Source organism: Schistocerca nitens, chromosome 9 (assembly GCF_023898315.1).
Source record: "Schistocerca nitens isolate TAMUIC-IGC-003100 chromosome 9, iqSchNite1.1, whole genome shotgun sequence".
In the NCBI taxonomy this organism is placed as follows: Eukaryota; Metazoa; Arthropoda; class Insecta; order Orthoptera; family Acrididae; genus Schistocerca; species Schistocerca nitens.
The window spans coordinates 209,181,199-209,253,287 of NC_064622.1; the positions used below are offsets into that span (position 1 = coordinate 209,181,199).

General features: G+C 42.2%; 1 protein-coding gene across 1 annotated transcript; it reads left to right on the plus strand.

Moving 5' to 3' along the window:
* Positions 1-8,678: 8,678 nt before the first annotated feature.
* Positions 8,679-53,388, plus strand: LOC126203807 (odorant receptor Or2-like). Its single transcript, XM_049938173.1, has 5 exons — positions 8,679-9,577; positions 15,902-16,001; positions 33,933-34,034; positions 47,002-47,157; positions 53,208-53,388. The coding sequence occupies exons 1-5, from the start codon at positions 8,757-8,759 to the stop codon at positions 53,262-53,264; spliced, it is 1,236 nt and encodes a 411-aa protein (XP_049794130.1). The 5' UTR covers positions 8,679-8,756; the 3' UTR covers positions 53,265-53,388.
* The last annotated feature ends 18,701 nt before the right edge of the window (positions 53,389-72,089 follow it).

Below are 72,089 nucleotides of genomic sequence, written 5' to 3' on the forward strand. Positions count from 1 at the left end.
AAACACATAAATTACGAATTCATACCTTTTTACCACACGGTGTGGTTTTTATGATTAATAGTTACATGTATACAAACAGCAAAGAACACTCTTTATCTTTAACAGATGAAAAGTAAAAGCGCACTGAAGATGCTGGAATTGCAGAGAAACATGTTTGGGTTAAAAATAAAATTGTGTTTTGCTAACGGCGGACCCCATCAAAAAACATACCTATTGTTAAAGCAAACACGGAAGAAAAGAGCTTCAACCCCAAGATGATTATTCTCTTACCAGTCTAACAGCGACAACATTCCAAGACTGTCAGCATATGCACACAAACAGGAAGAAAGTGACAGCCAAGAAGTAAATGCAGACTAGCTGAATGGAAAGCCACCCTATTAACATGTTTAGAAACACAGACGAATACGTGGTCAATATGACTTGCCTGCCACCTTCACCTGCAGGGCGAAGCAGCATCAGAGCAAGTAGTCGCAGAAAATTATTCAGCGCAACTTAAAACACACCAAAAATACACCCATAGCAAATGATAATGAAAGTCACGAATCCGACACTGTAAAAGAACACACAAATTGAATGATCCAAAGACGTAAAGTAATCGTACTGAATGCAAAACAAGCTTATCAAGTAACGTCGCAGGCATACACAACTACTACCCTTGACAGACTCACGCCTGATTTAAGAAGAGCTGCACTGCAGTAATGCATACATGAGTCTGACACCATTATTACCCTGTTACAAGAAGTGACACAAATAACCTCAGATTTGCCTTGGTTCCCAACAATCGTGAACTTCGCCTTCTCAATGTTCGCTCTGAGACACGGAAGAAAGTTTTGCTACACTGCGATCACCACCACTAACCGCGAAGACTGCGGCCCGCGCTGTTACACAAACTTCGCAATACCAGAGGCATAATACTGCAGTGAATACTGATACACTTCATGAACCAATCAGTGACGTGATTACCGACGCAATCATCTCACCTCATAACGCAGAAACACACCAACATGTTCCTGCTATCGATGAACCTGCTACAAGGGACCTGTAGCTCTCACAAAAACGTCAACGAGATTGCACGGAGAAGAAAGGTCGCGACAACCATCGAAGAAGGAACTATCATCCACTGACACGTAAGTTACAGTGATAACCTACAAGCAACTGAAGGCAAAGGGTATTTCATCTTATTTGTTGAAAGAAGAGATAAAAGCACAGGCAGACTTCACCCTGTGACACTAGGCAAACGCAATAGACGGGAATGTGGGTCATTATTCAAGTAAATAACCAATACTATGGTGGCAAGGATTTAGATTGTGTTCGGATTAACTGCAAATGCTTTGGCTAACATTCTTTCTTAGACAAAGCAAATTTGGAGGCATATGTTCCGATGTTTTCACTACTAAACATGGTATCATGAATAATTTTGAAACCTCTCTTACGAAGAAAGAATTGCTAACGGAAATAACGTGTTGCTGCGAAGTATTTGCCATCAGGAGGTTTAGTAAAACTGTGAACCTGAACAGCCTCTTATAGTGCTATATCGCTTGCTTTTGGGTTATAGCAGCAAACAGTGCAGAAACACAAGATGTATGTGCTGTGCAGGCCCACACAGAAGCGATGCCTCTAGGAGGGCCAATCAACCAACCCATATTATTGTGCCGATTCTCGTGTTGCCCTACCCGAACCGGTCCAATGTATGTCACATACAAGGCAAAAAAACCGTCATGCTTCTGAATAATTTTACCGTTTGAAAAGCATCAGCTGTGTTTGAGCACAGACCTCATGCGAATGCAATAACTTCCACCTCAAACATTCCGAGACAGGGTATGGAATTTCCGCCCCATCCCACTCAACCGTGGCTCATCGCAGTTATCAGCCCAGCGATGTACCATCAAGAACCTTGTCTTCCTCTAGCTCAAATGGGTCCCAACCCCTAACCACCACAACATCGTAGACTCCGCATCAGAGTGATGTTCAGAAATACTCGACAACACCATTTTACGTATAATTATGGCTGTGATGAATGATATACCGTACCAGCATGGCACTGATGGGCGCACGCCATTACTACAAACTGAATCCAGTTGTCAATTATAAATATATTAACCACACTCCTCACTCCCTAAAATCTGCTATAACATCATCCAATGGAAATGAAGTTCGCTCATGACAAACAAGGACAGCCTTCCACATTTTCTGCTCGAAACTAACGTAGAAATTCGTGCCATCGCAGAAACATGGTTAAAGCCGAACGTTTTTACTCCCAGGCTCCTTTGTCATTGAAGACGTTAGAGATGATGACTATGGCGGTGCAGCATTGTTGGTAAAGCAACAGAAGCCACTTTTCTGTTGTCAGTACAGACACTCAGCATAAAACACTGAAAATGATGGGTATCCGCTTGTGCATCAAGGACTCCCATCTGAATTTGTTCTCAGCATACAAAGTAAATAATGACAGAAGTTGCAAACAACAGATTAAAATAATAATGGACGCCAGCAAGACAATGCGAGACCATACACGTCCAGAATGCTATAGAGTGGCTCCAGAAACACTGTTCTGAGTTTAAACACTTCTGCTATCCACCAAACTCTCCACACACGAACATTATTGAGCATATCTGCGATGCCGTGCAACGTGCGGTTCAGACGAGATTTCCACCCCCTTCGTACAATTACGGATTTATGGACAGCACTGCAGGATTCATAATGTCAGTTACCTCCAGCACAACTTCGGACATTAGTCTGCTTGCTCGCGGGGGCCTTACACGATATTAGGAACCTGTACCAGTTTCTTTGGCACTTCCGTGTACATAGTCGTCAATATGGACTGAATTGGTAATATTCCAAATGTGTACCAACGGCGATTTATGGTTTCTTATTGTGTTACAAGTACGATTATTATAGCACACCACCTCTGTGCGTCCTTACATTTTCGTCTTCTTCACTCGTTCCAGTATGCTGGTATACTGTGGATGAAATATTTGTTTTATAGCAGAATCTTTCCTTCATTAAGTCTATGTAACTTCGTACCAGAGGGCGACTTAGGCTAATGAATACTCTCTGTTTTCAAAACAAACTGTAGCATAACATTTCCAATGTTCAGACGGCTGTATGAGCCCTTTCTTTCGTCGATTTCCATAATGATTTTGTTGGCCGTCAGTAAATAATGAGAACAACGAAGTGGGTCTGAAAGAGAAGGTAATGCTAGTCATTCTAAATGTGATCACTAGCGTGTCCGCTGGGGTACAAGTGAAAGGCAGTTAATAAAATGTTTTAACATTCAGCGGGGTATCCAACATGAGAGTCCGCTCTCTGGGTTTCTCTTCAGGCTGTCGCTGAAGCTGCCATTATGATTTTTTAAGTACTCGCTATCCGGTATTTCAATGTCTGATCAAATGCCGTGCTCATGACGTCTCTATTATAATAAGAAATGAAGACAAGGACTTGAGACACATAGCTTAGCATCGGAGGAAGAACTTGGTAAATTTAAAATCGTAAATCTCAGGGGATTTGGCAACTTGAATGTAGCATGGTCGCGAGTTGAGGATAGACACAAAACATTAGGAGGCATCTTAGATGGGGGTCTTCTGAAGATGGCAGCAATAATTGGATATGTGTCACAAACAAAGCGAAAGGGGTAACTATGGAAAATAACTAGGGCACCGTCAACCTAACTGAAAGAAATTAGAATCGTCAACACTTCTGCTTTCACCAAAGTATACTACGTTGCGCTATTCTCTCCAATCCAAAAATGCAATGAAACAGGATAAGACAAGTAACTACCAGGTAATAACACTTTTGTCGTGACCACAGTTTTTATTGGCTTTGTTACACCTTACGCTTTTCGGCCTTATGCCATTATCAAAATATGGAATATATATCACACAACGTCCTAGGAACCAACAAATAGTAAAACTGAATCTATCCAACATATATAGAGAAAGAGTATATCCTAAGTCTTACTCCCGTGACATGTAGGCCGGAAGTGCCATCTTCGCACTATGTGACGAAATCCTGTGTTTCTATATGTTGGATGGCTTTATTTATTTTTGTTCATTTGTTGATCCACAACACATTGTGTATCATCTATTTGATCCTCTGAAAACTGCATAACGCCGAGACACATAAGGCGTAACGAAGTCAACAGTAGCTATGGTCAAGGCAGAAGCGTTATTATAGTTTAAGTGAACAATGGGGACACATCTCTGTGACATACATATGGAGGGTAACCATATCCAAGCTGTCATATGATACGCTAACGTAGTCGAAATAGTGTGGTAGGATTGATCTAGCTCACATCAACAGAAAAGCAAAGGCGTTGTTCCTCAAGAGAATACTAACACTGCTAAATGGTAGTCTAAGCACTGTAACAACAAAGCATCTCCAGTCTGTGGCCCCAGCAGGTATACATTCCCCAACAGACAGAAGAAAAATTACTACAAACTAAAACAAAAAGAATTCTACCTCCAAGCCAGTTACGCAGACGCTCGTCGCTTTAATAGGATCCACCTGACACGAGATTTCGAACGGGAACGGAAGTAGGAGGAAGAACCGAAGAATACAGAATACAAGCAATGGACCCCGATTGCGAGACTGTGTGGACAAATATAACCTTCAAAATACGTGCACCTGACGTTACATATACACAGTACGGAGTTCTTAACATTACAATTGCAAAAAACTGAATCTACAAGGAATATAGCTTAATGAAACGGATAAATGCCTCTAATGTGGATTGTTGATTCCCATCTTCATCATTTCAACTTCTTGTGGTCACTTACGTGGCCGTAGATGGATCAGGAATAGACCTGACCTGCGGACAAGAAGCTCCGAAACCAACTACGTGACATCCTAACTGCATCCTATCAGAAGAAATGACACTGTAATGTGGTTACTAGGACATTACTCTCAGTTACAGAATTAACATCGAAGGGAGTGACAACTTTACGGAAGTAACTACTGGGACAAGGCTTACTGGTGAAGCAGAAGTGTCGATAACACAAGAAGGATATTTGGCAACATGCTGCAAATAACATTTGACAAACTTGGAATAGGAGAGTCCATTGGCGGATTGATGCATGACAGGAAAGAGACCAATATACTTTACAAGAAGAAATTTAAATTAGAAAACAATTTTACTGCTAGGGAACGTTATTTTATTGCTATGTTTTTGTTATTTAGCTTATTTTAGACGCATATTTTTATTGTGATTTTTCATGTATGTAAATACCAGATGTTAATAAAGTAAGAAACGGGGGTGGTCACCAGATTTAACGCCATCTTTGACCGCAGGGATCACCATCAACAGTGTCACTTGCCCTCGTTTGATGCGACAGTGCAGAGAAGTTTAGAATGTAATCCAGGAGATTAGCACGAAGACTCGACATCAGCGAGTTTGCACCGCTATCCCTCCTCCAATTTACCGTAAAGGCAAACGGGTAGCAACCAACAGCATGGAGCGTATTCAAGCAGTCACCGATCCAAATACTGGCCACCACCGACGTTGCATAATTCTGGTAAACTGACGAGCACCGGTGTATTCAACGAAGAAAAGCTGTGGGCTGAATTGTGCTGTCACCCTCTTTCAGGTCTCCATCACATTCTAGGTGTTGTGGGGTAAAGAGTCCAAGCCCATCTGCATAGCGCGAATTACTTCTACAAGTTGCACGTCGAAGACACATGTAGTGAATACCGTAGTTGTTTGAGGTCAGTTATAAGGATTATGGTCTCCGTGTTGCCTTAGTTTGACTTTGGTTAAATTCCACTTCAATCATTTCGTTGCGCTATAAGAAAGCTACTACCACTGCGAAACTAACGACAATGTCATTCAGATTGCAGTTTATTTATGTATGGGTCCGATATCATATACAGGGGCAATGTTTCAGAGAATTAAAAATGTAGTCGCAGTCTTTCATAAGCTCGCAGGATAAGGTTTAATGTAATGGAAGACTTTAAATCTCTCTGTTTTAAGATGGCATGTGAAATATAATGATCTGTAGACGAATAAACTGTTTAACGATCTTGACTGTCAAGATCCTTACACACAGAATGGCAGACTGAATACTCTTGTCTCTCACCGTGCATCTAAATTCACACTATTCGGCCCACTTGCGATATAGTACACATGTACGGAGTGGAGACCGCCATAGCAGGCCATACTGACGCCACATTTCTGTCAGCTGTGTAGCTGTGTAGTTATTGGGAGATAGTGCTGCAAAAAATGGTTCAAATGGCTCCGAGCACTATGGAACTTAATATATGAGGTCATCAGTCCCCTAGAACTTAGAACTACTTACACCTAACTAACCTAAGGACATCACACACATCTATGCATGAGGCAGGATTCGAACTTGCGAACGTAGCAGCACTGCGGTTCCGGACTGAAGCGCCTAGAACCGCTCGGCCACAACGGCCAGCACAGTGTTGCAGCATAGCAGATGACGTCAGAAGTAGGCTTCAGAGGCTAGTAGTTGTAAACTACAGTCTGCTTGTGGCGTTTAAAATTATGTTTTATTTAATTTTGAAGTTACTTTTAATTTGTGCTTAAATTGAGGTAAGCATTTCAAAATTTAATGTCCAATGTTCTTCGACAGTATGTTTTCCAGTGCACCTTTCATGACGTTTAGAGAATTGACGAAGTCATTAAAAACTGATCCCCCACACGGTATCTGAGTGGAGTTATATAGACAGATTACCAAGGGGCAATGTCGATTGGATGTAGATATTTCCACATGCTCTAAACATCAGGAAAATCTTCTTTACACTATAAGTAATGTCTCATACCTAATTTCAGAGGGTGAACACAAGAAAACAAGGACTAAATGGACTGAAGAAATCAGAAACAGCGTATCAAATGGAGATTACTAAGAATTACGTTTCTGATCGAATAAAATCAAATTCAACAAAGTGACGTCCCTTGTGGAGAAGATCTGTTTTTTGCTGATGAACAAGAGTAAGAGTTAGTCAACCATGTCAGTACAATGGCAAAATTATTGTATAACATTTTCCTGGTTGACTTGCGATAAATTGCCTGTGACTTTTTCGGAAACCAACTTCAAACAAAATTTCAATAAAACTACCGAAATGGATGGAGAAGAATGAGTTTTTAATTTTAAAAGGAGAAATCCAAAGACGAGCGTAAGAAAACTGTCAGCAATGAGTATCAACAGAGTTGTATTATTAAGTAATGCTGAAGTTCATTCTTTTTTATCCCTGAACACCGCTTTCGAAAAATATGCTGTGTTTGTATTTTGACACGTGTTAAGATAGTTAAATGTGTAACATTTTTGGAAGAGGAGTTTTTTCCTATCCATATGTAACGGTTCGAGCATTGACGAAATCATTAAAAACTGATCCCCAAACTATGTCTGTGTGGAGTAATATCGACAGACTACCAAAGGCAATGTCGACAGCATGTCGATATTTTCACGTGCTCCTAACTTCAGGAAAATGTTCTTTACACTCTAAGTAGTGTCTCATACCTAATTTCAGAGGGTGATCACAAGAACACAAGGACTAAATGGACTAATAATCCATAAACAGAGTATTAGAGGAGTTGGTATTGTCCTGTAAGAGCATCTACATTAAGAGGTACTCGGGGCTGTAGAGATAGATTAAGAAAATGATTCTGTAGCTCGGACGGTATTCAACATTCCTCAGTTTTTCTGCTACAGTTGTACGTCTAACATTCCTAGGTCACGCATGGTCCCAAGAATTTTTCCATGGAAATGAAAGACTCAAAAGCAAAACGAAAATTTCCTTAAGGTATCGGTATCCCCACGGTCTCCCCTTCACACCGCTTCGGGGGCCTAAATGTTGTTAAACAGTGTATTTATTTTTCATACAGAGTCTAGAATAAAGTACGCATCTTGCCTTGGATGCATTGCTTATGACAATACCGTCCATTTCGGCAAAATATGAACGAGAGCGTAGTAATATGTCGAATACTTCGTCATCAGCGTTGCAATAGTGGTGGCATACTCGTTAAAATAGAGACCAGCCTAGCAGAACACATCATTTGCTACTAAATCCTGATACTGCAGAGGGAGTTGCGTAAAGAAATTGTAAGAAAAGTAAGCACGTGGGCTTGGAAGCTACTTACCGAGATGTTTGATGTCAGTTGAGTAAAACACAAGAAATTTTGACTGTCATTCATCGTTATTATCTCGTCAACATCCAACATTTACCTCAAGTAAATGGTTTTGTACTGAATTCAGAAGATTGCCTGTATAGGACTGGATTTTTGATAGAGTAATATTCCAATTTAAATGCAGTAGCACATGAATTTCATAAGAAAGGTCGCTGTTCTTATGAACTACATTATGAGAACCATATTCCCCTGTAGACGGAAGGGAGAGTGTCATTACTTTTAATTAGCATCATCGATTGGGTTCGGTTACTCCGAGCTGCTCCAACGGACGACTTTCATATTTTATTCGCCTTGCCGTGTTCCGTTTGTTTATGTTATATAACCCAGACATCAGTAAATGTAAAAGACTATAAATGAATCAGCTGCAGAATTTTGCAGCATTGCTCGATTATTTAAGACCCATTATCAGGTTTGTAATTGTACCACTTGCGTCTTTGTATATAATACAAGTCTCCTTCAATCTAATGGCTGTAAGAGGGTGAACGTCCAAGAGTAGCCTTCACTTGCTGATCTGTCGTGGTGCGGTAGTCAGAGTATATGGTCCACTGCGTATTTGTCCGCAAGTCGTCGTAGGAAGCGAAAACGTAGTCACCGGGACTAGCATCGAAACTAGATGGCGAAGGGAGTAGCAGAGGATATCGGTCGGCCTCTGACTTGGGCAGAGAGCGGGCAGTCGATCCTCAAGCTGAACATACGCCATCTGTGGTTATGTGGCGTGTGGCCGTTACCCGGTTGCTGGCTGTACGATGCGTACGCCATTATGGGCCTAATAGTAGGTGCCGTCAACGCGGTAGAGAGTGCGGTGTCGCTCTACTTCTACTGGGGAGACATGGAGGAGACCACGCTGCTGCTTACCAGTAGCGTCAGCAATGGCTGCGGCACCGTCAAGATGGCTGTCTTCATGCGGAACCAGCGGCAGTACTTCGCGATGGCCAGACGCGTAGAGATGATGATGTCTATGCAGAACGAGTACACCTCCGAGGACCCTGCCCTGGATGAAATTCAGCAGGTAGCCCACAAACGCGGCTTCCGCCTCACCCTCTTCTGGACGCTGTTGATGTTCTCGCAGTACTTCGTGTGGTACCCGATGCCGTTCTACGCGCACCCGGGAGAGCGGCGCCTGCCGTTCGCACAGCACGCCTGGGACAACAACACCAACCAGTACGCGTTGTCCTACTTTCTGCAATGCGCAGCGTCGGCGCGCGGCACCCAGCTCAGTTGGAGCCTCGACCTGCTGTTCGTGTCCGTCATGCTTCTCGTGGCCGCACAGCTGGAGATACTCTCGCGGCGAATTACCAGCCTGAAAGAGGAGAGCCACGAAGGAAAGGCAGCAGCAGTCGGGGAGAAGAGCGTGAAAGGCATGGCGGCAAACATTTACGATAGCATGTACGACAATTTGCGTCTTTGCATTGAAACTCATCAGAAACTTCTCAGGTATGCTATATAAACTGGGTAACTTGTTTCACACATATTTGGGTAAGCACTGCTAAACATTTGTGAAGAATGAACGCTCATTAGTGCATTGCGTACACTGTTTTACCAATATTTGCTTCGAGTGTTAAAAACGACTACATATGAAAAAGTGTTAAGACAAATACATTGCTGTAATGTTCAGTCATAGCACATTGTCGCGACTCTTACGCGCCGGGGCCGGCCGCAGTGGCCGTGCGGTTACAGGCGCTGCAGTCTGGAACCGCAAGACCGCTACGGTCGCAGGTTCGAATCCTGCCTCGGGCATGGATGTTTGTGATGTCCTTAGGTTAGTTAGGTTTAACTAGTTCTAAGTTCTAGGGGACTAATGACCTCAGCAGTTGAGTCCCATAGTGCTCAGAGTCATTTGAACCATTTTTTTTTACACGCCGGCCTGGGCGCTACAGTCTCGAACCGCCCGACCGCTACGTCTTAGGTTCGAATCCTGCCTCGGGCATGGATGTGTGTGATGTCCTTAGGTTAGTTAGGTTTAAGTAGTTCCGAGTTCTAGGGGACTGATGGCCTCCGAAGTTAGGTCCGATAGTGCTCAGAGCCATTTGAAACATTTTGACTCTTACGCAGAACTAGTGGTTGTCCATAACTAAAGTTCCAGTTTCATAACATTGTAGAAAGAGAACTATTACTCAGAATGAAGTCAAATTTGAACAGAATCTTGTTAAAGCAGGGAGAAACGTCATGCAAAAAATAAAATAACATAGAAATAAAAAATAGAAAGTTACCGATAGATGAAATTACATTGAAATGAATACCCTTAGCTGCATACAGGCGTTGATATACGTCAACACGGACAGATGATTATGTGTACTCCGACCGGAAATCGAAACCTGGATCAAATGGTTCAAATGGCTCTGAGCACTATGGGACTTAACATTTGTGGTCATCAGTCCGCTAGAACTTAGAACTACTTAAACCTAACTAACCTAAGGACATCACACACATCCATGCCCGAGGAAGGATTCGAACCTGCGACCGTAGCGGCCACGCGGTTCCAGACTGAAGCGCCTAGAACCGCACGCCCACACCGGCCGGCGAAACCTGGATCTCCTGCTTACATGGCAGACGCTGTATCCATCTTTTCTTTTTTTTCATTTTGGTCGTTGCTGATCGTTGTGTTTGCTCGTAGCGGTCGTCACATGACATCCGTTAAAGTTCGTTTGTTGATCCTTCCACTCTGTTTTCTTATTGCAGAGGCCAACCAGCTCTCTGACCGAACACGCTGAGCTACCGTGCCGGCACCCATCTGGCACACTTCCCGTGAGACCCAGACTCTCAGCTTATTGTCCCGCACTATATTCATAGTGCCCTTGCCTATTATACTCATAACTCGCGGCTTTACTGCCGATACCCGTAAAAGTTCTGTTTGTGCATCCGCGCAGAAGAAGAAGATGGTCAAATGGCCGGTGAGCCTGAACTAAAAAATACGGAGATGGTATCTGTTCTTTCGGACATGTCCGAATGCCGATAGATGATGCTGTAAGCGTCTTATCAGAAATGTGTTCGGCTACGTATGACAGCTGAATCTCAATACGACGATGATTTAAGTTGCGCATCGGATCATCCGTACTGTTCAGCGTGCTTGACTGCAGAACTTCTGCAGCCAACAGTGCTGGCACTGTGTTAGGTAAGCCCTTTCACCATGAAAGAGTTGTAGGTAATAGGATGGGAAAAATCGAATAAGAAGCAAAATGGCATCGGTTTCTAACTGTCCTGTAACTGGCGCAAAGCGGGTTCGATATGCCGTCCACCATTTTCTGCCAAAAGTTGAACTCGAGAAAGTGATAAGTTCCTGTGGGACAAAACTGCTGAGGACATCGGTCCCTAGGCTTACACGCTGCTTAATCTGACTTATATCCCCATCCAGTGACGCCCCTGGGCTGACAGGATGACACGGCGTCCGGTCGGTACCGTTGGGCCTTTTCAAGGCTGTTCGGACGGAGAGAGTTAAGCTAAACTAACTTAAGGACAACACACACTCCCATGCCCGATAGAGGGCTCGAACCTCCGACGGGGGGAGCCGTGAGAAACGTGGCAAGGTGCCTCAGACAGCGCGGGAAACAACGTGTTCCACACACTTCAGTTCAGCTACGTTCGTAGTTCGAACAATGAAGAAACAAGAGTAGGTGATACGGGCGGACAGGTTGTAGGGGAATACCGGCTGATGATTCCAGCATTTCCGAAATGCCTCTGCAGCCGCTGTTTCACTGGCTGTGCAGTGTGCGGAGGAGCGCCATCTTGTATAAAAGTGATCCTACCCACTCATCCACGCTGTTGAAGGGTTGGAATGGCGTTGATGCGCAAAAGACTCTCATAGCGTTGACCTGTGACGATACGGGTGACAGGACCCGCAGGACTCATCTCCTCCAAAAAATACGGCCCTACGATAAAGAATGCCATCAAACGCACCACACAGCCACTTTTGCAGAATGAAGCGGTACCGGCTGATGTGCGTGCGGATGTTCCGTTGCTCAAATTCTGTAACTGCGTTTATTAATACGTCCTTGGGGGTGGAAATCGTCTTCCGCTGTCCACAGAATCTTCCACGCCAATACATTGTTTACTTCCAAGCGAGCAAAAAATTCGACAACGAAAGTTTGACCTGCTGGCAGGTCGGCAGGACGGCACGCCTGAACGTGGGTGATTTTGTATGGAGGAGAATCCAGGTTGATTCATAGGATTTTGTGCACTGTGTTTGTAGGCATGTTCAGTGTTCGGGTGATTCCCCATGCACTGCTTGTTTACACACAACTGCTCCACCCCTGCTGCAATGCTGTGGCCACATCTTCAGCAGACGTCGGATTAACTGTTTTCCTCCCTCTGCTATACTGCACTTAAAAAGAACCTGTCTTTTCGAATTTTGCAATTATTTTCTCCATACCCTTAGCAGACATCGGAAAAATGCCTTTTTTCATACGCTTGAGCGTGCGGAACTTCTTCGGGGCTAGTAGCATCGTTCTTATCCTTTACCACTAGCGCGTTATCCATCATGGAGACAGTGATGTTGGGCATGAGGGACGCAAAGTGAGGAACAGCCACATGTCACGCATCTGCGGTATTCATATTCTGATTTTCAGACCGCCAACTATTGGTCAAATTTATATGATTTTTTTTCGTTCCGTGACGTTTTTCCCTGCTTCGATAATATGCTGTTCAAACTTGCTGTCATTCTGAGCAGTGGTTCCCTTTCTACAGCGTTTTGAAACTGGAATTTTAATTATCAACACATTGTATATTAAGGGAAATGGATTATATAAACTGAGATAAAGTTAAGAATATACTAGCTTCTTTTTCCAAAACTACTTCTCCGCAGCTTCTGTAAACTGTTTACAGATAATGTCCATGAGTGTACTATTTGATTCAGTTACCTTGGCTGATACATTCAAAAGTCTTTTGATGTTTGAAAGAGCACTAAAAACGTTAGTGTAAGTCGATGACATTACAATCCTGTCAGAGACAGGATTTGATTTAGAACGGAAGAAATGGATTTAACTTGATAAGAGGTTATAGGAACAATACAACAAAAAAGAGAGCTATGGAGTGTTTTGCTACATGGGCAGAAGTAGCTAACACCCTCACCGTCAAAGCGGAAGTAAAATGTGGGTTGTTAATAATAAAATATAAAGATATTACCAAAAAGAGAAATACGCTAATACCGTATATGAAACTTGTATTACCACGTCGTTTCTGAAAAATGTAACATATATGAAGAACGGTGCAGACAATAAGCATTTGAAATGTGATGCTACAGGAGAATGCTGAATATTAGCTGGGTAGATCAGGTAAACACTCAAAAGTTACAGAATCGAACTGAGGAGAAAAGAAAATTATGGTACAACTTATAATCGGACTAATGCCTTAGGAACTGCAGTACTAACGTAAGTAGTACCGTTAGATTCTGATTTAATAGAACTGTACCCCATTTTCAGTAAACTGATGACCTTGCCTAATGCAAATCACTTCGAATAAAACGAACGTGTTCACCAAAACTGCCGATCGTATTGTCTCCACAGGCCTGAATGTATCTCGCGCACGACTCCAAGACACCAAGTGTCTTTCAAGCGATGCCCAAGCATGGCATCGCTAACAGCTAGAGTGAGTGGACGCCAGACAAGGTAACACACGCTACTGCAATATAATCTCAAAGAGGCACAGACCAAAGATCCTAGACAGAAAATGGGTAGATCTTTTACAATTGTTAGGAATGAATAGTGTGCAAGTTACTGAAATTAAGACTATCGAGGAATTCTAAGCTCCGTTTAACAAGCTACTTTCATCACCCTATGCATCTCGAAAGAAATATGTTGTAGTCTGGTCTGCAGTGGACTAGTAGAGCACATTAGAAGCTGACCTCAGTCACCTAGAACTGGATCGGCAGTTGGTGGAAGTCAGCTGGTTGGTGGCCCACCAGTTGAAAGCCGTCAGTTCGACTCTCAGTGGTAGGCCTAAATGCAGCATGCAGTCTGGTAAGTTAGTGAAGGCAGCACACAACAGCAGCAGGTAGATGACCCATTTCAGGATAATGACTGCCATAGAATTCCTTATGTAGCTGGCTGCATTTAGTGATTTATCATAATTGAGTAAATGCTCAGCACTTATGGAGGTTTGACACATAAATATCTTGACAGGCTAGCATCGCTTTTCACACAGAACATGGCCAAGCTTGATGACAAACTATGCCACGTGGTAACCACAGTCAGTGTTATCCATCCATGATTGTTGCTTCTGCTGTGTCGGTGGAGCTCAGCCATGCTAGTGGCTCTCAAACACAGATGAGTGGCAGCGTTGCAAATGGCATGGTCTCGGCGGAAGCCCTTGCTACGTCAGCTGTGGGCGTTCATTCCAAAAAATGCATGGATATCCTTTCTCTTTCCTGCTCCCCTGACACTTCTTATGTCAAGTATTTTTGAATTCTCCTGTTGACTCGGCAATCTCAAGTCAACTGAAGCCATGGCACAGCAATTGGTTCAACATGGATTAACCAAATGCTCACTACAAGTTGGCTGATGAATGTGAATAATTTTTTGGATAAAGTAAGAAGTGGGATAGTGAAACTACGATTGCAGAAAGAACATTGGAGGTGCAACTATGTGTGACTGAAATGAAGAGCAGTTTCCTTGGAGCTTGTGTATATAAGGGCGCAAGGATGAATTACCATCCGGCAGTAAACCCGTGAGAACCCTATATAATGTTTGCCCAAAGAAAAAGGGGACAGCAGTTACATGTAAATAAGCTTTCATAACAATATTACAATTACACTTCATTTGGAAAAGTACTACTATACATAATTGTCTCTGATATTGATACATTGGTCTCAGAACACAGGAAGCGAGTGGATGACTTCTATGTAGAAACTCCTGGGATAGTGATGTACCTGTTTCCCATATCACCTTGCATGTCTTTGTCACAGGTGAACATCTGACCTTTTGGAGACCATTTCAAGGAGCTGAATATGAGCGAGTCACATAGGGAGACATCGGAGATGTGAGAAGGATGCCCCAGGAAACCCCTATCGAAATTTATGAAGAAGCTCAATGGTTTTCTTGCTCGCATAACACTCACACTACCAGAATTTTATGTACCATGTAAGATACTGCTCTCTGCACACTCCTTAATTTTGTGATAAATTTGTGATGCACACTTCCCTTCGGCACCAAGAAGTTGAATCTTTATTCTTTATGCTGATTGAGAGGAATCCAGCATGCAACTAAGTGCAGAAGTTACTCTACAGAAATGAGGAAACTGCTAATGCAACTAGGAATACCACCACAGCATGCCTCAGAAAAAGATTATGAACAACATTGTTGCAGCGAAGGTCTCTTTTTCAGTTTGGTGTATGTCTTTCAATTGAGCATATATCTTTATTGGTACTTACCATCGATATCTTCATGTTGTATCACATTCATAATTAAATATCTTGTCATATATTATTTTCGTAACAAATTATTTGCAACACGCATTAATTGACAAAACATATTTTAATCTTTCTAACAAGTTATGTTTTTATAGGGACTTAAGCTCAAAACTTTGATGATTTTATCATAATGTAAACTCATCATAATTCTAAGAGAAAACCATTAACTGTGATTGTAAATACAAAAGTCCTTAATTTGGTAACAAATATACAATTATTTATAGCTGCAATAGAGCGAAATTTTTATATTGTTGAATTTGAAAATTCTACACTGTACAATCAATTTGTGTTTCAAAATGAAAGTACTGTGGCCTTAGCACATGTGTAGTGGCACTAAAGCTACTTTCTTCTTGTTTCAGCTTTATCAGATACCTGGATGACACTATGAGTTCCGTCGTAATGATTCAATTCTGCGTTAGCGTCCTCCTCGTGTGTGTGGCATTATTTCAAGCAACATATGTAAGATTTTTTCAATTTTTAAATGTTGCAAACTAAATGTTACATTATTATCAGTGTGTAAGTTTATGTAACAGCGAATAGCACGTGGATGTGGTCAGTAGTTAGTGGATATAGTGAGCAGTCTGTGGTTAAAGTCACATGGTGGCATGTACTTAAAAATGATAAAAACATCTATTCAGTTTATTTTTCAAAGTGAATTTCAATCGCTATATTATAGATATACCGCAGATATTCTGCGGAGACAGAGTAAAATCTGAAGTCTTTACAAATGAATGAAAAACGTTACTGATGAAGAAAATGAGATGAATGTTAGAATGCAAAATACTGTGTATTCTACTTCACAGATTGCTGTTAGTGAACAAAATTTACATTGTTGAGCTTGCAATAAATCCTCATGAAGTCCATTAATAGCCGATTCACAGGTATTAAGAGCTGTTGCAGTACGATGCAGGGAAGTATGGTGCAATCTTCCCAACTCATAGGAACCACACTCCACTTGCCATTTACACATTATAAAACAGTGATACAAACAGGCATTGTAGTTAATAAAATAAGTTATAGCTGCTACTAATATGTTCAAATTTCATTTATTACCTCACAACAGATTTCGGGAATTAAATTCACAGCTTCACACGAGAAACCTTATATGTTCAGGAACATATTACTTCACAGATCTTGGCTCACTGGTTAATTGTATAAGCGTATATACGTGCACATGCTTCCCATCTCCATTTCAGGTAGTTTATAAATTTTTTATTACCATTTCAAAAAATCACTGTTGTGTGAGGGAAGCGGTAAGATCCTCTAGCTTCAGGTGGCACTCCTGTTCTTGGATATCAGTGGAAATCAAATGCACATACCAATAAAATTTCGATTTGAAACACTCACTTAAAGGATAAAAAATTGCAGCTAGCTGCATACTGCATAAGTAAAACTGCATCAGTCATCCAGTATATGTAAATGTAAAACAGGTGACAGATTGCGAAAGCATAATGCAACGGCAACAAGAACTGAAAACTGCGTCACACCATGGTTGAAAAAGAGAGTAATCCATCACAACTTATAAAATAACCATCGTTACGTTATATTCTCAACTAGTATTTTATTTTTGTCAACAACGAGTACATGTAAAGCGACAATGGCTATGTTATATGTTATGATAGACTACTCTCTTGCCACCTAGGGTGTGGCATTTTTCAGTTACTGTTGCCGTTGGGTAAACGTTTCTCAGTGTGTCACCTGTTTTATATGAAGGACAAGTGATGGAAGTTTACTTAAGCAACTTTACCCCCTTCTTTACCTGCGTCTCGTAAGATTTTGAGTTACGAGCTGGTTCACCCTTAATGACTTAATATCATATTATCTTACTCTGGTTGTTTTTTAATAGGAATGCACGTTTTTTGCCTAATGTTCACTGTTGATACCGTTCAATGAATATGTAGCTGCAATTTCGATATGAAGATGGTTGTTATATAAACTGAGAGTAGTCATCATATTTTAATTGTCCATTGTAAACCCCGGTCCACGTGGTAAAATTTTTTTGAACTTTTTTAAAATTTTAATGAAGTCGAAGAAAAGACCCTATCAGATCACTCGCTATTGTGTTGCCCTGACTAGCAAAGCCATCCACATCTGTAACTACACCTACTGTGTATAGACTAATATGCAATTCACAGTGCTTAGAATATGGTTGATAGAAACTCTTTCACACTGTTTATCGACCATTCTGCTGCTGAATAGCACACGGGAAAAATGAAAACCTAAGTCGTTCTTGTGAGCTCTGATTTCTCTGATTCTGACAGGTCTGATGCATCCCGCAACGTACTCCTCTCGTGCGTCAACGCAGTAGTACTTTAACCCTTCGTTCTAAATTATTTTGCCGAATGTATTCTAATCTCAGTCTTCCTCTACAGTTTCTCCCCTCTACAGTTCCCTATAGTACAGTGGACGTTATTCGCTGCTAATTCAAGAGGGTCTGGACAGGTTGGTTATCACTATTTTATATACAATAAAATTTACTCATATGATACGTACCTTATATCAGAAACTATAATGAATAAAATTTTTTAAAAATTGTGGCATGTAGGTTACACGCTTCTACCAGTTTTAACAGAAGAACCTCTAAAACATTAATTAATTTTAAGATAACAATTGTTTTTGTAAAAAGCAGACAACAAAATAAAAAAGAAACTATATTTTTCTGTGTACGTGAGACTGTAACCTCTTAGAGATTACAAAACAGGAAAACCGCTGTGTTTAGATACGCATAATACTCACATTAGTGTATCCTGTAATTTTGGAGAAATTCTGATGAGCAGAAGCTGAGAAAAGTAAATTTTATTCCTAAAAAATACAACTTCCGGGAAACAGCGATTAAGGTTGTCAATTCACTCCAGCTCCATAAGATGGGTTGTCTACATTATGTCCATCTGATCTTACAATGTCCATTTTCCTACTCTTCTGGGTTGTCTTGCCCTTGTTTAGCGGTCTCCAAAAGCTCTCCTGATGGCCCTAACTCCCCCTTTATCGAAAATTAACATTTGTTACCCATGAAACGACCAGCAACTTGTAGCGGTCTTTCCAGTACTTCTCAGCTTGCAACATTTCCTTCTTTGAACGTTGTCACTGGAACAAAGACACCAAAATTCAGAGTAGTAATTGACACAGATACTTTATTCGGAATTCTGGCCCAGATTACGCTGTTGATGGACTCGTTAGGATTCTGGATGTGACCATGAAGATATTGCTTCCAGAGTCTTTCAGCTAATAGATCTCTGAAAGTTTCCTTCAGGACCTCTACTATGACAACAGGTGTAGCTGGTGTGTGAGTAAATTTCCCAATATTTTGTTGTCCCCTATTGTATTTGCACCACGAATCACTTCATGTAGGGAGGCCATCGGCCATGAATGTCTGAATGTTTTTATTGGCTGTTGAAGAGAGGTGAAACAAAATTGCCCGTACAGCTTTTCTCATGTCATCTCGTTTGATGGCTATGCCATTTAATTTTGGATTTTATCGATCATAGATTCTGTGAGTCTATTCTTGTCATTTAATCCTCTGCCATTTTCCAATTTCTTCCTCTTGTATGCAGTTTTCACTCGTATAGCCGCACACGCATTTGCTTTTGCACAGACTTGTGCTCTCCAGTTTAGTTACAGTTACATTTTCTCATCATGACTTCTCCCCTCCAAGTGCTCTGAAGAGTTTTGAAATCTCATGTCCAAAATAAATGACGAATCTTACCTTCTTCAGCTGTTCAGATTCTTGGAATATGTTCGTGCCTACACAGTGTTTCCTTTACATGAATGAAGAAACCAGAAATAAGGCACTGATATAAATTTTGTGTGGCACTGGAAAGGGGAAATTCCACAAATTAAGGTAAATGAAAAGAAACAAAAATCGAAAATTTCAAGGTTTCAGATGGTACAGGCTCCTTTAAACAAGTACGCTACTGTCCCGTCCCTCTTCTTGTCTGTGTTTTCCATAATTTTCTTTCTTCACCGATAAACATTCTCACGCCTTACGTTAGATAAGTATGAGTCAGTAAGATGTATATGCATTCTCAGGGAAAAGTTGGTGACGGACACTGTGTGGAAAGACCTCGCCACAACGAAAACCGACTTTGATTTAATGATTGCTACGCCAGTTCTATTATAGCCGTATTAGATGTTGGGGTGAATGAAATGGCTGAGTGATTTTCTTCTGCAGTCAAGTGGAGCCGTAGGTGATGAAGACAGCTAAATGTTATCAAAGTTCTTTATCGTTTGCATAAACAGATGTGTTGCAGGGTACCTGCAGGAAGCAGTCAGTGTGTGACAGTCGTTGAACCTTAGAGCCTGGAAAACCAGTGTGGAAGCGCCACAGCAAGCGTTTGTTTTGGAGGCAGCTGGAGGAGAGTTACCATGACTCGCGCATTCAATCCAGCAGCTGTAGCTTGGTCAGGATGGTCTCACTACAACCCAGTGTCGCATGACCAGAGTGAGGCAGTTGAGTGGTGTACGCAGCAGGAGAAGGCAGTGTTGCCCAGGTTTCTGGACTTTGGAATGATGGCCAGAGTTTATTGGTGTCAGTGGGTCACCGTGGTATGGATTTGGGTGGCCTTCAGTTCGTAGACCATGAGGTGCTGACATGATCCGCAGCAGTTGGTGTTGTGGAGATGGTGGCAGAGTGAAGGTGATCCGATGCACAGCAAGCAGTCGTTGCTTCGCAGCCCAGCTGGAATGATGATAGCTTTATCAGGAATAGATCGTCAACCGAAATGCGGAGATCATCACAGAGTGGACGTCAGCGCTTAGGTTTGCAGTGCTGACGACTTGCTTGCTAGCCCGGGAATGTATACATTGCCATATCGAATTTTTATAATTACAGAAGACAAGTACTTCTGTATATTGTAGTGTTGTCGAGACTTCCGAGGGGTTTATCTATTGAATACGCAGCAGGTAGCTGGAATTGCTACGCAGCCTGGCTTTGTCTCACACCTTGGATACAGCACTGAGTTTCTGTCTTGGCTTGTGTCGTTCCGTATCATATGCAACCGCTTCCGCCTCTTTTTCACGGTAATGGAAAACGAACTGCCTTTCTCTGAACTATTTCAGTGTCTTCCATCAATTGTGTCTGATAAGGATCCAATGAAACATAACGATATTCGAGAAGAGGGCAGCCTTTTGGGGATATTAGTTACATGTCCTAAGTGTTATGTCAATAAAACGCGGACGTCACTTCGCCTTCCCCACAACATGGTAAAAATTTAAAGTTGTTCACAGTTTTAATCCCTAGTTATTTAGTTAAACTGACAACCTTAAAATTTTGGTGATTTATTCTGTAACGTAAATGAAACAGTTTTCTGTTTAGTGCTCACAGATATCTTGTCCAAACTATTCTGAAATTCGTTTTTATTATCTAATAACTTTACAAGACGTTATACAACAGCATCTACAAACAATCTAAAAGGGTTCTCAGTGGTTTCCTAAAACGGTTTATGCATTAGAAACAAGAGAGGATCTGTTATAACACTTCCTTGTGGAATGACAGATGGGACTCGCAGTCGATGGCTTCTCTCCCTCTCTGTCAATCTCATAGCAATCGCGAACTTAAGCGTACTTCCATTTCGAACTCACAACTCAAAAAATGTTCAAATGTGTGTGAAATCTTATGGGACCCAACTGCTAAGGTCATCAGTCCCTAAGCTTACACACTACTTAACCTAAATTAGCCTAGGGACAAACACACCCACCCATGCCGGAGGGAGGACTCGAACCTCCGCCGGGACAAGCCGAACAGTCCATGACTGCAGCGCCCTAGACCGCTTGGCTAATCACGCGCGGCGAACCCACAGCTTCAATCCCAACTGTCCTCGTCTTCTTGTTTCGCTTAAAACACAGATTGTATTTAAACATAACTGGGAATTGTATGTAAATTAATTTGCAATAAGTTATTACATTGTAAAAATGTTCGCTGTAGGAATAACTTGCAACTAATTTACATAACAAAATACGCTCATGAACTAATCATATCTGTATGAACGAAGAAGATCAACAAATAAGAAAAAGAATTTTCACCAAAACAATGAACAATAATTTAGTGGCCGGCCGCGGTGGTCTCGCGGTTCTAGGCGCGCAGTCCGGAACCGTGCGACTGCTACGGTCGCAGGTTCGAATCCTGCCTCGGGCATGGATGTGTGTGATGTCCTTAGGTTGGTTAGGTTTAAGTAGTTCTAAGTTCTAGGGGACTGATGACTGCAGCAGTTGAGTCCCATAGTGCTCAGAGCCATTTTTTGAATAATTTAGTAAACATCGACTAATCAGAACGGATATTTACCTACTAATAGAAATTTCCGTTCCACATGGACGAGTGATATGTGTATGAAGGTAACATGAGTAAGGTGATGCAATTAAACTAAAACGAAGAGAGTCTTCGTGCTTATCCCAGTGTGTGAGTACTGCAAAACAAGTGCGGTGCTCATTCCAAGTTTCTTGATACATTGGGTTAAATAGCGAGGAGCGTTATTCCATCCCTCTCGAATAATTCCACGCCTCTTTACTATCCTACACTGCATTAGGGCTGTTATTGCACCACACGGTCAGTAGGTTGTAATATACTCGGTTCACAGATAAACTAGCTTCTCACGGATGATTTGTGAAATTCAGTTATATATGGGACAAAGTCGTGGTATGGTGGCTACTCAGAAACAGCGAGAAACGTATGTGCTGGAGGCAACACGTGACTCTGTCTCTGCCCGTCGTTGTGGCCCAGCGGTCCTAGGTGCTTCAGTCTGGAACCGCGCGACCGCTACGGTCGCAGGTCCGAATCCTGCCTCAGGCATGGATGTGTGTGATGTCCTTAGGTTAGTTAGGTTTAAGTAGTTCTAAGTTCTAGGGGACTGATAACCTCCGATGTTAAGTCCCATAGTGCTCAGAGTCATTTGAACCATCTTTGACTTTGCCTCTGCGTAGCAAGTGGTTGCTCCCCAGCTCATTGAGTTGGACACTTCGACTCCCTCATGGTGACAGAGTCAGTTCTCTTCTGTTATGTAGTTCTTGAAGATTTATATAAATTCTGTACCAAATGTCTAGCTGATATATACAAAGCTTCATAAAACTGACGCAAACAGGCCCTGTCTGTCCCCAAGACCGAAAATTAAAACACGTTTGTACAGTCTGAGAAAAAAAAAAAAAACTCTACTCCAGTCAATGGATTTGTCTGTACATGTACTTCACATTTACCGAATCCCTCCTCATTCGGATAATTCCTTCCTGATACTTCGTCCTTGTTTTATTTCAGAGTGTATAGTTAGTTCATTTTGATTCCTTTCTTTCAGGTCCAACAGAACTGTAAATAGTATTGATTAGAATTTATGGATGAACCCCGAACTTGGATGAATCTTTAAAATATATGTGAAATGGACTGATTAAAAATAAGATAAGAATGCCTATAACTGATAAGCCATCTTTATGAAGCAATCTTCCAACGTTTTCTGAAATTACAATCATTTGATTGTCTGTACATCTACTTCACATCTACCGATTTTCACCTCATTCGGATAATTCCTTCGTGGTGCCTCGTTGTTGTTTTGTTTCAGAGTGTATATCCAGTTCATTATGGTTCTCTTCTCTGAGGACCAATATAGCTGTAAATAGTATTGATTAGAGTCTGCAGATGTGCCACGAACTTAAATAAATCCTTAAAAGATATGTAAAGGGGGTAAATTAAAAATAAGACATAATGCTTATAACTGATAAGCTGCCTTTATAAGGTTGGAAGAAATACAGAAAGGACATAACTGTCTGCAAATAGGAGAAATGTGTAAGTCTCTTTATTGTGGACATCATGCCATCCATGGCGACAGCGAAGCGAATAAAATAACTTACTGTTTACATATAAAATACCCATGACGATAGGAAACTCAAAGATGGAGAGATGATAAAAACCCCTTCGATGGAGCTGTCCACGTTATTGTGCTTCGACGAAATTTCTGCATGAGAAAATTTTTTCTATTGAATAATGTCTTTGTAGTGTTGCATCGCTGTCTCACTGTGAGAGATGAATTGTTCCTACACCACTCTGCATTGTAGAAGAGGAAACGGATATCAGCATGAAGGCTAGGCACCACTGAACGACAAGGCTTATTCATGTACAAGAGCAGTCATTCAAGTTGCTGATGAAGTGGAACATGCCAGCCAATATCTCGGAAAGTCTAAAATTGGGAAACCTTACAGTTCCTGCAGCGTTTTTGCGGGATCTGACTAAATAGGAAAAACACAACAAAAGTAGTCATCGCTCTCCAACTGTAATACCTGCTGCTCCAGGCTGTTGCGGGATTTCGGGTAGGCTAGCTGCTGTTTCAGACACATTGGCCAACCAGCTATTATTAATACCGCCCCCCCCCCCCCCCCCCAGTTATCTCACATCAATACCCCTCGTCACATCCAGCAGAAGCAGATCAAAGTGTGTACTGTACACCTTGTGACTCACTTTACAACAGCTGCTGACTACAAGATGGAGATCTCTTGCAGCACAAAATGTTGCAGCGATATACCCTCCACATTTTTATGCTACTTCATTCAAGGTAGTAACAAGTGTATTCATAAAGTTAGGCTACTGATCGGCTTTATTCACAATTTTCCCTTTGCTGTGCCAACAGTAGCTGCAGATTCCTGCCTGAGATGAGATCTGTATGCACTGAGGTTGGTGCCATCACTCCATAGGGCCATATCTGCTGGGAGACTACTAGTTGTCGACTTCTGGTGGGCCCTAAGTTCGAACCTGGGCCAGCTTAATGCTCAAATACACTGATGCAGTTCTTCAGCCCACATAGGCCTACACTGTTGCTAATCATTGCCTTTGCCGGGTGCATACTACCATCTTTGGTCAGGCTGAGGATCATAGCTTAAACACCATATTTCAAGTTGTGTTGTTGCTACAGCCTCGGAGCAGTCAAGCCCCAAGGTTTTTCTACAGTCATCCCATGCCGATTGTACTGTGCTTGCACCTGGCTTTCCCAGTTCTGCAGATTTCATCAACTGTGGCTTCCCATATACATTGCTGTGTGGGTAGAATGTTGTCACTGGCATAACTGTGTGCTTGTGGATGCCTGTGTCAGAAGGCCAACAACGTTCCCTCTGACTACTGATCCATTCTTTTAATGATTAAAGATCTATTATAACTTGGGATTCTTTAATGGCAGTTTGTCATACAATACCAAAAACCACTGCACGTGCAGCCCATGTCCAGGCAGGGTAAAGTCACTCCATCTTGAAGCACCATCAGCCAATACACCAGCCACTGTAGTGATCACCACAATGGAAGCCCACACTAAGCTCATCTGCAAAGAAAAGCGTATTAATGTCTAAGCATATAATCAGTGACCACCTCCCCCCCCCCCCCACCCACTGACTATTGTAGCAGCGCTTGTCTAACTTATACCTACAGAAAAGACCAGAATTCCAAAGCAATTTAAATAATTCTCCAAAATATTAATAACTACTGTCATCGTAACTACGAGCGCCAACTCCAGTCACAGTTCCATGTAAGCAAGCATATAGCATAAAATCCTAGTCTTGTACCATTCTAAGGGACTTCATAATAATTACGGTAAACAAAGCATGCCCTAGTAGACACAGCAGTGCTTGTAACATTCTCTGGCAAATTAGAATGACGCTAGGCTAGCACACACACACACACACACACACACACACACATATATATATATATATATATATATATATATATATATATATATATAGAGAGAGAGAGAGAGAGAGAGAGAGAGAGAGAGAGAGAGAGAGAGAGAGAGCCGGCCGCGGTGGTCTAGCGGTTCTAGGCGCTCAGTCAGGAACCGCGCGACTGCTACGGTCGCAGGTTCGAATCCTGCCTCGGGCATGGATGTGTGTGATGTCCTTAGGTTAGTTAGGTTTAAGTAGTTCTAAGTTCTAGGGGACTTATGACCACAGCTGTTGAGTCCCATAGTGCTCAGAGCCATTTGAACCATTTTTTTAGAGAGAGAGAGAGAGAGAGAGAGAGAGAGAGAGAGCAAGGTTGTCGGATATATATATATATATATATATATATATATATATATATATATATATATATATACAGGGTGAAGTGAAATTCGCGCACTCGGACGGGCTTCGCAGCGCGACTCCTCACATGCCAGCGATAAAAAAATATTTATCACAAAATTTCGTCCAGGAAGTACATCCGGCAGAAAAAGGACTTTAAGAGTGGCAATCTGGCAACACTGTACCCACATATACGGTGACTACATGTGTCAGGACATCTAGTAGAGCTCTACCGTTGGTTCAGTGGCTACAGTTTTGGGTTAGCTTGCAAGTGGTCGATTGTTCGATCCTGGCTTGGGGCGCATTCTTTTTCATTTGCTAATTTCATTCTGACATTTCATACTGCAATATACAAAGTTTCTTAGGTCACATGTACCCTCAATTTCCAACATTTTGTAACGCTGACCATAATAAACACGTAGTTAGACAAATAAGAAATAGATAGTTGAAACAAATGAACTGTCATAGGACAGAATAACTACAAAAGCAACACCAATTTCAGATTCTAAAGATGACAGAACAGTACAATAACACAACGTCTACTTGTCATTTATACTAAATGTAATATGAGCGCTCAGACTCGCACATTAGCAACCAGTGACAATAACAATGTCCGTATTAATGACTGCATGACCTTCACTACAGGATACGTTGTCCTCAGAACAACAGATGCATAAAGCGACCTCCCTGCACGTCCAAACATTTTGCAACCCACCGTTTCACACAGTTCTGGACCCTTTGCAGCAGAGATGCGTCCACAGTAACAAGAGCAGCAGGAACACGCGCTATCAATTCTTCCAGATTCGTCGGCGGAGTAGAGTAAACGTGGCTCTTCAGGTGTCACACGAAGAAATCCAGGGGATTTAGGTCAGGTGAACGCTGCGGCCATAAAACTGGACCTCCACGTCCAAGCCATTTCCCTGGAAATGTTCTGTCCAAATACTGTTGTACATTAATTCCAGAGTGTGGAGGTGCATAATCACGTTGGAACCATATCCTCTGCCAGACATATAGAGGAACATCTTCCAGCGCATCGGGCAGATAGTTTAAGAGGAATGTATGATACCCTCGTTCAGCCAACCGGTTAGGCAACATGTAGGTGCCCAGACCCCTGTCTCCCAGTATTCCGGCCTAGACGTTCATACCAAAGCGAACTTGATATCCAAGGTTGCTGGTGACGTGCGGCTTAACCTCATACGTGGGCATTATGCAAATTAAAGACACCCTCAAGAGCGAATACTGCTTCATCCGAGCATATTACGGTGTTCACGAATTCATAGTTGGCTTCCTGTTGTTGTTGGAACCATTCATAGAACTGCATCCGCTGTTGGCGATCCGTGCGTCGCAAGACACACAGCTGCCGTGCTTCACTGAAGTTCTTGGTGTATGACCTCCAGAATAGTTTTGGAGTACGCGAGTCCATGCACGACCTCTGACACGCAGTGGTGGAAGTATAGAACCTGACTCCCGAAGGCGCAGCTCCAGGCGACGAAACACATTTTTATGTGGATGGCGTTGACGAGGATTTCTAGCGCCATATTAACGAGCAGCAACACCAGCCCGGTTGTCAGATGCACTAAAGACTAGAAGTACATCCACATATTCATCGTTTGTGTATGCTATACGTCTGCCACACTGGTTTAGAGGTTTACAATGAGAAAATTTGATACGGGTACGCATGTACACAGGATTCTGTCACAGGCGCGTTACTCCACTGGCAGCCAGTCTCTGTCTGTTGGACAGCACAGACAGTATAAACACGCCGTCAGTCCTGCGAGCTCTTCTACCTAATGTGCCTTACCCATCTCACAGATATTGTTCTGCATGAGTCATCGCAATACCGTTCATTATGAAATGTTGGGTTTCGAATTACACTAGTTCCCTAACGGTAATGGACAATAGGTGTACACAATACTGTCGACAGAGTAGTAGTAAAAATAATAATATTAATACATTGGGGTACGTACTGCCAGCTGGTGTAGCCGACTGGCTCTAGGCACTTCAGTCTGGAACCGCGCGACCGCTGCGGTCGCAGGTTCGAATCCTGCCTCGGGCATGGATGTGTGTGATGTCCTTAGGTTAGATTGGTTTAAGTAGTCCTAAGTTCTAGGGGACTGATGACCTCAGATGTTAAGTCCCATAGTGTTCAGAGCCATTTGAACCATTTTGAGATTCATACTAAACAGCATGCGGTGATCAAACTCAGTGTTGAAAGGCATAATTGTTGGTACCTTGTTGATAACACATACATATAGTAATCGAGTTTAGACATTGTTCGCAAAGCACGTTGCTAGTTCTACTGGTAACGTGGGCCCTAAGGAAATGTAATGAACCTGAACGAGGCAAGAATAATAACGAGGGTACAAAGAGAACAGGTTTCGCATCTAGAAGATGAAGTGGTGCGAATAATTTCATGCCTAAGACGTGGAAAGGGCTGACCAATCTTCCATTTCTATGACTGAGTTTGTAAGTGCAAATGTTTTCTAGAGGGCCCGCTGCAATGACGATTAAGATGCTAGATACTGTACCACCCGGACTACATTTACCAAATAAAAAACATACGCCTCAAACCAGGATCGAACCATCGACGCCTTGCATGCTAACGCAAAACACTATCCACTGCACCAACTGTACAGTAGTAATAGTTTGTGCTGTTAGAGATAGTTACCATACAAGTGGTTACAGTGTTGCCAGATTGCCACTCTAACGTCGTTTTTCTGCCGAATGTACTCGCCAGACGAAATTTTGTGTCAGACTTTTTTTTAGCGCTGGCATGTGAAGAGTCGTGTTACGAAGCCCGAGTGCGTGAATTTCGCTTTACATATATGTATGGTGGTCCATTGATAGTGACCGGGCCAAATACCTCACGAAATAAGCATCAAACGAAACAACTACAAAGCACCAAACTCGTCTAGCTTCAAGGGGGAAACCAGGTGGCGCTATGGTTGGCCCGCTAGATGTCGCTGCGTTTTTTAAAAATAGGAACCCCCATTTTTTATTACATATTCGTCTAGTACGTAAGGAAATATGAACCAATTGGACCACTTTTTTCGCTGAAATATTAAATGAACTCGATTAACTTGGTGCAACCGCAGGAGACATTCAAAATACAGTAAGGAAAGACAAATAATGTTCTCTTCAGCCCAACAGTAGCATGGCCATAATCACCACAGTGATGACGCCCTCTTATCGTAGCAACAGAATAAAAGACATAGTAAGTGAAGTTGCCTTGGTGAAATACTTCTATACATAGCATAACACAGGGTGGATTACTCTGTATAAAACAGAAAACTTAATCGAAGGTTCGCTCTCCTGCCGTGAAATCTATTTAACAGAGCTCATCCATCATTTCCACACGGCACCCGACTGCATCATTCAGTTGAGAAGGCTCAGTCCTTCATGCAGCTACACAAGCATACATCTTCAATAATGTCGCCATCAAGCACAATCTTGGCAGCTTTCCCTGCCAAAAAACAGGAAGCAAGCAGTATCATTCAGTTCCACTCGGTTGCCGTATCCAGGTCCGTCCGACAAACAACTGCCAACTCCTTCGTCAAAAGTCCTTCCGTCCGTCTCACACTCCTCAGTGACGCTGACTGCCAAACCTGCTAGCTAGTGCACTTCTCGCCTCCATCTTGCGGTGACGCTAGTGTGCAGCGCAGATTAATGGTCGCCAACGATTCACGGCACACGAACAGAGTATAAGAACTTCAGAGGATGCAAATCCCAGATTCAAAATGCAAAAGTGGCTGTTGTAGAAGTGTTGAATCTGAGATCCAGCCCACTCCTCTCTTGTGTTGCACGATAGCGGCGGAATGTTGCTTCCTGGCTGGGGGTAGAGGTAACCATGGCTAGGTACTCTGAATAATACAGAATAATGTCTCCAAATGTTCGCATATGACTCCACCTCAGCACAGTTATGACAGGCTGCTTGATTCTTAGAGATCTGCAGCCAACGGATAGGCAGAGAGGCGCTAAGCGTCACTGGTAAACTCAGTTGCTCTACCTTTGGCCTGGTTCCTGTAGTTCGCCCTGTAATAGGGTCTGATGCCTTAACAAGGAAGGTTTAAAACAACTTACAAGCACAAGCTCAGGGGTCTTGCTTGCTCTTGTCTGGAATTTCAGTTCCCTCGGATGTGTCCCGAACCTGCTAATATTCCGCCGTCGTAGAATTTTCACTGTTGGTCCTCTTAAACTTAGGCTGAGAAAGAAAAAGAAAAACTGTGGGAAATACAAAAGAAAAACAGCCAGTTACAGAGAGATAGTTTTATCTTTACGCTCAGTAAGTGTTCCTTGGCACTTTGCTATATATTTATATTTGTTGTCTTCACATGGTTCTTATATTTTCGCAAATACCATTTTGAATATCTAGATGGTTTGAAAATAGGTGCAGACGCGAAACTAGTCTTCAAGTAAATAAAACTGAAACTTACACTTTAGGCCGTTTTTCCGTTGCATTTATTAACACAGGTTAATGCCCTACAATTACTCCAGCAGGCTAGAAGTTCGTAGAGTGGTGGTATTTTGACAGAGGGACCCTTGTGCAGTGTTCTTGGTTGTGTCGTCTGAGTTGTCAGGTAACAGTTTGTCTGGCCTGACTTGTTTTGACTCTGTGTGTCTTATGCTTTCTGTATCTTGCATTACGTTTAGCTACTTTCATTCATTAAGGTTTTATTCTATCAGATTCTATCGTCATTGAGGAAGAAAGTGTTGCTTGCACAGAAGACTGTAATAAGGATAACATGATCTGCCCACTCCAGAATTTCTTTTGAAATGACTTTAAACAATTGTGCATTGCAGCATTTCTCCATTGTTTTCGGCAGAAATAACATACAATTTTAAAAAAATGATACTGTTGATAAATATAGTATGTGTGTATTTTACTATACGTTATTCCGCCGGATTGGCATAGAAAAGTGTGAAGTATTTTGCCATAGAAATCCTTGGCCTCTTTCCCAGTGATGTGAAGGTCTTAAGAGATATTAACGTTAACGGGGGTTCAAATTGAAGTCATATCTGTTTTTTAATACCTTCTACCCTATAAAAGAATTTCTGCAAGTAGAGTAACATAACGTGTGTGTATGTGTGTGTGTGTATGTGTGTGTGTGTGTGTGTGTGTGTGAGAGAGAGAGAGAGAGAGAGAGAGAGAGAGAGAGAGAGAGAGAGAGAGAGACATAGAGGGAGGGATTTAATATAGTTGAGTAATAAATGACTGCCTGCCGAGAAAAAGTATCTTAAGACAATAATGTAAATTTATGGAATGTTGCCATATTGGTCACTGAGAGAGTGTACAAAAGTTATGAAACTGAGACGTACATCATCATAGCGATAGACCCCAAATGGGATCCACCTAACGTAAATGACTAAACTAACTTCTGTTGTAGCTTTACGTGGCTCTGGGACACCAATGAAATTGTTTTTACTTACTCTTGTGTAGAGGGGTTGGGGTTGTTTGGGGGAAGAGACCAAACAGTTAAGTCATCGGTCTCATTGGATTAGGGAAAGACTGGGAAGGAAGTCGGCCGTGCCCTTTCAAAGGAACGATCCCGGCATTTGCCTGGAGCGATTTAGGGAAATCACGGAAAACCTAAATCAGGATGGCCGGAGCCGGGATTGAACCGTCGTCCTCCCGAATGCGAGTGCAGTGTGCTAACCACTGCGCCACTTCGCTCGGCCTTGTGTAGACTTTGTGTACTGTGCACTAGTATTAAGTGGAGAAATAGTTACGTATTTGCAAGTACTCAGTGTTGCAGTTGCTGTGCTTTTACAAATACATTTGAAGATATAGGTATTTCACTACAATCACTTGACTGTTCCTTCATCATGATGTTTTCTTCAGCAGCTTTCTTCACTGAGCTCTCTCTTTGTCAACATCATGAATTTTTGTGCTACTTTCTTCAAGGTGGTAACAAGTGTATTCATAACGTTTAGCAGGTGACCTGTTTCACCCACCCTTTTCCCTCTGCTGTGCGGTACACGCTTGGTAAGTTCAATTTCCTGCATTATCTTCTAATGCAAATTTAAGGTTTTTTAAAATATAGTGGAGACAGCCTCCCCCCCACCCCACTAGCATGGTGACCAATACAAAAAGTCCTGTCACGTCTCCAGCGCGGTTAGTATTCAGATCACACGAGTCACAGTGTATGGGTCTGTGACGTTGTCCACCCCATCGAGGAGGTAGTTGGCAGAAGGGTAGCGGTTTTAAGGGCAGAGGGCAGAAAGTGCTACGGAAAGCGCTGCATGGAAAACGTTTGTCTCTCATGCTTAGGTGTTAGGAGATGTCAGTGGAGAGGTATAGCCGGTGTAGCTGGTCTCCGGCGAAATCTTCTGGGCCAGCTCCAGCGTCACCGTTCCTGTAACATACCAGGTAGTCATCTGACTGGTCTGTTTGATTACATAATTGGCCGCTGGTTACGTAGAGTCGTGTGGGGTTCGATTTGGTTTTGGGTATTCGGATTCCCTGCTCAAGCTGACTTGTTGGCTTTATGAGTGCAGCTGGAGTTGCCAGTCAGGCTTATTGTAATATAGAGGTTCGCCGATATAGCGTTGTTTAAGATCTAAATTTAAACCTTCTATTCTGGTTAATTGTTGCTAAGGAAAATCTCTTCTGTTAACTTTTTATTTCTTAAAACATTTCAATAAATCAATGAAATCAGTAAATTTTTAAACTAAGAATATATCCACCTGTGGTTATGATCGTAGTTCTCGAGATTCAACGTGAAGGAGTTGTTCGAGTGTCTCGAGATCTTGTATTGTCATGAGGCGAGTTGTTTGAGTATCTCAACAAAATTACCGAGATGGAATTCGTTAGGTAAATCCACGGTTTGTGTGTGTCTTGCGGCATTACTTACGACCCGTAATACTATATACTGTATGCTTTGAGGGCGGCGCAAACGTGTTGGAGCTGCGTAACCCAAGACCGTAGTTGGGTATGCCATCAGACGTCTAGTAAGTATCATGTGTAAGGGCTCCGACGCATTCGTATTCAGTGTGCTTTGCCTTTTAAGCATAGTGTAGCGTCACACTGAAAAGTGAAGCTGTGAATGATAAATTGTACCAAGATCGGGGTTCGAAGGCAGATCTTCTGCCCACTAGAACGATGCGCTGACAACTACGTCAATCAATAGATCATAATATTGCTTAGAAAGCGTATTTTTTGTGCAAACCATCATGTCTTAAGTGGAGAAATGCCTATTGACATTAACAAACTAAAAGTAGGTTAAACTAGAATGTCAGTGGCGTTTGTTGCAAGATTCTAGTGCGAGTCATTTACCAAATATCGCATTTTGAAAAAAATCTCACACCGACACTATTGCCATGGGAGAGAGAGATGTGGTAGGGATAGGGAGTACTTCGGACACTTTTCTGACTCATTCCCCTTCATCCTGCCACTGCGCGGGAGTTAAGATGAGGATGAACTGCAACAGTAGCAAGAACAATAATTTCCCCCTCTTCTGTGGTGACCTGTTTACTTCTGTTACGTTGTCTAACTGTTACAATTCACTTTCACGAAACTCATTGAGGAGGTAGATAATTGCCAAGGCGGTTGATATCTACTGGGAAATCTTGACGCATACATAGTACAAGATCGAACTCTTCATACATCATGAGCGTGTCCGCTTCTTCTGCACTGGTAAAACTCATCGCCTAGTCACAAACTTCTTCTTGGATTGTCACACACTAACTTACTAGCAAATTTCAATGCAGTTAAGGAGCATCTTAGCATACTAGAACCATCCGTAACAACATCGTATCTAGCAACTACGAAGGCTGAGTGGCAAGAACAAGTGTCGGTCTGGAAACTTTGCAGAATTCGATACCCCGTAAAACGAGTTGCACTAGAATCCGCCAACAACCACCACTGGCATTCTAATTTACCTACTTTTAGTTTGTTAATGTCAATAGGCATTATTCCATTTGAGAATTGTATGTCTGCACAAAAAATACACTTTCTATGCATTATTACAATCTGCTTATTGACTAACAAAATACGCCCCTAACTACCAATCCATTCTGTGAAAGTCGCACATAACAGCAGTCTCTATCCCTGCAATATTTGCAGTCCAAGTTGCAGGTGATTCACCCTGTATACAACATATAATTGGTTACGGTCACACAAGGGAGGAAATTGTGACGAACTATATAAAATAATTCAGAAGCCTGATGAAAGAAAGAGAATGATTTTGTAAGTATAAGCCTAACTATGTCACTTATGTTCTTACATACGGTAGTTATTATTAATTACTACTGAAAACATATTTATGAGTCTTCAGTGACACTGTTTTGCATGTCACAACAAATTTACCATAGCTTTTGAGTTCCAATCTTTATTTTTTCTACTATGATGCATTTGTGACTTTGTTTTTACAGAGTACAGACTCGACTGCAGTGCTTAGGTGCGCGCTCTACCTTCCAATGCCCGGTAGCCAAGTGTTCCTATATTGCTGGGCTGCACACAGTGTAACCGAGCAGGTGAGTACGCTTTGTAGATATGACAACGGCAACCTAAAACCATCAATATCAATATTTTCTTAAGAAACGTATTCATTTTAGCTCCTCATTATACAAATACTATTTGTAAGAAATTCGTAAGTTTTATTACAGCCATGTCTAATTGTATTTACATGAGGTGTTCTAACACACCACCCTGTGTATGATTACGTTCTTGTTACCTTCACAGTAATAACCGCCAGATTATGTCAAACATGACACTGTTCGGTTTCTACGAGATTCCCCCCCTTCGTCGCAAACCCAACAAAATATTTAATAATGTTGAAGTGATAGAAGACACTTGCTGCACAACAGGCCCTTCTGAACCAAACAAAGATTTCCCAAGTCTAAAGTTAGATACACTCATCACTAGCATTGAAATGTTATTGAACAACATCAAGCTGCAAGAAATTGTTGCTACGGACACCAGTTTGTAGTGTGCCGAATAAGTCGGGAAGTGTGGTGCGCAAGAAAGAAATATAAGCTGTTCACGTTGACCGTGGTGGCAGAGCTTTATGTTCTTGGTGCTGATTACAAACTCTTCTAGCACACGTTCTGGTGGAAAATCTTTGTTGGTCTAATGAAAGAAATTCGCTCTACAGCTATACTCTGCAAGTGAACTTAAAATCTGTGGCGAAATTTTCTTCCGATACCAATACAATTTCCGCCTTTTCCTTTTCCTATTCTTGTCGAGAGTGGTACGACGGCAGAACGATTGTCGATAAGCTTCTGTAACTGCTCTTGTTTCATTAACTCTCCCATCAGGATCAGTTCGTGGCACGTATGTGGGCGGCTGCAATATCATGTCAGACTTTACTTGGAACGAAGGCTCTCGGAATTTTTTTGAGATCTTACGTGATTCGCTACGCTACTCTTGTAGAGTCTGCCTTCAGAGTTTGATGAGTATCGCCGTAAAGCACTCGCACTTACTAAACGAAATGTCGCGGACGCACCAGTCTTCTGAGGATCTTCACTATGTCATTTATTAATCCTACCTGCTAAAAGTCTCCTCCTCGAGAATCGGTCGAACGAGAGTTTTGTAGGACACGTCTTTTGTTTATGATTTAAATTCACTGAGAGTTCATCGGATGACGCACAGACAGATATCTGTTATCCCTAGAAATAATTTTATACAGCCTTTCGACTTTATGGCGTTTTAGGCTGTTAGTTGCAGATCTTTTGCGTTTGTTAGTGATTCCGGTGATTCAGTTTCGGAAATATAATCGGACTGTACTGGCTCTTCTCGCCTATTTATGTGCAGCATGCTAAGTATCCACAGTCTGTTTGCTGATTGTTCTACGTAGATCGGACGGATCAGCAAAGAGACCATCGCTGAGTACAGTCAGACTGCGTATTCAGCACTGGACGTCATTGCGAACTTCACTGGTGTGCAAAATTTAAATTTCGCGTGTTGTGTCACTGCCAAATAACATAACTCTATAACCCTTACACAGTATCTACAAAGAACTGGTGCAGTATTGCACGGAAGGTAACTGAAGGAAATCCTCAATGAGACAAATATAAATGATACTTTTATTCAAAGACAGTAATTACGTTGAAGTCAATGCAGTTGATGAAGGTCCCTTCGACAACATTGAAGGCGGAATACAACGGACGGCAATGCGTGCTGTGCAATGTGCTCTGACGCTGACCACGAGGTTGGTGACGAGTTGCCGACCGCTGTGGCCGAGCGGTTCTAGGCACTTCCGTCCGGAACCGCGCTGCTGCTACGGTTGCATGTTCGAATCCTGCCTCAGGCATGGATGTGTGTGATGTCCTTAGTTAGGTTTAAGTAGTTCTAAGTCTAGGGGACTGATGACCTCAGATGTTAAGTCCCATAGTGCTCAGAGCCATTTGAACCATTTGGTAACGAGTTCTTGTGGAAGGGCGCTCCATTCCTCCACCAGCTGGGATGACAACTGCTGGAGGGTAGTTGGTGCATGAGTACGTTCTGCAGTCTAACATAATCTCGATAGGATCAAAACCTAGGTAACGGGCAGGGCAGTCCATTTGCCTAGTGTACTCTCGTTCTAAGAGCTCCACCACCAGCGATGTCCGATGCGGTCATGGATTTTCTTCCATGAAAATGCAGTGAGAACCGAAAGCACCCCCGAAAAGACACACAGGGCGAAAGACTACAGTGTTGTCAGGTCAGTGTACCGCGATCAAGAAGTTGGAAGTCAGTACAACGCATGCAACCTGATGCCATCCCACAACAGAACTCCTGAACCACAAAAACTGTCGGCCGGCCGAAGTGGCCGCGCGGTTCTGGCGCTGCAGTCTGGAACCGCGAGACCGCTACGGTCGCAGGTTCGAATCCTGCCTCGGGCATGAATGTGTGTGATGTCCTTAGGTTAGTTAGGTTTAACTAGTTCTAAGTTCTAGGGGACTAATGACCTCAGCAGTTGAGTCCCATAGTGCTCAGAGCCACAAAAACTGTCATGCTAAACAATGTTCGTGGGTGCATTACGTGTTCCCACCACTCGCCATAGCAGTTACGTCGACATGATAGCGTTGATGGTTCAGCTGTTACGGTGTGGGAAGCCAGTATGTTGCATGGGTGTACTGATCCAAAATCTTTGACAAGACACACTCATCGGTAAGAGTTATCGTGACAACGTATAACTTGATCAAGCTCGTTTTTCCAGGGATGCATTCGGCCCTGACTTAATTACTGTCGATGACAATGCATGTACGCATCGAACAGCGAAAGTGTAGGACTCATGGAACGAGAGGATATTCGGCGCATGGACTGGCCTGTCCGTACTACTGAATTGAATCCCAGGGAACATGTATATTATGCGTTGTGCAGACGAACTGAGGGACGTTCACATGCCCGACAACCATATAGCTGTAGTCAACCGCGCCTGTGGAAGAATGGAACGACCTACCATAGGAACTCCTTACCAACCTTGTGGTCAGCATAAGAACACTTTGGAAAGCATACGTTACTGACTGTGGCGGTAGTACACCGTATTAAGAACCGTGTCCTGCCTTTTGTGTTTCCATGGGACCATACCGAACAGCGTTGACTTCAGTGGAATTATTATCATTTACATTTGTGTCATTGCGTATTTCTTTCAGTTACCATCTGTAGTGTACTGTAACAGCACTTTTTATGTACGGCCTAAGTTTCATCGAGCTGGGGTCAATTGCCTTGCAACAGCCACTGCCGGTCCCAAGCCCGGATAAAGGACGACGTTTGGGCATTGGGCTGACAACCCAATTCTGAAAAAAAACTCTCTGTAACGAAACACAAACTTGCCTCGGAATGGAGGAAGTTTGTGGAAGCAGCTCGTGGTCTGCAGGGGCTGTGATCGATGGATATCTATCTATTTATCTTTGTTACTTGGCAGTAATACATCATGCGAATGGGACTTTCGTCCTTAGGTTTCGCACACCAGTGTATATTTCTGATGCTGGTTAATGTACTGTCATGGTAGAAGGTCTGACAAAATATTTGTGAGATGTTTTAGAAATAAAGCTTGTGTACAAAGAGCATCATAATAAAATTTCAGCTATGGGGACAAACTGTTAGTGATGTTAGTGAAAACTGTTATTGCGTGCTAGGACCTGCCACATCCAGACAAGTAGCCAGTGAATGAGATTATTTAACTTTTTCCATCCTTTAGCTGGCATCTAATTTCTTACAGTGACTGTCAGTTCAGGCGTATTGCGTCTCAAAGTCTGGTGGCAGTGTGATGGAGAATGGACCATTCTTGAGAAAAGCATAGGTAGTAATCTAACAGAAAAAGAAAGCCTTTCTTGGACGACACGTGTGGAGGAGAACTTTCGAATAATACAACTATGGTGTCAATTGCCCGACTCAAAGACTATACAGGTCGAATTCATGGCAACAATAATAGCTTTGAGAAACATTGTTGCTGGTAGGTCAATACTGTGGTATCTTTCACGTGACCTTACCACCTCCCTACGCGAGTCGCAATTTTAAGCTAGAGAATGTAGCACCGATATACAGGGTGTTACAAAAAGGTACGGCCAAACTTTCAGGAAACATTCCTCACGCACAAAGAAAGAAAATATGTTATGTGGACATGTGTCCGGAAACGCTTACTTTCCATGTTAGAGCTTATTTTATTACTTCTCTTCAAATCACATTAATCATGGAATGGAAACACACAGAAACATAACGTACCAGCGTGACTTCAAACACTTTGTTACAGGAAATGTTCAAAATGTCTTCCGTTAGCGAGGATACATGCATCCACCCTTCGTCGCATGGAATCCCTGATGCGCTGATGCAGCCCTGGAGAATGGCGTGTTGTATCACAGCCGCCCACAATACGAGCACGAAGAGTCTTTACATTTGGTACCGGGGTTGCGTAGACAAGAGCTTTCAAATGCCCCCATAAAAAAGTCAAGAGGGATGAGGTCAGGAGAGCGTGGAGGCCATGGAATTGGTCCGCCTCTACCAATCCATCGGTCACCGAATCTGTTGTTGAGAAGTATACGAACACTTCGACTGAAATGTGCAGGAGCTCCATCGTGCATTAACCACATGTTGTGTCGTACTTGTAAAGGCACATGTTCTAGCAGCACAGGTAGAGTATCCCGTATGAAATCATGATAACGTGCTCCATTGAGTGTAGGTGGAGGAACATGGGGCCAAATCAAGACATCACCAACAATGCCTGCCCAAACGTTCACAGAAAATCTGTGTTGATGACGTGATTGCACAATTGCGTGCGGATTCTCGTCAGCCCACACATGTTGATTGTGAAAATTTACAATTTGATCACGTTGGAATGAAGCCTCATCCGTAAAGAGAACATTTGCAGCGAAATGAGGATTGACACATTGTTGGATGAACCATTCGCAGGACTGTACCCGTGGAGGCCAATCAGCTGCTGATAGTGCCTGCACACGCTGTACATGGTACGGAAACAACTGGTTCTCCCGTAGCACTCTCCATACAGTGACATGGTCAACGTTACCTTGTACAGCAGCAACTTCTCTGACGCTGACATTAGGGTTATCGTCAACTGCACGAAGAATTGCCTCGTACATTGCAGGTGTCCTCGTCGTTCTAGGTCTTCCCCAGTCGCGAGTCATAGGCTGGAATATTCCGTGCTCCCTAAGACGCCGATCAATTGCTTCGAACATCTTCCTGTCGGGACACCTTCGTTCTGGAAATCTGTCTCGATACAAACGTACCGCGCCACGGCTATTGCCTCGTGCTAATCCATACATCGAATGGGCATCTGCCAACTCCGCATTTGTAAACATTGCACTGACTGCAAAACCACGTTCGTGATGAACACTAACCTGTTAATGCTACGTACCGATGTGCTTGATGCTAGTACTGTAGAGCAATGAGTCGCATGTCAACACAATCACCGAAGTCAACATTATCTTCCTTCAATTGGGCCAACTGGCGGTGAATCGAGGAAGTACAGTACATATTGACGAAACTAAAATGAGCTCTAACATGGAAATTAAGCGTTTCCGGACACATGCCCACATAAGATCTTTTCTTTATTTGTGTCTGAAGAATGTTACCTGGAAGTTTGGCCGTACCTTTTTGTAACACCCTGTATACAACAGTCCCCCTTCATATAGCAGTCGAGACAATTATCACGCCAACTGAGAGTCCTGTCTGGCTGTAATAAGGTGTAGCAGCAATGAGACTGGCGATGAAGCTAACGTCAAAATTTGTGACCACAAAGTAAACGAGGTGAAGGAACTCTGTTATCTTAGAGAGAAAATAACACACCACAGACGGAGAAGTGACATAGAAAACAGACTAGACAGGCTGTTGGCCAAAAGCAATCCACTGGTATGAGACATCGGCCTTATACCAAGAAAGAAATTTCCGAGAAAGGACGTTAGGAGGCCATTGTGTGTCGAAGTTAATATTCGACTGTGGCAAAACCAGAAAGGAGGATAATCGAAGCAATTTACATGTGGTGTTATAATAGGACGTTGAAAATTAGGTAGACTTATAACATGGAAAATGAGAAATCTTTTTGCGGAATCGATGAGGAGAGGAGCATATGCAAGTCATATAGAAGAAGGAGGGGCATACTGGCAGGACGTGTCTTAAGACATCAAGATTTAACGTTCATGATACTTTAGCTGTACAGGGTAAAAGTATAGGGGAAGACGGAGATTGGAATATATGCAATATATAATCGAGAATCGTAGTTGAAAAGATGAAAAAAAAAAAAACAGCCCAGGAGAGGCGTCGTCGCGGTCCACATCAAAGCCCTTCATAATACTGATTACAGCTGAAAAATCATTACGTACAGACGTATCTGTAACAGAGATAATGCACGTTTCAAACGGATAGATGTTGTAATGGACCCAAACGATGAAAAACAGCAAGGGCATAATAATCTCTGTCAAGCATGTCTCCACCAGTTTACATATCTGTGACAGTTAAGTACTAAAAACTTGTTCGTGTAAGTTAACAAAACAATCAAACTAGGTACGAAAATCGGGACTTGAAAAGTCTGCAAAACATTAAAGCGTGGTGAACAAACCCTAATGAAAATAGGATATTACAATATTATGATGCTTTTGTCCTTAATATCGTACAAGTCTCGTACAACAACTATTTTAATAGATGTGAGAAAATGATGGTACAGCACTCTTATTTTGTTTATACTTCAAAGTATAACATTTAAATAAAAAAATTAAATTAGATTACAATACTGACGATGTTAATTGCACTAATCACAACACGGATGTAGGTGCAAGGTGTATATGTGATCAAAGGACTCTATCATTCCTGATAGTTTGTAACATCATCACGTAATCACACTGCGCATTTAACACTGTGCTATTTCAAAAGTACGGATCCTGTGTGTCTGAGGATATAAAGCGTATTATTAGTCGGGAAACCATGATCTGGCCTTGCCCATCCTGCTTTTACTGTCACCATGTGGCCAAGAAAAGTATGGATACATCCCAGTCATGAAAGCCCTACAACTATACAGCTAGTTGTTACACAGTTTTTCAAGCAAAGCGTCAAGAAAAAAGACGGCATTGCTGACTGCAAGACCCTGAAAAGTTGTTCGCTCATCAGATTGCAAGTTTTCGTTCCTCGCACGTAACTAAGCCTTTGCTTCGCTACGTACGAGTGTTTCCTTCAGCTTTAGTGTTAGATTTATATTATTCATGAATATCAGAGATAGGGAAGAAGATGAAAGCCTGTGTGAGTAAAAAGATTTCTCGTTTAGAACATTTCTAATAGTGCCAATATGGTCATCTAGCTTAACATCATTACTCGACAGAAAGACGATGGGGAACCTGCTCCAAAGTTGGAGCACGCACCGCTAATTGGCGCTGCAGTCACGGAATTCAAGATAGGAAATAAAAAAGCAAAGATGACAACACTGCAAAATTCAAAATGGCGGAAGAAACTAAGTAGTACTAACAGGAAAATCACAAAAAAAGAAAGAAAAACAGAATGATGGAAGTAGCTCGTTTGATCTAGCGGCCATTTTGCTCTATGTATTCGATTATTTATCAAAAATACTTAAAGTTATAGACAATATGGCAGCAATTTCAAGTCTGTATTATTTATCAGAACTAAAAAAGCTTTACCTGAATTTACTGTAAATAGGTGCCAAGTTCAAAAGTTCCGATAATTTGTCGTAAATGTTTAAATATAATAACAATATTGGTGTAACTTGGTGCGAGTGATCCAACTTATAAGTTGAGCAGCACTTGTCAGCGAACTTTGTTCGATCTCTGAACCATAATTGGTGTATAGCACCAAAGAGTCCCAAATTAAATGCTTCAGCATGCAAATGGTCTGAATAATTTATGAAAAATGCGAGCCCACACAAACACAATATTTACGTCTAGCATTACAATCTTAGTTCTACCTTTAAAATATCAGTCATAATGATGCCTTAAAAATGGCTGTCGACTCTGAAATTAGGCGCATCAGGTCAAAATTTTTCTATAACACTACAAAATAAATGTGACTAACACTATAATAAGCAGACTATGGACACATCTCCATTTTAGGCTTAAGAAACATGACCAGGCCTATAACTACACAAAATACGCGTTGGCTAAAATGCTACTTAAAGCAGGCAAGCAGTGTTACTGGAAGAGTGTTATTAATGTGTAAGTCATACTTAACGTTTCAAATACGCCTAGTCTCTTATATTAGTGTCACAATTCTATTTTCACGTCCAAATTGTCTAATATTTTTCTAAATTTGTAAATTGACACTTCCATTTTAGGCCTAGTAAGGTTATTTTAGGAGTGATACAAAAATCTACCTACCATCTTCTCACCAAAAGTTTTGCATCACCTCGGTTCCCAGAACTCCTGAAGATAGACGTTGACTGTGAATATTGTATCACAGACACAATCCCTTTGACTGTTTAGAGATGTCAATAAACCCGCCCAAAGATGTAAACAACCATGCATGAGCAGCGCGTATTAGACGGAGGGGATCCGACAGCCGATCAGTTCCAGTCATTCCACCAGGGAGGAGGTACACGGCTCGTGTTGTCTGTAGTTCAACCATGACTAGACGGTCAATACAGCGGTTCGATCGCGTCCGCATTGTTACTTTGTGCCAAGAAGGTCTCTCAACAAGGGAAGTGTCCAGGCGTCTCGGAGTGAACCAAAGCGATGCTGCTCGGACATGGAGGAGATACAGGGAGACAGGAACTGTCGAAGGAAAGCCTCACTTAGGCTACCCAAGGGCTACTACTGCAGTGGATGACCGCTACGTACGGACTGTGGCTCGGAGGAACCCTGACATCAACGTCACCATGTCGAATAATGCTTTTCGTGCAGCCACCGGAAGTCATGCTACGACGTCCATGGCGAGCCGTAACGGCTGTACGATACGTGAATGCCATCCTCCGACCTATTGCGCAACGATATCGACAGAATATTGACGAGGCGTTCGTCCTCATGGACGACAATTCGCACCCTATCGTGCACATCTTGTGAATGACGTGCTACGGGATAACGACATCGCCCGACTAGAGCGGCTAGCATGTTCTCCAGAACCCTATCGAAGATGCATGGGATAGATTGAAAAGGGCTGTTTATGGACTACATGACCTACCAACCACTCTGAGGGATCTACGCCGAATAGTAGTTGACAAATAGGACATACTGGACCAACAGTGCCTTGATGAACTTGTGGATAGTATGACACGACGAATACAGGCACACATCAATGCAAGATGACGTGCTACTGGGTATTAGCGGTACCGGTGTACAGCAATATGGACCATCACCTCTGAAGGTCTCGCTGTATGGTGGTAGAACGTGCAGTGTGTGGTTTTCATGAGCAATAAAAAGGGCGAAAATGATGTTTATGTTGATCTATATTCCAATTTTCGGAACAGGTTCCGGAACTCTCGGAACCGAGGTGCTGCAAAACGTTTTTGATGTGTGTAGAAGCTATTCAGTAAGGTTTCCCCTCAACAAGCACTACTGAAGGTGAAGGTAACAAATCATGATCTACACCAGAAAAATGCTACGTGAAGCTATATTCCACTGGTGGCACACAAAAGATCTCTCGAGAAAGACTGTGATATTTTGTAAGCGGGATCGGGACTATGGGAGCAAGGGTCTCTAAAATTTGTGCAGACTGTCTTTCCTTCCTTTTCCATAATCAACTGCTAATATACAAGGTTCAAACTGCTAATATACAAGGTTCATAGCGATGACTGCAGTTCCACGATGCATTCCAATACGGTAGCACAAAAAATGGTGAATAATTGGTTGCACACATCCCCAATACTCTAATTTAGTCGAGGCACAGATTTATGTCTGATATGATGAAACATCTGTGCCAACTGCTTCGCATTCACAAGTCGTACGCACCCATCAGCAAACGGAAGGACGGAGAGTGTTCATCGCTCGAATTCTAAGATGGGGAGCTATTATATAAACGGTAATCATGACAAGTGGAATGTGTGCATTCTGTAGTGGGTGGGTGCCAGGAGGTGCCGTATTAAAACTCGGCCGAGCTTTTCAATTAATTTATTCGTTTCCACTATAGTGCTTCGTTGACCTCGGTCCACGTCACAGGCCCGGCAATGCTGAGGCCACTGCCCCAGCGACCTGTGCAACTCCACGCTGTGTCGTGCCGGCCTTGTTCGCCAGCTGTAGAATTCCGATTACGTCATGATGGCTGTGCCAGCAGCCGACTCAGTGGCCACCGTCCCCGTTGACTCCACGGTGCTCCGCCGGGAGCTGTAGGCAGGCCGTCTGCTGCTTCTTCCTCGGCCTGCGTAGCTGGGAACGTGGCGGCAACGACCTTCCCCGCTATCCAGCGTCCGAATTTGCGGCCCACGCCTCGGGAAGTCTCCGGCGTGTGTCGGGAGCCGAGACGACTGCCCGCGGTAGCGAGCTAAAGAGTGGCCCGCCGCTGGCTGGCTGTGGACCCGCTTTGGCCTCAGAGGGTCGAACCAACGACCCGCCGTGGACTGGGACGCCGTCGCCCCATCTGTTGCCGCGTGTAGCCCGGCGGTGTGACATGTGTTGCCGTCCAGGAGAGCTGAATCTCGTCAGAAAATGGCACCTATTTATACTCGGCTGCACGCCTCTGTTTCGCTAACGCATCGCTCCGAGTCACGTATGCCCCACACCACGGTTGCGCCAGTGGGCCCCTTCTTCCTGTAACTTGCGACATGCAAACCACTGCTTTTACGCTTTTCAGCGGTTCGATGACCCCTGGGGCCTCCATTCCACTTCGCACCTGCAATCCGTCCCGCACCTGGCTGTAACGTGTCCGCACCGAAATATTGCACCAAATCTAACTCCCCTATCTTAAACTGTGGTGCCACTACAATTCATATATGTCCGCGGCGTACAATTCTAAAGCGCATACAGCCACTGGTCTTCAACTGCATTAGATGGTATACGGCAGGAAAAGACTTTGACTTCCAAATTGATAAAATGAAAGCTTGGAGCCAACGGCGATTCCGGAAAAAAAAACTGCAAAATGTAGCGAGACGTTTTGCAGAAAGTGAGACGGGCAAACACAAAGATCTGAAAGTCAAAACAGGACGGAGCAACACGTGGGGAGTTTGCCACATTATAGGGTTGGCTATTTGGTTTGGTAACAAAGCCATACACACGTAAGGAGGTAACAAAGAAACTGCTAACTCGGTTGCAGGGACCATACCAAATTATGGAAATGACCTCAACTGTCAACGTTAAGATTTAGATACTGACGAGAACTTCGATTATTCACGCAGTACTTGTTAAGCTATTCAAGATAGCTGTGGATGCTTTACCTCAAGTTATGTTGTCGTCTTTAGTGCGGGATTCTGTGCTGGTAATGATTAACGTGCACACAGAATGTCTTACGCACTTAGACAGCGTCTATAGACTGGGTAATGACCTAAATTTTTATAATATTTATGAATGTTAAGTCACGCACTGACTGTCTTTGTCTACTTTGTCGGGTGTTATTGAGAGTTTAATTATTTTCGTTATATATGGTGTATTTGTAACCGAAAATCTAAATACAAATTTTCACACATTTAGCTCCGAAGCTATTTTCATATTGAAATACTTCCATAAAATCCTTCATCCCCTATTTCAGTCCTTTACGGGCTGAATTTGGAAAAAAAAAAACACTGGAACACATATTTTTCATTTCCAACCGAGAAGTAGAATATCATATTTGATAGATATAGCTTTAAAAAGATTTACTAGATCCTTAATAACGATTTATTTAAAAAATTCTAACCAATATTTCACTCCCTTAGGGGCTGAATTTCTAAAAATGCTGGAACACGTATGGTTTTATTTCTAACTGAGAAACCAAATGCCAATTTTCGTAGTTCTAGCATTAAAATTGCTCTAATGGCCACATATTTAATAAAATCCCTTTCCAAATTTACTCTTAAAATGTTTTAAGGTAAGGGAATATTTTCGTAAAAATTTTCGTACTCGATTTCACTCACTTAGGGGTTGAGTTCCAAAAAATACTAAAACTCGTAATTTTTATTCCAACAGAAAAGTCAATTACAAGTTTTTATAGATTTAGCTTCAAAATTGCTTTCATGATTAGGTATTTCGTTAAACTTTTCTTCTCTTGTTTCATTCCCTTAGGGGTTATATTCCCGAATACACAGAAACCCATTCTCCTTTTTAAATTTCTAACCGAGAGGCGAAATATTAATTTTGATAGATGTGGCTTTAAAAATTGTTTAGTAGTTGTTTAAGAATGATTTATTGAAATAAAAGTTTTCATCTACTGTTTAGCTCCTTTATGGGTTAAATCTCACAAAATGCTCCAACATATATATTTTTTTTGTTTCTGACCGACAGGCCAAATACCAATGCTCGTAATTCTCGTTTCATAATGGCCTTAATAGACACATATTTTCGAAAAACCTTTCGTCCTCTATTTCACCCTCTGTTAGAGGTGGAATTTCGAAATCTACCTTCCTGCATATTGCGTACACTATGAGATCAACAATATCTTCCAAATTCTAGTTTCTATAGTGTGCTGTTGATGACGGGCGATGATGAGTCAAACAGTCCAGACATTTCCTATTATACTGATTAGGCCACTGTCGATGGAGACGGAAGAATAGGCCTAAGAAACGAGTTGAGAAAATAAATAAACGAAGGATGTTAGCAGAAAAGCTGTTGTCACATTCAAGGAAACATAAATATTATGTTTTTACTTCAGCACAAGTGATGATTCCTCAGCATGTCCGTACCGAGAAACTACCTTAAGGGGTTTTTCTGTCCGTAGCCCGCATCTCGTGGTCGTGCGGTAGCGTTCTCGCTTCCCACGCCCGGGTTCCCGGGTTCGATTCCCGGCGGGGTCAGGGATTTTCTCTGCCTCGTGATGGCTGGGTGTTGTATGCTGTCCTTAGGTTAGTTAGGTTTAAGTAGTTCTGTTCTAGGGGACTGATGACCATAGATGTTAAGTTCCATAGTGCTCAGAACCATTTGAACCATTTTTTTTTTCTGTCCGTAGGCGGAGGCGGTGTCGCTGGCAGCATACAGCTGCTCCTGGGTAGGGACGGCCAGACGCATCAAGCAGTCGCTCAGGATCATAATCAGCCGCGCCCAGAAGCCACTGGTTCTCACAGCTGGGCACATCTACCCCATTGACAGGGAAGCCTTCGTCTCGGTCAGTGCAGAGGGACTTATCATGCTAGCTTAGACGTCAATACTTCAAGCAACATAATAAACTGGAGATATTGCTATTGTATTTTTTCTGAAGTTAACTTGCCGTAAGGTTAAGGTCCAACTAAAAGATACTGACTCATTGGTTTCCCGATCTCAGTACATCTTCGTCAATTTGACTCCGATACTGTTACCTATGTATTCAAAAAATGGCTCTGAGCACTATGGGACTCAACTGCCGTGGTTATCAGTCCCCTAGAACTTAGAACTAGTTAAACCTAACTAACCTAAGGACATCACACACATCCATGCCCGAGGCAGGATTCGAACCTGCGACCGTAGCGGTCTCGCGGTTCCAGACTGCAGCGCCAGAGCCGCGCGGCCACTTCGGCCGGCTTTACCTATGTATTACGATAACACATTGCACAAGGTCACTCCCTAGCAGGAGTATGAGTTCTAAGGTGTAATACAGTTATGGAGAAACTTAAGCAAGTGAGAAGTGTGATTCAGTCCTGGTTATCCATCTTTTTTTGTGTAAATAATAACAGTCGTCAATTCAAGTTAGACACATGCTAATATTCGTTATTTCGTAACTTAAGTTACTTAAGCCCCCACGAACCATGGAACTTGCCGTTGGTGGGGAGGCTTGCGTGCCTCAGCGATGCAGATAACCGTACCGTACGTGCAACCACAACGGAGGGGTACCTGTTGAGAGGCCAGACAAACGTGTAGTTTCCGAAAAGGGGCAGCAACATTTTCAGTAGTTGCAGGGGCTACAGTCTGGATGATTGACTGATCTGGCCTTGTAACACTAACCAAAACGGCCTTGCTGTGCTGGTACTGCGAACGGCTGAAAGCAAGGGGACGGCCACTATGACCGAGCGGTTCTAGGGGATTCAGTCTGGAACTGCGCGACCGCTATGGTCGCAGGTTCGAATCCCACATCGGGCATGGATATGTATGATATCCTTACGTTAGTTAAGTTTAATTAGTTCTAAGTTCTAGGCGACTGATGACCTCAGAGCCATTTGAACCATCTTTTTGTTAAGTCCCATAGTGCTCAGAGCCATTTGAACCATTTGAAAGCAAGGGGAAACTACAGCTGTAATTTTTCCCGAGGGCATACAGCTTTGCTGTATGATTTGGGTAAAATATTCCGGAGGTAAAATAGTCCCCCATTCGGATCACCGGGCGTTGACTACTCAGGAGGACGTCGTTATCAGGAGAAAGAAAACTGGCGTTCTACGGATCGGAGCGTGGAATGTTAGATCCCTCAATCGGACAGGCCGGTTAGAAAATTTAAAAAGGGAAATGGATAGGTTAATGTTAGATATAGTGGGAATTAGTGAAGTTCGGTGGCAGGAGGAACAAGAGTTCTGGTCAGGTGAATATAGGGTTATAAATACAATATCAAATAGGGGTAACGCAGGAGTAATTTTAATAATGAATAAAAAAATAGGAGTGTGGGTACGCTACTACAAACAGCATAGTGAACGCATTGTTGTGGCCAAGACAGACACGAAGCCCGCGCCTACCACAGTAGTACAAGTTTATATACCAACTAGCTTCGCAGATGACTAAGAGATTGATAAAACGTATGATTAGATAAAAGAAATTATTTAGGTGCAGAAGGGGCATGAAAATTTAATAGTCATGGGTGAGTAGAATTCGATATCAGGAAAAGGAAGAGAAGGAAACGTAGTAGGTGAATATAGATTGGGGCTAAGAAATGAAAGAGGAAGCCGCCTGGTAGAACCTTCCACTGAGCTTAACTTAATCATAGCTGACACGTGGTTCAAGAATAATGAAAGAAGGTTGTATACATGGAATAGGCCTGGAGATACTGGGTGGCTTCAGATAGATTATGTAATGGTAATACTGACATTTAGGAACCAGGTTTTAAATTGTAAGACATTTCCAGAGGCAGATGTGGACTCTGACCACAATCTATTGGTTACGAACTGTAGATTAAACCTGAAGAGCTGGCCGAAGTGGCCGAGCAGTTCTAAGCGCTACAGTCTGGAACCGCACGACAGCTGTGGTCGCAGGTTCGAATCCTGCCTCGGGCACGGATGTGTGTGATGTCCTTAGATTAGTTAGGTTTAAGTAGTTCTAGGGGACTGATGACCTCAGAAGTTAAGTCCCATAGTGCTCAGAGCCATTCCGACTCCCGAAGAAACTGCAAAAAGGGGGCATTTTAAGGAGATGGGACCTGTACAAACTGAAAGAACCAGAAGTTGCAGAGAATTTCAGAGAGAGCCTTAGGTAACGATTGATAAGATCGGAGGAAAGAAGCCCGCATCTCGTGGTCGTGCGGTAGCGTTCTCGCTTCCCACGCCCGGGTTCCCGGGTTCGATTCCCGGCGGGGTCAGGGATTTTCTCTGCCTCGTGATGGCTGGGTGTTGTGTGCTGTCCTTAGGTTAGTTAGGTTTAAGTAGTTCTAAGTTCTAGGGGACTTATGACCATAGCAGTTGAGTCCCATAGTGCTCAGAGCCATTTGAACCATTTTTTTTGGAGGAAAGAAATGCAGTGGAAGAAGAATTTGTAGCTGTGAGAGATGAAATAGTGAAGGCACCAGAGGATCAAGTAGATAAAAAGACGAGGGCTAGTAGAAATCCTTGGGCAAGTGAAGATATATTGAATTTAACTGCTGAAAGGAGAACACATAAAAATGCAGTAAATGAAGCAGGCAAAAAGGAATGCAAACGTCTCAAAAATGAGATAGGAAGTGAAAAATGGCTAAGCAGTGCTGGTTAAAGGACAAATGTATGGATGTAGAGGCATATCTCACTAGGGATAAGATAGATACTGCCTACGGGAAAATTAGAGAGACCTTTGGATAAAAGAGAACCACCTGCATGAATATCAAGAGCTCAGATGGAAAACAATTTCTAAGCAAAGAAGGGCGATGAAATTGAGGACAGTATTATGGAAATGGAAGAGGACGTAGATGAAGATGAAATGGGAGACACGATACTGCGTGAAGAGTTTGACAGAGCACTGAAAGGCCTAAGACGAAACAAGGCCCCAGGAGTAGATAACATTCAATTAGAACTACTTGGGAGAGCCAGCCCTGACAAAACTCTACCATCCAGTGAGCAAGATGTATGAGACAGGCGAAATACTCTCAGACTTCAAAAAGAATATAATAATTCCAATCCCAAAGAAAGCAGGTGTTGACAGATGTGAAAATTACCGAACTATCAGTTTAATAAGTCACAGCTGCAAAATACGAAGGCGAATACTTTACAGATGAATGAAAAAACTGGTAGAAGTCGACCTCGGGGAAGATGAGTTTGGATTCTGTAGAGATGTTGGAACACGTGAGGCAACACTGACCCTATGACTCATCTTAGAAGATAGATTAAGGAAAGGCTAACCCAAGTTTCTAGCATTTGTTGACTTAGAGAAAGCTTTTGACAATGCTGACTGGAATAATCTCTTTCAAATTCTGAAGGTGGCGGGGGTAAAATACAGGGAGCGAAAAGCTATTTACAGTTTGTACAGAAACCAGATGGCACTTATAAGAGTGGAAGGGCATGAAAGGGAAGCAGCTGTTGGGAAGGGAGTGAGACAGGGTTGTAGCCTGTCCCCGATGTTATTCAATCTGTATATTGAGCAAGTAGTAAAGGAAACAAACGAAAAATTCTGAGTAGGTATTAAAGTCCATGGAGAAGATGTAAAAACGTTGAGGTTCGCCGATGACATTGCAATTCTGTCAGAGACAGCAAAGGACTTGGAAGAGCAGTTGAACGGAATGAACAATGTCTCTAAAGGAGGATACAAGATGAACATCAACAAAAGCAAAACGAGGATAATGGAATGTAGTCGAATTAAGTCAGGTGATGCTGAGGGAATGAGATTAGGAAATGAGACACTTAAAGTAGTAAAGGAGTTTCGCTATTTGGGGAACAAAATAACTTATGATGGTCGATTTAGAGAGGATATAAAATGTAGACTGGCAATGGCAAGAAAAGCGTTTCTGAAGAAGAGAAATTTGTTAACATCGAGTATAGATTTAAGTGTCAGGAAGTCATTACTGAAAGTATTTGTATGGAGTGTAGCCATGTATGGAAGTGAAACATGGACGATAAATAGTTTGGAGAAGAAGGGAATACATGCTTTCGAAATGTGGTGCTACAGAAGAATGCTGAAGATTGGATGGGTAGATCACATAACTAATGAGGAGGTATTGAAGGGAACTGGGGAGAAGAGAAATTGGTGGCACACCTTGACAAGAAGAAGGGATCGGTTGGTAGGACACGTTCTAAGGTATCAAGGGATCTCCATTTTAGCATTGGAGGGAAGTGTAGAGGGTATAAATCGTAGAGGGGGTCCAAGACACTAAGCAGGTTCAGAATGATGTAGGTTGCAGTACATACTGGGAGACGAAGAAGGTTGCACAGGATAGAGTAGCATGGAGAGCTGCATCAAGCCAGTCTCAGGGCTGAAGACCACAACAGCAACAAAGTTACTTAAATGGCATAAATTTTTCGCTAGTATTTAATTTTTATTTTCTATTAAGCACAAACGCTGCATCTAGTCAAACGAAAAGTGACATAAATGGATAAAATGTTTCTAACTGTCTGATCTGAGCTTCCTCTGGAAAACATCGTCTACTACATCCTCATGGTAGCTTATACATGATTCCTTAACACTGTACTCACTAATATTTCTCTGCGTTTGTAAGTAACATAATATTCAATACACTGGTACGACACCGGAACATAAGAACAAGCGTTGTCACTGAACAAATGTACGTATAAAACATCAGTGCAGATTTGAGAACCAATTTCAAAGGTCTGATAAAATTTGTTAAGCCTCGAGGTTCTATTTTAAATTGAAATTAAATATCGTCTAGAAAGTATTACCTTTGGAAGTTAAGTAAAGCAATCAATTTCACTATAAATTTACTTTGATAATTAAATTAATACTAAAGGAAAATACCTTTACTTACTGATTGTCGGAATTTGTATATTAGGAGATATGACTTCATTGGAAGTTTCATATAAAATACATGAAAATGAAACCTAGTCTACGAATCTTGGAGTGAGCAAAAAGAATACGGACATCTGTACCGTAACCGCAACGGCATTGGGAGTTTAACTGTGGAGAGGCGAACTGATACATGTTTAATTAAGAAAGGCAGCACCCTATTAGCTTGTTGCATGGGCAACAGTGTCGATGACTTATTGACATGGCCTTACAACATTAGCCAACATGACCTTGCTATGGTGGTACTGGGAACAGATAAAAACAAAGGGAAGTTACAGCTGTTATATTTCCTGAGGACATGCAGTTGTACTGCATGATTCAGTGACAAAATATTCCGTAGGTGACTGATGCGAAATGCCAGTACTAAGCTTGAGACCTTCTCTGGCACCGAGTTTCTCGTTTGCTCGAAATTACTATGGAAGTGGATTTCGTCTGCTGTACTTTGTCGAATTGCTTAGAAACATCCGCATCCCGTTTGAAGACTGTAGTTGAAGTTTTATCCATTATTCAAAGCTTCAAGCCAAAGAAGCCTCAGAATCACAACATCCATATGAATAAGAAAAAGGTCGCTTAAAGGAAGGAGCCTCAGTTCTGACTTTGTGGACAACATAGCTGCTCCACAATTAAAAGTAATTGGTCAGGAAAATCAGATATCGGAAATGTCCAGATGAAGCTCAATATGCTCGACGATAGAGGAAGACGTAGTTAGACAAAGAGAATCAGTGCTTTACAACACAATAAATGATTGGCTGTTCTGCTGACATATTTAATGAAATAATGTAAACACTCAAAATGAGTTTCGTACACTCAACAGAATAGTCCATATTTACTACTGAAAAGTCTTCCAATGTGTACAGATACACGTGTACGTGCTTTTCTTACTATTTTCCATTATGTCTGTTTCTATATTTGTTCTAAATAGTTATTGGTTTTGTATAGAAAATATTTTGTTACACAGTCTGTGTCCAGTAAGGCTGTAATCCAAATGGTCACAGACTGTGTGCTCATACTAACAGCAGAACACTTCTTGTGATCTCATAATACATATTTATCTTACAGCTGGTGAATGCATCCTATTCGTACTACGCATTGTTGGGTCAAATGAGTAAACGCTAGACACAAACTCTTTGCAGCTGAATCGTCGATGAATACTGATTTCTGCAGCTTTCAATAAAATCGCACCGCATTTCCAAAATTTCGTACACAAATGTCGGGCTAAGATTAAATTTCCTGGTGTTATGAACAGCTAAAAAAATTAACTGTTAATGCGACATTATTTAAAAAGCCATTAATGACTTGAAAGGAAATCCACTTATGTTCTTGGGTGAAGTATGTAAACTGCAGAGTGTAATAGAGCGGTTTGTAGAAAAGTTGCTAACATCACAATATTTTTTTCTATTTGTAATAGTAATCTACAGAGAAGTTATTCTCATAGAAAGAAATTTATAAAATTGCTGGATTGGTAACTTATTTTTTCTATGCACAATTTTTGCAATGCAAGTGTTAAATTTTTCTCTTGAAAAAGAAATTCCTGTTTCTATAAACTAAAATAATTCAGGGTGATTGCACACAAAGACAATCCTATTAAAGATTTTGTTGAAACAAGAAAAAGAAAGCCTTTGCACCAGAGAGAAGAAGCTGTAAAATTATGTACCCTGATAAGATGTAGTCCCAGCGATTTAATCATTTTACTTATATCTGATAGTAAATGTTTATTGTTTTTATAGAAATAAAATCTGTACTCCAAATGCTGTCATATTAAGGTGCAGAGCTCTCTAATACTGAAATGTTCTTTCCACTCCTGTATGAAATATACCAAAGTCCACTTTTTCAGCAATATTATTTGTGTTAGTAGATCAATTGTTACTGAAAAAGAACTGCAAATTGTTGTTAATGAAAAAGAACTGCAAATTTATTATCAGTCGTTGAGAAATATTTTGTACACATTGATGGTTTTTTTTTCTGTAGTACTATGTATTACCAACCTCATTTACTGTCATAATTTAACATAAATTTAAATATAATTCTGATTACAAGTGATTTACATTTGCAACTATTTTGGACACTTGGTTAATCGGCTGCAAATCTTTCACAGCAAAACATAATGCTCCAGGGCTTGCACAAGTGATTTTATTTGCTCACTGTAATTACAATATGAAACGAAATTAGATTATCTTACTTAGAGTGATATATATTCATGTAATATTCATCAACTGTTAAAACAGGGGAGTCAGTACCATGCACTCATTTTACCAATAAAAGTGTTACTCTGCACTCGCTTTTGTCATCTTGCAAATGAAATGAGCTGGACTGTGCAAATAAAAAAAAATCTTTGAATTTTTGGTTGTTGTATTAAAATAACTTATTTGCGTTTATTTTAAGAACAAAACAGTATGATTATTCTCGTGAAGTGATCCTGTTGAGTGGAACACACGGTTTTTACTTTCACTATCAGCGTAATAATTTGTGTTGTACTATTTTCATAAATATTTATTAACCCCACAACATCTAATTGCGCCCTTTCGTATAGTGCACTAAATTACTTACAATCTTTTAGTTATGCTCTACATTCATATTTATAGTCGGCAGTTAGTTATTTCAAGAGTGCCCTGTTTCTTAGATGAATGTTATGCTCCCATGGACAAATCCGTTTGCTGAACATTTACAAATTCCTATGGAACATACCCTCCCCCCATGAACCATGGACCTTGCCGTTGGTGGGGAGACTTGCGTGCCTCAGCGATACAGATAGCCGTACCGTAGGTGCAACCACAGCGGAGGGGTATATGTTGAGAGGCCAGACAAACGTGTGGTTCCTGAAGATGGGCGGCAGCCTTTTCAGTAGTTGCAAGGGCAACAGTCTGGATGATTGACTGATCTGGCTTTGTAACAATAACCAAAACGGCCTTGCTGTGCTGGTACTGCAAACGGCTGAGAGCAAAGGGAAACTACGGCCGTAATTTTTCCCTAGGGCATGCAGCTTTACTGTATGATTAAATGATGATGGCGTCCTCTTGGGTAAAATATTCCGGAGGTAAAATAGTCCCCCATTCGGATCTCTGGGTGGGGACTACTCAAGAGGATGTCGTTATCAGGAGAAAGAAAACTGGCGTTCTACGGATCGGAGCGTGGAATGTCAGATCCCTTAATCGGGCAAGTAGGTTAGAAAATTTAAAAAGGAAAATGGATAGGTTAAAGTTAGATATAGTGGGAATTAGTGAAGTTCGGTGGCAGGAGGAACAAGACTTCTGGTCAGGTGACTACAAGGTTATAAACACAAAATAAAATAGGGGTAATGTAGGAGTAGGTTCAATAATGAATAGGAAAATAGGAATACGGGTAAGCTACTCCAAACAGCATGGTGACGCATTATTGTGGCCAAGATAGATACGAAGCCCACACCTACTACAGTAGTACAAGTTTATATGCCAACTACCTCTGCAGATGACGAAGAAATTGAAGAAATTTATGATGAAATAAAAGAAATTATTCAGATAGTGAAGGGTGACGAAAATTTAATAGTCATGGGTGACTGGAATTCGGTAGTAGGAAAAGGGAGAGAAGGAAACGTAGGTGAATATGGATTCTGGCTAAGAAATGAAAGAGGAAGGCGCCTGGTAGAATTTTGCACAGAGCATAACTTAATCATAGCTAACACTTGGTACAAGAATCATAAAAGAAGGCTGTATACATGGAAGAAGCCTGGAGATACTAAAATGGTTCAAATGGCTCTGAGCACTATGGGACTCAACTGCTGTGGTCATCAGTCCCCTAGAACTTAGAACTACTTAAACCTAACTAACCTAAGGACATCACACACATCCATGCTCGAGGCAGGATTCGAACCTGCGACCGTAGCAGTCGCACGATTCCTGACTGCGCGCCTAGAACCGCGAGACCACCGCGGCCGGCCCTGGAGATACTGACAGGTTTCAGGTAGATTATATAATGCTAAGACAGAGATTTAGAAACCAGGTTTTAAATTGTAAGACATTTCCAGGGGCAGATGTGGACTCTGACCACAATCTATTGGTTATGAACTGTAGATTAAAACTGAAGAAACTACAAAAAGGTGGGAATTTAAGGAGATGGGTCCTGGATAAACTGAAAGAACCAGAGGTTGTACAGAGTTTCAGGTAGAGCATAAGGGAACAATTGACAGGAATGGGGGAAAGAAATACAGTAGAAGAAGAATGGGTAGCTCTAAGGGATGAAGTAGTGAAGGCAGCAGAGGATCAAGTAGGTAAAAAGACGAGGGCTGGTAGAAATCCTTGGGTAACAGAAAAAATATTGAATTTAACTGATGAAAGGAGAAAATATAAAAATGTAATAAATGAACGAGGTATAAAGGAATAGAAACGTCTCAAAAATGAGATCGACAGGAAGTGCAAAATGGCTAAGCAAGGATTGCTAGAGGACAAGTGTAAGGATGTAGAGGCTTATCTCACCAGGGGTAAGATAGATACTGCATACTGGAAAATTAAAGAGACCTTTGGAGATAAGAGAACCACTTGTATGAACATCAAGTGCTCAGATGGAAAGCAGAAAGGTGGAAGGAGTATATAGAGGGTCTATACAAGGGCTATGTACTTGAGGACAATATTATGGAAATGGAAGAGGATGTAGATGAAGATGAAATAGGAGATACGATACTGTGTGAAGAGTTTGACAGAGGCCTAAGACGAAACAAGACCCCAGGAGTAGATAACATTCAATTAGAACTACTTGGGAGAGCCAGCCCTGACAAAAGTCTACCATCTGGTGAGCAAGATGTATGAAACAGGCGAAATACCCTCAGACTTCAAGAAGAATATAATAATTCAAATCCCAAAGAAAGCAGGTGTTGACAGATGTGAAAATTACTGAACTATTCGTTTAATAAGTCACAGCTGCAAAATACTAACGCGAATTCTTTACAGACGAATGGAAAAACTAGTAGAAGCCGACCTCGGGGAAGATCAGTTTGGATTCCGTAGAAATGTTGGAACACGTGAGGCAAAACTGACCCTACGACTTATCTTAGAAGCTAGATTAAGGAAGGGCAAACCTACGTTTCTAGCATTTGTAGACTTAGAGAAAGCTTTTGACAATGTTGACTGGAATATTCTCTTTCAAATTCTGAAGGTGGCAGATTTAAAATACGGGGAGCTAAAGGCTATTTACAATTTGTACAGAAACCAGATGGCAGTTATAAGAGTCGAAGGATATGAAAGGGAAGCAGTGGTTGGGAAGGGAGGTAGACAGGGTTGTAGTCTCTCCCCGATGTTATTCAATCTGTATATTGAGCAAGCAGTGAAGGAAACAAAAGAAAAATTTGGAGTAGGCATTAAAATCCATGGAGAAGATATAAAAACTTTGAGGTTCGCTGATGACATTGTAATTCTGTCAGAGACAGCAAAGGACTTGGAAGAGCAGTTGAACGGAATGGATAGTGTCCTGAAAGGAGGATATAAGATGAACATGAACAAAAGCAAAACGAGGATAATGGAATGTAGTCGAATTAAGTCGATTGATTCTGAGGGAATTAGATTAGGAAATGGGACACTTAAAGTAGTAAAGGAGGTTTGCTATTTGGGGAGCAAAATAACTGATGATGGTCGAAGTAGAGAGGATATAAAATGTAGACTGGCAATGGGAAGGAAAACATTCCTGAAGAAGAGAAATTTGTTAACATCGAGTATAGATTTAAGTGTCAGGAAGTCATTTCTGAAAGTATTTGTATGGAGTGTAGCCATGTATGGAAGTGAAACATGGACGATAAATAGTTTGGACAAGAAGAGAATAGAAGCTTTCGAAATGTGGTGCTACAGAAGAATGCTGAAGATTAGATGGGTAGATCACATAACTAATGAGGAAGTATTGAATAGGATTGGGGAGAAGTTTGTGGCACAACTTGACTAGAAGAAGGGATCGGTTGGTAGGACATGTTCTGAGGCATCAAGGGATCACCAATTTAGTAGGGCAGCGTGGAGGGTTAAAAGCGTAGAGGGAGACCAAGAGATGAATACACTAAGCAGATTCAGAATGATGTAGGTTGCAGTAGGTACTGGGAGATGAAGAAGCTTGCACAGGATAGAGTAGCATGGAGTGCTGCATCAAAGCAGTCTCAGGACTGAAGACCACAACAACAACAACATGGAATATACTGATTCAAACTTAATGAAAGAAACAGTTTTTTGCATCATTCGCAGAATTAATTAACACATGTGAAATTAACGATAAAATTCATAAAAATTTGTTTTTCACTTTGTATGCTACTAGTTTCCAATTAAAAATTAATTAACAATACATAAGAACAAGAGATGTGTCAGTTTGGATTTAAAATTACTTACATCCTGTCAGACATTTTTGGTTGTTGGACTGATGAGAATACTGCTTGTGACCATACATTCAACAAGTATGTCACTCATTTAAAGACACAATGTAATGAAAAGGAAATTTGCCACTCACCACTTAGGGGAGATACAGAGTCGTTTATAGGCACAAGAAAAAAGAGTGGCCTTCGACCAGTAAGTCCTTCTTCAAAAATCGACTACACACACACACACACACACACACACACACACAAGCAAAAGCAACTCACACACACGACTGCAGTCTCAGGCAACTGTAGTCACAGTGTGGGCAGCAGCACCGGTCATTTACTCATTTTACCAATGGAGGTCGTTTCTTTTCGTGTTATAGCTGCGGAGACTGTTATTCTTTATAGATGGTGCGGGATGAAGTATGTCGATATCTTAACCCCTTTAATAGTTATGTAGCCTAACATAAGCTTCACCAGAGTGGTCTGATGTGTTTCTTATACTATAGAGTTAAATGAGAAAGCCAACCGACTGAACTACCACATCGTGGTTGATTATGGGCATGATAAATGATCAAGGCTAACTTCCAGCTCTGGTTCATCGGCTACACAAAAGAAGAGTTGAGAAAATAGTGTGTAGTGTGACATGAATGACGGCACGATTAGAGCAAAATTTCCTGGAAAGAACTTGAAAAAAAGGTGGCCATGTTAACATTGAGCAGTCCAAATCTAGAGAAAGTGGTAGTCAGACATTGTAGGGTAACACTCGCAGTAGCTGGCTTACTATGAGTGATCCAAATACACCTACTAAATTCATCCATAGTAACATATATGTAGGTTCTATGTAATTAATGAAGATCTTATCCATTATGCTATGTTCCACTGAAGACCGCAATAGACCCCGACGCATGTTACAACTGGGCTTAGCTACCTTACACAACTCGTACTGAAAGACTAGTTTTGTAACGCCTTTGTACAGCCCCTTTCAAGTAAGGCGTTCCTTAGTTTTTTTAGCCGTCTTAGTGGAACCCGAATGGCCGTCACACAAAGACTGATGGAAATAACTCAAAACAACTGGTATCATTTGGATCACGTTCCTATTCATGCTTGAGATCGCTAAATAATATAGCAATCTCGATTAAGACCGCAGCCTAACCTGCTCATAGCTCATGAGTGTCATGGTCATGTGAGATAGTAGGCTCTTACTGAAACATACTACCCAGCACATCCAATATCAGAATCCGCGAGTATGCTCAACTCGTAAGTTAAAAACCGGTATGCGTACCGTGCATTCGGCAATGCGAGTGGCTTTCCTAGACCTAGCAAGAACCCAGCCCAGTGTCCGGTTATCCATTTTCAGATCAGAGGTATTGTGTTCGTGGTAAAACCTAAGCTCTTCCAGCGCAAAGAGAATAACTAAGGCCTGCAGCTAGCAGACCGAGTGTTCAGATTCCGATAGGTATCGTAAAGCATACGCAAACGGCTTGCGTCTGCCTTCCTTTTCTTGAAGTAACACGGCGACAAGGCCACGAGTAGATACGTGTCTCTACACCACCAAATCCTGAGTAAGTTCGGAATGGGAAAAAAGAAGCACAAGTTAAACTCTGTCTACGGAACCAACGTTTGCTTAATGAACGAGAGTCCCACAGAAATCTTCACCCTTTCGGCACAGGCTGATGAGGACTGCGGCAATCTGAGCAACGTTCGGGACGAATTCATGACAAAAAGTGGCCATCCCGATATACCATACCACACATTTTTTATCCTTAGGTGGTCCTAGATACCTTTCTTTCCACTTCGGTCAAAGGATACCCTGCTGCTGGAAACAATGTGACCAAGAGAGGAAACTTGGTTATGAACTGAACTGAACTTGCAAAGCGTGACAGCCAAGCCCGCTTCCGTAAGTCGGCGTAAAAACTATGTGCTCAAGACGTTCATCAACGGTTTTTCTATGTATGAATAGATCATCAAGGTAGTCTCAAGGGCAGCACAGCTTGAAATCCCCCAAAACTAAATTTACAACGTAGACAACACAGCGGCTCCGGTGGCGAACCCAAACGGAAAACGATTAAATTAAAAGTGATAATACTCCGTACAGATTGCCATAGCAGGTTCACACTCCTCTACCAACGTAATCTGTTAATAAGCTTGGTTTAAACTGATGACATTAAAATACACTCCTGGAAATTGAAATAAGAACACCGTGAATTCATTGTCCCAGGAAGGGGAAACTTTATTGACACATTCCTGGGGTCAGATACATCACATGATCACACTGACAGAACCACAGGCACATAGACACAGGCAAAAGAGCATGCACAATGTCGGCACTAGTACAGTGTATATCCACCTTTCGCAGCAATGCAGGCTGCTATTCTCCCATGGAGACGATCGTAGAGATGCTGGATGTAGTCCTGTGGAACGGCTTGCCATGCCATTTCCACCTGGCGCCTCAGTTGGACCAGCGTTCGTGCTGGACGTGCAGACCGCGTGAGACGACGCTTCATCCAGTCCCAAACATGCTCAATGGGGGACAGATCCGGAGATCTTGCTGGTCAGGGTAGTTGACTTACACCTTCTAGAGCACGTTGGGTGGCACGGGATACATGCGGACGTGCATTGTCCTGTTGGAACAGCAAGTTCCCTTGCCGGTCTAGGAATGGTAGAACGATGGGTTCGATGACGGTTTGGATGTACCGTGCACTATTCAGTGTCCCCTCGACGATCACCAGTGGTGTACGGCCAGTGTAGGAGATCGCTCCCCACACCATGATGCCGGGTGTTGGCCCTGTGTGCCTCGGTCGTATGCAGTCCTGATTGTGGCGCTCACCTGCACGGCGCCAAACACGCATACGACCATCATTGGCACCAAGGCAGAAGCGACTCTCATCGCTGAAGACGACACGTCTCCATTCGTCCCTCCATTCACGCCTGTCGCGACACCACTGGGGGCGGGCTGCACGATGATGGGGCGTGAGCGGAAGACGGCCTAACGGTGTGCGGGACCGTAGCCCAGCTTCATGGAGACGGTTGCGAATGGTCCTCGCCGATACCCCAGGAGCAACAGTGTCCCTAATTTGCTGGGAAGTGGCGGTGCGGTCCCCTACGGCACTGCGTAGGATCCTACGGTCTTGGCGTGCATCCGTGCGTCGCTGCGGTCCGGTTCCAGGTCGACGGGCACGTGCACCTTCCGCCGACCACTGGCGACAACATCGATGTACTGTGGAGACCTCACGCCCCACGTGTTGAGCAATTCGGCGGTACGTCCACCCGGCCTCCCGCATGCCCACTATACGCCCTCGCTCAAAGTCCGTCAACTGCACATACGGTTAACGTCGACGCTGTCGCGGCATGCTACCAGTGTTAAAGACTGCGATGGAGCTCCGTATGCCACGGCAAACTGGCTGACACTGACGGCGGCGGTGCACAAATGCTGCGCAGCTAGCGCCATTCGACGGCCAACACCGCGGTTCCTGGTGTGTCCGCTGTGCCGTGCGTGTGATCATTGCTTGTACAGCCCTCTCGCAGTGTCCGGAGCAAGTATGGTGGGTCTGACACACCGGTGTCAATGTGTTCTTTTTTCCATTTCCAGGAGTGTATGTAACCGCAGAAAACCAAGGAACTCGGAGAACGGTACTGATTCCCAAACGAATTTCTGAATTGAGACGCGACTGTCCACCACTAGGTGATAATCAGCCCCAGTTGATTCAGGACCTAAGAAAAGGAGTGACTCATAAGTAAATATCGAAGGCCTAATCACAGCACCCACCAGAAGGTGGTCAACTGACTTCTGGTTGACTATCACCTGCAGCGCATCTATCTTGGGAGACGACAAACGATGAGGGGTTTGCGTAACATTAATATGATCTGTTAATGAAATGCAATACTGAATTTTATTCGTTATTCCAAGTTTGTCTATAAAACGTACGGAAACGTGTCTGTAATTAGAGGTAACCATTCAGCTTGTTGTTCCCTGAACGATTTTGAGTGAACTTATTCCCACACTATTAACTGCACAAAACATTTGCCGAGTCTTACGTTGACAGAAAAGAATCTTAACTTCCTCTTTCATTTTAAAGAAATAATTCTCGTAAGAATAATTGAACAGGTACGCTGTTTTGATTAAAAATTCACTGCCCACAATTACTCGGGTAGTTAGCCCTTTAACAGTTAGGAAAAGGAGGGGGCATGAAAAGCTCCTGACTTTTTATTTCAGCCGACACTGCCTGATTCCCGAAGACATACTACCATTCGACAGAAAGTATCTTTTCTTAACATGAAGTAACGGCCCATATCCTCCCATTCCTCAATACCAAAGATGATACCCACTGACTAACAACTAAAGCGAACTGCTGGAAACAACCAAGGCACAGACTGGTTCGGAATTCAAAACTGAACACACAAAAGGTAACGAAATATCATGCAACGCACGAATTTTCTGACAACGAACCGACGGTTTGGTTTGAGTCAAATGCCACGCCGCCGGGATGTGGGCAGTTTCTAGCCACATGGCCGCATTTACACTCATGAAAACACAATTTCATCAAGCCGTTTTTGCACGGAAACGGGAGACACCGTATTTCCCCAAATTTCTTGTAGCTCCTCTCCTAACCGTGAGTTACATTCCTGATCCACAAACTTAATATTTTGATGTGCAAATATAACCTTACATAAAGCAGCGAAAGACGTCGATCTATCGCAAAGGACAATATGTGACTGATCCTGTGGGCACATTGCTTCAAGAATATTAAGTACTGTTTCAGTCTCTGGTAATATGGCACGTAATGCTTGTCCAGCGACCCGAATCCTTTCTGCGTATTTGTCTAAACGCTTTTCAGAACCTTTTATCCTAAATAAGGAATCACTGATCATGTCTTCTCTCATACGGATCCCCACCTTTTCCTGCAAACTATTCTTTCGAAAATAAAATAGAGGTCTAGTATTTTTAACAGTTTCAGTCACTAATTTATTCAAAACTCCAACGTTAATGGGTATACAATTTGTGACACGAAATTAGGCGACAGCTGTATAACGACAGCCTGCTCTTCTAACGCGACAACAGAACATTCCTAATTTCTCCACTATTGCCTAAAGAAAGATTTTGATAATTTCCAATTATTGATAGTAAACGTTTCGGTAATTTAGAATAACTTTGCCAAATTTGATTTGCTAGTTATCACTCTTTGCGCCATGATTTAACTGCGTAATATCAGTCTCATTTCCGCCTGCTAATTAAAAAAAATTCTGTAATGAAAATAAATCACCCTGCACTCAGAACATTCATATCCGAAATCCTGTTATACAAATGGATAATATACGCCAGAATAAGCAAAAGCTGTGATAGCAAAGGCACTGCTTGTTCCAAAATTTCAACACCCCCTTGCGCATTATCTAACAGCTCAGCGCGAGGAGTACGGGTGGTACTCGCCTCTCAAGCTGACCGGGCTAAGAGGCCCCGTAGCCATGGTAGAGGTTCAGCTACCATCCAGTCTAGTGGCGCTCCACTAATCTGAAGGCCGTACATAAAACAAGAATTTCTGAAGTAAGACCCGCCCAGTGGGACACATGGTCCAGATGTCATCCTAAAACGAAGAAAGAGACAAACAGTATTCAAAACAAAATAAGTGTCCATGCATGTGGGATCGAGGATTGGCCCAGCCGCCACGATCTGATTTGCTACCATTAAGCTATCTGAAAATGACAGCTAGGTAGTGCACTCAGTACGGTAGTGGAAGGAACCAAACGCACATACAGAGAAATGAACACGAACGAGGTTTTACATAATTTTTTTTATCAAATAGGTCTATTGAAAGTAGACAGCTTAAAAATTTTAGAGAAAATGAAGACCACTGAAAGGGAACAGCAGTATTTCCTTAAGATGTGTATAGCTTACAATTTATCCATTTGTGGAGTACAATTTCTCACAACAGTTTCAAAAGCAAGAACGGAGTACGGCATTCCAAAATGTTCCCTTCTCAAATACATTAATAATAATACAGAGGGCACAAAACTCTTCAGTCATCTAAAACGCATAAGAAACAATTATAGCACATTTTCTAAAACGAAGTAAACAGTTGTATTCCCTACACTGTAAAGAAAGGAGGAACACTTTCTTAGGTAATGTGATCTGGAAACGAAGTGACGTAGCCAAAACAGACCTAAAATCAGGTGCCGCGTTGAATAAAATTCTGCTCATAATTATGACTTAAATAACAAGGTTTCACCGATATTTGGACAAAATATTAAGCATTAAGAGATTAAAATTTTCGCACAATATTATTTCAAAAGCACCTAAGCGACATGAATCAGAGGTTAGTTGAAATCTCCCTTTCTAAGGAAAACAGATCCCCTGTCGTAATCAAAAGCAGAGCCATAAAGGTATATTTGGTTTTAAACACTTAAAAATTTTTAAAAACTAAAATTGCCCTAGTAAGTATATATATATATATATATATATATATATATATATATATATATATATATATATATAGTTTTTTAAAAACTAAAATTGCCCTAGTAAGCATCACTATGGGTACTTAATAGTTAATGGCACTCAGCCAAAACAAATACTGGAAGATCGGGGAACCGTGTGACCACGGAGTGTACCACTCACAATATAAACTTGTGCTCAGGTTCTCAAACACCGTCGGACTATTAACTAGGTTAATCGATGCATACATTAACACCAAAGTTGACAACTGTTGTTCGTATGAAACTGTAAATCTCATCATTTGTTCATTTGCGTTCCACTTCTTTTGCCACGATGAAAATCAAGTAATAGTGTCTAATCCAGATAAATTACCTAAAATAAATTATAGTTCTAAATAATGAGGAACACCGGATCTGAAATTTAATAAATTTGTATCACATGTATATGCTGCTCCAATGGTATCAGTTCGAAATCACGTACAAGAGAAATAGTACAGACACACCTTTACGTTACAATAACACTAGATATATTTACTTTCACATCCATTGATTTCCTCAATACATTCACTATAAAAAAAACCACATTCACATAGCACTACCTCGGCGCCGACCGTTGCTATAAAGTATAAACGCTGTAAATGTCTGCTGCAATGCGCCACATTCGAAATACTAGGTATCTCTGTCCTGCAATAGCATTGGTAGTATCATGCGAATCGCACTGCTACTTAAAAAAATAATAAAATGGTGACTTCAGGCTGAAGATAATGCTACTCATAGCTTGAAGGCGTTGCCAGGAGACGGCCCTCGGCGTCTCTAAGTATCGCTGCTACACCAGCTCAGCATGTCAGTAAGAAATGTAAGAGTATGGAATCATTTGGAATATATACAGTATAGGCCAGTTTTGCTCCAAATTTATCCAGTGGTCTTTTTTTCTAGGACATTCGTAATGAGAAAGATTTTATTTCAGCAGTAATAATAAATACCTTATGCCTTTCAACTATAGGAAAAGGTAAGCGTCAAATAAGTCAGAATATGCAATAATAGAAACAGAAAACATCTAGAACAATAGTTTTAGTGCTCAACGCAGTTGCTTATGATAAAGTACATCTGTGGAAAAATAGGTCATACTCCAATCTTTCAGGCGTCAATGAAAAGAAGTGGAGATAAAATCCAGTCGTCTGCAGTAATAACTGAAGTAATAAAGCATATTTTATACCTGTATTGCCGTTCAGACCTCAATTTAAGATTAAATGACCGTATAAAATAGAGAATATGGTTTGTTTCTATGATTGTGGTGTGTTACTACGGAGTGTTACTCTGGGGAGTTATTTTGCGGTAAGCAAATCTGGTGTAATATAACGAATAGGTAATGACGAAGGTACATAATGAAATATTTGGAGTATAAGAATAATGATGCATCAGTTCTAAATTATGCAGAAATGTAATAGTGGGAAATACGTTAAGTACCGTACAGCATTTTCTGGTAGTGAAATATGGGCTGTGGGAGAAACGGAGTAGAAGCGAATCGCAGCATTTGATATGTGGTGCTACAGAAGATGGCTGAAATTCAGGCGGACTGATAAGGTAAGGAAGAGTCAGGAAGATAGGACATGTGTTAAGACATCAGAAAATCATTTCCAGGGCACTAGGGAGACCTGTAGATGTTAAAAACTATAATAGAAGACAGAATGGAATACATCCAGAAAATAATTGTGGACGTAGGTTGCAAGTGCACTCTGCGATGAAGAGGTTGGCATAGGAGAGAAACTCGTGGCTGGCCACACTGAAGCGGGCAGATAGTAACGATTATGGAGCCTGACTTTGCACTAAGGTAATTATAGTGAATGCGCTGTTCTAGTTAACAGAGTTGTTAGGGAAAGTATATGATAGGAATTACAACTATTAGTGAGTACGTGTATAACTTGTTGGCCGCGTACATATGGATATGGTTTTTGAGTAACGGAATACATTTTATAAGTTGGAATGTTGTAGGTATTCCGTATATAACGCATGGCACTGGCAATGAAAAACTGAACAATAGGTTGGTATTTTGACCTGGTACTAATAACAAATTGTTGCGTATCTAATTTTCTTGGTGTTGACAGTTGCTGTTAGTGTTTCCAGTAAGGAAGATCACCATTAAAGGAAGAAGGTCCTGTTAAGTGAGTAGCTAACTGCAATGAGTAAGCATTTCATTCTCTTCACACCGTGTCAGCTGATTAGTCACGTCAGTCGGAAAAATGAATATGTACGCGGATTTATAACGTTGTACGATGAATGCTTCATTTAAAATTAAAGTTTTTCTTCTACATTTAGTTACGATAGTTACTACTGTACTGAAGTTTTTTTTTCCATGTACAATGACGGAGGTTAGCCGCCTCCAAGGACTACGGTAAAATAAAAGAACATGGGACAACCATTTGGGCCTGTGAAACGTGTGTATCTATTTGATGCAATGTGTAACAGTAAAAAATGTATCTGTGATAAATAAGTAGCGAAGTATATCTGTATATCCGAAAGAGTAAAAGAGCAGATACCATTTCTAAGTTTGATCCCGTTGCCAGACATAAAATATGTTTGGAAAGGGGAAATTCCTATCTGTTCCACATTCGGGCAAGGAAAGAAGTCGTTGGCAACAAATGAAAATATGTAGCAAGGGTGGTATTCGAACTGCAATCTTCTGCTGAGCAACCACAAGCGTTAAGCATTTACTCCGCGTCAGCATACTGTACACGCACAAGTGCACGCCCCTCTCCTTAATCCAAAATACCATTTGCCGCACACTACCACAGTACCGTCCCCTAGTCCATTTTCTTATTTTTGATCGTCACATCATGTGAAGTCCTGCATGAACTCGAGCGAAGATTACTCTACACTGAATGATCATACTAGAAATGGAGTCTATTCTTTCGGACGTGTCTCCAAGAACAGACACCATTAATATAGATGTGCATTTGCTGTGAAAGCTAACATGATCATTTAGAGCAGAGCCTCTTCGCCCGATCTTGTGCAGGACTTCGTGTCATGCGATTAGCAAAAAGAGGGAACAAGGCTAGGGGACGCTCCTTTAGTAATGTGAGGCAAATGTGAATTTGGAGTGAGGAGGGAGGCGCAATTGGGTGTCTTTGAAACTGTATCTATCCACTGTGTCAAGGAGGCGTAGATCGTTAGCGCATCTGCCTGCGTAGCACGAACCCTGGGTTTGAATATTAGCCTTGGTACACATTTCCATTTGCTACGAATGAATTCTTTCCTTACCTCTAGGTCGTAATCTCTCCTTTTGGAAATTTGTGGCACAGTCTTATGGGACCAAACTGCTGAGGTCATCGGTCCCTAAGCTTACACACTACTTAATCTAACTTAAAGTGACTTACGCTGAGGACAACACACGCCCATGCCCGAGGGTGGACTCGAACCTACGATGGGGGGAGCCGCGCGAACCGTGACGAGGTGCCCAGACCGCTCGGTTACCGAGCGCGGCCAAAGCACAAGGAAGAGGGGTATTTCCTTTTTTACTGTTATATGCAACAAAGAGTAAAAAATTCTGTTGTCTTGCTAATTTTCTCTTGCTATGTGCTTTTTGCTTTTAAGGGCTAACAGAACAAGAAGTAACTCAATTAGTGAGCTAGAAGAAATATTTAATAATGATATATAGTTTTCTTTTATGGTGAACGATTGTGCATTTAAACATATTTTAATCGGATTGTATTTCTTTGTATTCTAAGTTTATGGCCAGGTAGAGGTAACAAAAATAATTTAGAATCTGCATGTGCGATGTTTCTTTCTGTGAGACTGGATTATACATGGCGGTCATAATTACTCTGAAAAGGGAGGTGCAGGTTAGGTTGTACTGAGAAACAACTGTTCAGAAATAAATTCTATAGGTCACACTGTTTCCGAGTTAATTATCCAATCAGCTGGTTGTGTGCACAGATTCAAGCGAACCGCCAGAGACGTTGTTGCCAGACGTGTACTTCGTTTCGTTTCTTTAGACCAAAGAAGAGACCGATACAGAAGTAGGACATGGGATGGTAGTAAGCATCGAACCAGACCCAAAGGCCGAGCTGTCTCGTACGCTGTTATCTATGCAATGAGAACAAGTAACACTAACAGTATCTGAAATTTGGTTTCGTAGGAGAGCCGATCAGGTTGTGGAAAGGCGCCTAAATCAGTTGCTGTCAGTAGCACAAACATACAAACTTTATTTTGCTACAACACTTAAACACACATGCTGTTAAAACAATTCAGAAACAATATGGCTGAAGGCCAGAACACAAGTTCTTAAAATTGCCTTAAGGAATGCACACAGCTGAAGGCCTTAGTTACAAAATAGAAGAACTGAGGCCTTAAGGCCTGGATAACAAGAATTTCAGTAAGAAGATTCTAAAAGGTTTTTAACAAATTACCTTTAAGATTTTAATTTGAGACGGCTCAAGACCTTATCTTAAAATATTTCACATAAGGTTCGGCTGAAGACCATGTACTGAATGTAGAACAACTCAAGACTTATGCCCAGGATAACAAAATGAAGATAGAAAGAAAAATTTTCTAATGGTTTTTCAAATTTTAACTTAAGATGGCTGAAGGCCTTATCTTAAAAGTGTTTCACGTAGAATTAGGCTGAACGCCACATACTAAACATTAAAACATAGTAAATTAATACATGGCTGAAAGCCTCGCACAGTACTTGAGACTAAAACAAAATCACAATCCAAAACAACATAACAGTGGTGGTCAGAAGTGTTCCAAGGGTCGGCCTGGGGAGGAAACTCTAATGTAAGTTCAGGTGAGACAGGCAGCCAAGCATAATACTAAATAATCAGATGGCAACACGACCTAGGGACGGTTGAAGAACCAACCAACAACCTAGTCAATTCCCTTCCACCCGACCAACGGAACTACAACCAAAAATATGAGCGAGGACGAAGATACCAGCAGCACGATGTCTTGGCAATTGGCGTCTAATTACAGTCACGGCACAATAACCACTCAAAAAAAAAAAAAAAAAAAAAAAAACTGAACAACACCAAGGCTGTCGAACTAAATGCCGTGCCGGACAGCATCAACACGGCTAGGAAAACACACTGCTGGAAAACTACGCTAACGACCAGGGCAGGAAACTGTAACGTTAATGGCCACAACGCAAAGATGCAGCTGGTGCACTTCGCTAATAAGTTACAATCAATTCAATAGTTAAACACCATACAGGAAGACGGCTGCAAAATTTTGCGACTCCAGCACACCGCACATTGCTACTTGTGGGAACTGGCAATGAAAGAAGGGATGTCACAGCACTTGAGGTTTCATAACAGGTTAACTGATTCCTCAATACCAGTATGCAGGTTCGGTGGGCGACGAACTTTGCAGCTCTCGCAGCTGGTGCCTCACAAATCCGACCGCACGTGCACGCCGCCAGCAGCTCCTGCCTGACGGAGACTTCCTCTCTGCTGCGTCGCAACCGACTGACTGCCTCACACACACTAGCACACGGAAATATAGCAGTCACACCAAAGATGGTACAGCAGTACTAGCATCGATAAGCGCTGCTGCTGCCACTGATGGGGGCAAGTCAGCAACTCGTTATGGTAGTAATTCAGGGAGCAATAAGACGCCACTCGATTGTCAGAAAATGCCGAAGAAGAAACGGCATCAACGCGAGTCGGCCACGGAATATATCTGGCAGGCAAAACAGCCTAATTGCCTAACTTCAGCAATACTAACGTAATAAAGTATCCGTTTTTTGCTAAGAATTATTTCTAAGCACAACCTACCCTGAACACCTTCACAAGTTTTCAGGCTGTTTTTGAACACGCTTTGTATGCTGCTAATTGGCAGTATCTCTCTGTATGACCCAGTGTGCTCCCTGCCGCCGTTGGATAAGCAGCTGCAGCAGCAAGTCGTATACTCCTAGCTCACTCATTTCTTACATAGTTTAATTCTTAATTTCTTTGCGTGCTTTTGGTACTTGCGTTGTTTGATACATAAATTTCGAGCGTATTATAGTATTTGAGAGTTGTATCATCGCGTTTTAATACCTGAATAGTGTAAATTCGCGTAGTCGTTTGTCTTTTGTTTTTGTTTTGAACGGCCAGTGTCGGTTGGTCATAGTCAGTGTGCTCCCTGCCGCCGTTGGATAAGCAGCTGCAGCAGCAAGTCGTATACTCCTAGCTCACTCATTTCTTATATAGTTTAATTCTTAATTTCTTTGCGTGTTTTTGGTACTTGCATTGTTTGATACATAAATTTCGGGCGTATTATAGTATTTGAGAGTTGTAGCATCGCGTTTTAGTACCTGAATAGTGTAAAATCGCGTAGTCTCCTTCCGCTGCCGAGCAGTGTGTCAACAGTGCGCAAGTAGCAGCATTACTGCATTTACTAGGCAATCTTGTATTTTAATAACCGTTTAAATTTTCTCGATTTGTTTGCGCTCTCTGTAGATTAGTTCAGACGTTCTTTGCAAAACAGTTTTTAGCATGGATAGGGACTGCAACTGCTGTGTTCGGATGCAGGCTGAGTTGGCATCCCTTCGCTCCCAGCTTCAGGCAATGTTGGCTTCGGTCACACAGCTTGAGGCTGTTGCCAATGGGCATCACTGTGGGGGTCCAGATGGGGGTTTGTCGGGGACGGCCAGCTCGTCCCTCGCATCCCCCGATCGGACTAAGACTGTGGTTGCCCGGGATACTGCCCGCATTGAGGCTGATCCCTCACATGTGGTAGAGTGGGAGGTCGTCTCAAGGTGTGGCAGGGGGCGAAAGACATTCCGGAGGGCTGAACGGAAGGCCTCTCCAGTTTGTCTGACGAACCGGTTTCAGGCTCTGTCTCAGGCTGATACTGATCTTCGGCCTGACATGGCTGCTTGTCCTGTTCCAGAGGTTGCCCCTCAGTCTGCAAGATCCGGGCGGTCGCAGAGGGTGGGCTTACTGGTAGTTGGGAGCTCCAACGTCAGGCGCGTAATGGGGCCCCTTAGGGAAATGGCAGCGAGAGAGGGGAAGAAAACCAATGTGCACTCCGTGTGCATACCGGGGGGAGTCATTCCAGATGTGGAAAGGGTCCTTCCGGATGCCATGAAGGGTACAGGGTGCACCCATCTGCAGGTGGTCGCTCATGTCGGCACCAATGATGTGTGTCGCTATGGATCGGAGGAAATCCTCTCTGGCTTCCGGCGGCTATCTGATTTGGTGAAGACTGCCAGTCTCGCTAGCGGGATGAAA

Bases quoted from the DNA above. Each gene is read 5' to 3' on its own strand.
- LOC126203807 (XM_049938173.1), top strand. From the start codon at position 8,757: ATGGCGAAGGGAGTAGCAGAGGATATCGGTCGGCCTCTGACTTGGGCA. The intron at 34,035-47,001 runs GTGAGTACGCTT...TTCTGTCCGTAG, and splicing joins CACACAGTGTAACCGAGCAG to GCGGAGGCGGTGTCGCTGGC. The intron at 47,158-53,207 runs GTCAGTGCAGAG...TTTATCTTACAG, and splicing joins ACAGGGAAGCCTTCGTCTCG to CTGGTGAATGCATCCTATTC.